Source organism: Melampsora larici-populina, assembly GCF_000204055.1.
Source record: "Melampsora larici-populina 98AG31 unplaced genomic scaffold MELLAscaffold_9, whole genome shotgun sequence".
Classification (NCBI taxonomy): Eukaryota; Fungi; Basidiomycota; class Pucciniomycetes; order Pucciniales; family Melampsoraceae; genus Melampsora; species Melampsora laricis-populina.
In genome coordinates this window covers 1,196,066-1,266,377 of record NW_006768773.1, presented here as the reverse complement: position 1 = coordinate 1,266,377, position 70,312 = coordinate 1,196,066, and the positions used below count along the sequence as shown (strand labels likewise).

Sequence of the window (70,312 nt, the reverse complement as noted above, 5' to 3'; positions counted from 1 at the left end):
TGATACTAAATTCATCCAATGAATCTTGACACTTCTTTAAATTTTTCTACGCTTACCATGAATCATCTTCTACACCAAATCCTTTCCAACTAAATCAATTCTCTTTTTTCTTGTTCCTTCTTCTTGAATCTAATATCTCTGACAAGTCATACTTTTTTTCTCCCTCAATGTTGATTGATGGTGGTGTGGGTTGTTGTTGTTGCTCAATAGGATCCAGATGATGCTTCCACAATAAGGAAACATGAAAAAATAGACAAATTCCTTTCAATGATGCAGGTAATTTTGACTCATAAGTAGAATTGACAATTTGTGAAACATTGTCAAAACTTAAAGGACCTATCCATCTGTAGTATAATTTTGGGCTTGGTCTGGTTTTTGGAACATTTTTTGTTTGACCAAACTTGAGTTCCTACTGGCCATGTCAGAGTTTGTTCTATTTGCATGTCATACTTAACCTTCATTGTTTCTTGTGATATATGTAAACAGTATGTCAGTTCTAATTCTACTTCTTTCAGAGTTTTCAATCTTTCTTCTACTATTGAAATACACTGGTCTGATGCTTGAATCTTGTGAAAACTTGGATTGAACCTGTAATTAGCTTTAAAAGGTGAAATACCTGTTGACTTGTGATCATTTTTCTTGTAAGAAAACTCAGCAGTTGATAAGAGACTTTCTCAATCATTTTGTTAATATCCCACAAAGTGGTCCAAGTACTGTTCAATTGCCTTGATAATAGTCTTGTTGTTGTCATGTGTGTTGGTGATTTTTAAAATAGCATTGTCAATGTCAGGTATAACAGCATCATATCTGTCAAGTGTGTCAGTGATTCCTAGGATGTCAAACTCAATCCAGTGTTCAGTGTTATCAAGTTTTGGGATTTGATGTTCAAAAAAGAATCAAAACCATCAAATTCCACTTTGAATGTACTGAGCGTAATGTTTGCAGGCTACAATAGTTCTGACAAAATGTGATGTTCTTGTCACTACTTGCAACCAGATCAGGCCTTCTTGACAACATGTTGGGTTTACCTGCCTTCCTTCCAGGTCTAACCTTTCAAAACAGACCATGGTTTTGGCCTATTATGCTTGTTGACAATTCAATTGCTTAGTCTTCATAAAGCTTTCCAAGTTCCAATGGTTGGTGTACACATTCACTTCTAATCTGTTGGGGTTAACTTGTAGGTAGCAACAACACTCTTTGAAGGCTGCAAGAATTGCCAGCCACTCTTTACCAAATATCTCATAATTCTGTTTGTCTTGGACTAAGGAACAGGATAAATAAGCAACTGTATTTAAGTCACAATTATTGGCACACTTTTGAGACAAAATGGCTGCCAGTGCAGATTGCAAACAATTGCACTCCAGTATAAAACGCTCGTATGGGTTGGCTATCTTCAAGACAGGTGAAGACATAAATGTGGTCTTCAAACTCTTGAAAGCACAATTCCACTTATCAGTTCAATTGCATGGAGTATTGAGTCTTGTGTGGTTGTGCAGTGGCCTGGTAATTTACAAAAAGTGGTCAATGAAGTGCCTGTTAAAATTGAAGAAACCATTAAAATGTTGGAGCTCTGAAATATTACAAGGTGCTGGCCAGTATTTGACATCTTTAACATTGGTTGGATCCATCTTAATCTTGTTCTTTGAGATTAATAAGACTATATATTCAAATTCAGACTTGAAAAACTTAAAAAATTTGAACTTTTTGAGTTTGAGCCAACATTGTTGCTTGGCTAACATGTCCAGGACTCCATCAACTTGCCTCTTGTGATAGACACCTTTCTTGGGGTAAATTATTGTGTGGTCAAGGTATACAGCTAAATCTTGACCAATTTCTTCAACATGTTTATCTTGAATAAATAATTGGAGATAACTGGGAGCTCCAGTGGGACAAAACAGGACCCCAGAAAACTCCCCTTAGCCCTACCAATGTATTTGGTATGATTTGAGTGGTTGAGATTTGGTCATGTTACCCCCCAAACTGGTATGAAAATGGCTTGTTAGTCATTCATCTTACAGATGTGCCTGGTATGATTTTTAAAATCTCATCTTCATACCAATGTTTTTGGCACTAAATGGCACCAAAACATGGCTTTGTAGCCCAGGGATCATTTTTGGTACTGACATGTTACCAACCAACTTGGTATGAAAGCTCCAAAAGTCCGGGATTGTTGGGTATGAAAACTCTCATAATCCAGGTTTTCCGTCGGTTGGTTCAGAGGGAGCTTTCCGGGGTCCTGACAAAACAGCATGGTGAGTGGTGAAAATTGCCCCAGTTTGACAAGATACACAAGTTTATCCATATCATCCTCTGCCACCCTCACATTACCATAGTCTGTGTGTAAGTCCAGTTTTTTAAACATCCCTGTGTCAAGAAATGACCATGAGATCCATTGTGACTGGCAACAGGTATTCATTTTTACCATTTAACACATTCTGTCAAAAAATAGTATCTTTTATCCATTCATTTGTTTTTCAGACCTTGATAAATCAGTAAATTCACATGGTAAAGGTTGTTAGACTATATATTCTTGGTGAGGCAATACAGGAGCAGTGTTGTACAAATCTACAATTCCATATGACATCAATCATTTAAATTTTGGTTGAATTTTAATAACTTCTCAATCAATGGGTGATATCCATTTGACATCCAATTCAAACCATTATCAAGTCTCTAGGATGCACTGGCCTGCCAGTGGGCTCTTTAAGTCAGCCGCAATGTACCCAAAGAGCTCAGGACTTATCCAAAACCTTTTCTCAAAGTAAGCACAAGGGTACAGTGTGTCTTGAAAGTAGTCATGTTTTAAAATGTGGTTGGCAGGAATCCAGTCACAGTCAAGGACTGTGTGCATGTTGGTTGAGGCAAGAATGAGCCAATCCTCTTGTCATAGTTTTTGTATTCCTTTTGGTGAATAATCCTTGATTGCCATTAGATGATTTATGTGACATCCATGTTGCAAATAAAATGAGTATATTTGCACACACAATGCAAAAGATAAAGAGAGTTTGACCCTAGCCTAGTGCCAAGCCACTGGGGACCCAGGCTTTGTAGTGCAGGTTAACAGTTACCTAATACACCTTTAGCTCCAATGACTGTGGGATTTGGTGTTGGATTACTGAACTCTGGCTAAAGATATTCAACTTCAGCTTGATTAACTCCAAATTCAATGCAAACAATTGCGGATGGTCTGAGTGAGAATCAGATTGATAGCCAAAAAAAGGAAAAACACTTCACAATGAAAATATCACAGGCCAAGAAGAAATCACAGACATAAAATCAGGATAGAAAGACCATAAATGAAGGTTATCAATCTCCCATCTTGAAACTAGTAAAAGCAAGCTCTAGGATAGATCTAAAATCTACCCACCCATACACTTTGGCTACCTTTACATTCTACAAAATATAATCTGGCCACACGTCTGGCCTTGCTCCTGGATGTTTTTTGGCTGTAATTTTTGGATTTTCTAAAAGAATTCTGGGCACAAGGCTGGGGACATGCCAGGATCCTACTTTGTATCCCCTGGTTACTAAGCTGCAGTGCTTCTGGATGAGGATTTTAGATCCAATTAGAGGAAGTTTGAACATATGTATCATTCACTTTGAACTGAGAGCAGTGAATTGGATCCAATATGTTGTATTTCATCAGCAAAGTAAACAAAAACCAAGTTTCTCACTATGTAAATACCAAATCAAGATCTCTTTCTTAATGAAACAAGTCTTCCCAACTATCAGACTTATGAACCACGCAATCTTTTTTTACCTTGTTAGTACAAATTTCTAAATATGAAAACCTTCATACATTCTCAAAGACCTTCACTTTTTTAGAAATTTTCATAAGTTCATTGTAACAAAAGAAAAACTTTCACAAGGAGTACAAGTGATTAGTGATGATACATTGTACTAATTTGCAACAAATCTGATCTCAAAAAGTTTATAAAACTTGAGAAATTCTCAAAACTCTATGTCTTCTGTCTTCAGTTTAATTAAATTACATAAGTAATAGAGTTGATGATGATCATTTCACAAATCCAAAGGTACAAAGCCCTTCTGTTTATGAATTCTCAACATAAATAAAAAACAGCCTAGTGAACCAATCAAAAGATCAAGATTTCAAGGAGATTTGGATAATGGATGTCATTGGTGAGATTCTGGCATGGAACTAGAACCCTTGGCCAATACCACTGTCATTGACTTGCAAGGTATTGTAAATTGATCTACAGACCAGGCGACCAGTAGATACACACATGGCCAAAAGGCCTCTGTTTCTGCCCGCGTAGAAAGTAGCCCATACTCTGATGATTTTATGATTTTTAGCTCCCTACAATGTGTGGAGGTGTCACTAGGAAGAGAGAAGTCACTATAAAAGAAGAACTGTAGAGATACTTCATTGGAAAATTGAAGAGAGCTCCAAGAGCACAAGCTACAGGTGATTCAAAAAATGATAAGATTGAATAGGATCGCAACAAAGTTCACTAGATGCACATATATATGATTAAAAAACTAAAAAAAATGAACCAAGATAAGTGACGATATCAAAATTAACACACTGTACTAAGATATACAGTCACATAACACATCAAAGGATGTGGTAAAAAAAAGAATGATGATTCATAGTAGAGTTTTTACTTTAGTAAAAAGAGTTACGTAAGTAATAAATATAAGATCGGATGAGGGAAAAAAAAGACGAATACTTTATGATGATTGAAGATGTAGAATAGAAGATTGAAAACAAAAACAAGAATTCGGTGTTTAGGTGACCATCTTCCAGAATCTGTTATACATATTCCCAAGGAAAGAAAAAAAGATTACGACTGTATCTGGAAATATATGATGATAGTGTAATGATAGTTGTGATGTGATTGAAATTCACGAAGCCCATGCACCGTACCACCTTTTCCATAGACCTTCATTATTAGGTGCTACATTGTCTTCTGATAATGAACGTTTTCGTTTGGTTGAGTTAGAACTCAGTTGGATGGTTGGTAGCATGTTAGGAGGACGAGCGACCAAATACAATCTTGGAAATAGTGCGTTATCAAATGCTTGAAGCTGTAAATTGTAGGCTATTGATTGAATCCAATAAGACAGGTCAGTGACAAAGGCAGGATAACATATGGAATCGGCTGTCAAACTCAACTGTTATGGTGAACGTCATTGAAGATTTGCCAAGATTGATAAAGGCCAGGCTGGTAGTAATAAGTGATCATAGAAGTCTGAGCAGCACATGGGTCTTGAACCTGGATTCTTCCATCTGCTTTGATGGGTTGCATTGTTAATGATCCATTGTTCTCAAATGTATAACGACCATGTTGCCAAAGGACAATCGCCTTTACACAATTTGGCCTCGAACCTGTCAAATAGAGATTCGATGATGATGAATTTGATGTGATTGAAGAATCGAATCTGAATAATCTAGCGCGCGTTGTGGCCACTCACCATTGGATACAAATCTGTATTGAGCTTCCTCCCAGAATCCATCGTTTGTGAAGCTCATTGAGATACCCGCTGTCTTAGGATATGTGAAGGAAAAATTGACTGGATTGGCGAATCCCTATAGGACCGACCGTTCGGGACGAAAGGGCGTATGATTAGTCACAGCAAACGATATCAGAGGAAAGAGTCGGCGGTGAAAGAAAGGGAGACCAAGAGCTAACCGAACCAGTAAGAACAGCTCCACTTCCAGAAGACCAAGTACCAGAGATATCGGTTAAGTTGCTAGTGAAATCATGCTGAGCTGAAACTAATGGGGAATCGGTCGAGCAGGAGAAGAGAAGGACTAAGACATGAAATACGCTGATGAGTGAAAAAGTAGATGAGACTCCGGCTCGTCTTGAAGGTGATGAAGGAAGATTGCTTGAGACCGAAGAGACCATGATGAGTAGAAGGATGTGAATTAAGAAGTTGATTGAGAGTATGTATGGTAGGATGAAGATAGATTTGAGTTGAAGTTGAGTTGACTACCAAATCAGATGATGGGTGTTTGAAGGAAGGAAGATGTCACAAAATACAAAAAACCATCCCTTGGATCAAACATTCTTCACAGCTTCGGTGACACTCTCTATAGCCTATTCAACCCAGCTGCGATTAGCAGTACAGCCTACATGTCACAGGTCAGAAACCTGTGTCACTTGCAATTGAATGATCTGACATGTCATGTGCCTTCAAAGTTCACACAATGACATCGAAAGTGAAAGTGGACATATTTCAGCACAGCTCAGCAGGGTTCCTGGCTTTTTCTAGTGAGCACAGCATATACATAGGCAGCTCTCTCATAGTCACTCAAGGTGACGGGAATAGCCAGGATAAGATCAGTTCACAATTCGAGAGTGCGCCCTGCTTTTCACATAAAGCAAATGACATGTCTACGGGAAGTCGAGCTTAAGAATGGTGATTGGGGAATAGAAGGAATACGTCAGTCTTCATATCCATCTCCTCATTTAATAGCTTGTGCGCAGAATTTGATGCCACAGATGATATGTGTTCACAATGTTTCACCTGGACGTCTTGGACCACAAAGACCTAAGGAAATCTAGATAGGAACCCCACCAAAGACTGCTATTGCCATTGACAGGTTCTAGTATCGCAAAATAGAGATGGAGGAAATCAATCAAATCGCCTGTTGATTGTGGAGGAAGATAGTCTTGTAGGTAAATCACTAAAATGATTTTTGGTATGCGATTATACAGTCAATTCGCGCCAAATCTCTCGAGTATTGCGCTGCTTTGCAAAATCGGTCAAGTCAACGCAGAAAATTCAAACAACCTCAACGTAGCCAAACAAAACAGTCATGCAAGCACCGACAATCTCGAATCCAAGATGTATCCACCGTCACTTGAAGGTTGGACAAAAGGTATGATATATTCCGCACGTGAATGCATTAACGTCACTTACTTCCTTGATTCCTTGGGAGTCAAAACTGGAAGTGATTGGAATTTATAAGGAAGGATAAGTGAGCATAAATTTCATTGCGCTGCTTTCGATACATGTGTATAAGATGGATTTGAAAGTTGATTTTCAATATTTTGTGATTCAGTTTATTATTGATTAGCAATGCGAGATAATCTTGGACGCACAATGGATTGCGTTTAGGATGCCAAGTTTCTCCTTTACTTGATGAAAGATTGAAAATTTCAACAAATAGATATGACAGTGTAAGGAAGTCGACGAGGCATTCCTATCGAAATCTTTCTGAGATACTAAATCGTACATAAAGCTCAGGCAAGTCGCGTACAAAACCTTACTTTGAAGGTCATACTTTAAAAATGTTGATTCCACGGTTGAGGAAGGTTCGGACTGGTTCAAGACTAGGGCTACAAGACTGCCTTGCGCGAGCTTTTCAATAGTCATATCCAATTACTTCGCCTTGCTGCCACAAAGCAATCGATGTGATGCATCATTGGTCTCAGGTGCCGTGTTGACATGAAGAAGTTTTTCAGAACCGGACAAGTCTCGAATGTCTGAAAAGTTCAACGATTTCAAAATGCTATAAAATCATGCCTCGTGGTCAGTCTTTCTTCACTCACCTCATCCTACAAATCATCCTCATAAGCCATTGTTATATATATATATATATATATCTTCACTTTTTGTTCATTATCAAGACATTGATTGTTTCATAGTATTCACCAGTAAATAAATCTTTATCCATCATCTTCTTTTGTGTTTATTTTCCTCAGCCTGAGTAGTTCTTGTGAAGTTACTTATTGCTCATCTTTTCAAAAGCTTTCAGTTTTTCAAATCTTTCTTAGCGTACTAGCTACTCTTTGTTCTATATTTCGAATCCTTGATCATCATGCGTTTTGCAATCACCGTCAGTTTCGCCACCTTGGCCGTCGCTTTGGCCACCAGTCAACAAGCCGAAGATAAAGTTGCGCACAATTCCTTGCTCGCGTAAGCTCAGTTCAAATCTTCAGTAACCTTTCTCAAACAGACAGAATCTCAACTTACCTTTACCTACCATCCAAGCAGTCGCCAGACCACTCCCAACCCTGTCAAGCCCGCAACAAATGGATCGGCCACCACTCCGAGTTCGAATTCATCGGGGACCGCTCCACCTACCCCTTCGCCTACATCTAAGCCCACTCGTCGTGATGTGGCTAAAAATGAGCACAGGTCAGAATTAATCCCATGATTCCAAGATTGTTATCACACTTGCTCACATTTAAAAATCCTGTTATTTTCAAATCTCCAGTCTTTTCACTCGTACAATGCCAAATGGTGCCGCCGGCAAGCCTGATGCCGAACCCCCTGCCGCCCCCAAGCCTTCACCTTCAGCTAAGACCACTCGTCGCGATGTGATTGAAAATGATCACAAGTAAGATTTTATCACACCATTTCAAAATTCCTGAATACATCACTCGGAATCTAACAACAATCCTATTCTCGATTTTCCAGTCTTTTCAGACGTACTGCCCCTGCCGCTGCTCCTGTTCCCGTCCCTGTCCCGGCTCCTGTCCCTGTCCCCGCCGCCCCCAAGCCTTCACCTTCAGCTAAGGCCACTCGTCGTAATGTGATTGCAAATGAGCACAGGTAAGATTTGATCACACCATTTCAAGACTACTGACTATTTCACTAATGATCTTATGTTCGAATTTCCAGTCTTTTCAGACGTACTGCCCCTGCCCCTGCCGCTGCTCCTGTTCCCGTCCCTGTCCCGGCTCCTGTTCCCGCCGCCCCCAAGCCTTCAGCTTCAGCTAAGGCCACTCGTCGCAATGTGATTGTAAATGAGCACAGGTGAGATTTGATCACACGATTTCAAAAATCCTGGATATTTCACTCGCAATCTAATCATGATCTTATCTCAGTCTTTATACTCGTACTGCTCCTGCTGCTGCTCCTGGCGCTGCCCCTGCCCCTGGTGCCCCAAAGCCTTCACCTTCAGCTAAGAGCACTCGTCGTGATGTGATCGAAAATGAGCACAGGTAAGATTTGATCACACTACTGCAAAACTCCTGAATATTTCACTCGCAATCTAACAATGATCTTATCTTTGAATTTTCAGTCTTTTCACTCGTACTGCTCCTGCCGCTGCTCCTGCCGCTGCTCCTGCCCCTGGTGCCCCCAAGCCTTCACCTTCAGCTAAGACCACTCGTCGTCATATGATTGAAAATGAGCACAGGTAAGATTTGATCACACCATTTCAAAACTCTTGCATAGACCACTCGCCATCTAACAATGATGTTATTTCCGAATTTTTCAGTCTTTTCACTCGTACTGCTCCTGCCGCTGGCGCTGGCGCTGCCCCTGCCCCTGGTGCCCCCAAGCCTTCACCTTCAGCTAAGACCACTCGTCGTCATATGATTGAAAATGAGCGCAGGTAAGATTTGATCACATCACTTCAAAATTCCTGAATATTTCACTCGAAATCTAACAATGATCTTATGTTTGAATTTCCAGTCTCTTCACTCGTACTGATCCTGCCGCTGGCGCTGGCGCTGCCCCTGCTCCTGGTGCCCCCAAGCCTTCACCTTCAGCGAAGACCACTCGTCGTCATATGATTGAAAATGAGCACAGGTAAGATTTGATCACACCATTGCAAAATCCCTGAATATTTCACTCGAAATTTAACAATGATCTTATGTTTGAATTTCCAGTCTGTTCACTCGTACTGCTCCTGCTGCTGCTCCTGCCGCTGCCCCTGCCCCTGGTGCCCCCAAGCCTTCACCTTCAGCTAAGACTACTCGTCGTCATATGATTGAAAATGAGCACAGGTAAGATTTGATTACACCATTTCAAGACTACTGACTATTTCACTAATGATCTTATGTTCGATTTTCCAGTCTTTTCAGTCGTACTGCCCCTGCCCCTGCCGCTGCTCCTGTTCCCGTCCCTGTCCCGGCTCCTGTCCCTGTCCCCGCCGCCCCCAAGCCTTCACCTTCAGCTAAGGCCACTCGTCGTGATGTGATTGAAAATGAGCACAGGTAAGACTTGATCACATCATTTCAAAATTCTTGAATATTTGACTCGCAATCTGACAGACATGTCCCCGGATTTCCAGTCTTTTCACCCGTACTGCTCCTGCCGCTGCCCCTGCCGCTGCCCCTGCTCCTGGTGCCCCCAAGCCCTCACCTTCAGCTAAGACCACTCGTCGTCATATGATTGAAAATGAGCACAGGTAAGATTTGATCACATCATCTAAATTCCTGAATATTTCACTCGAAATCTAATAATGATCTTATCTTTGAATTTTCAGTCTTTTCACACGTACTGCTCCTGCCGCTGCCCCTGCCGCTACCCCTGCTCCTGGTGCCCCCAAGCCTTCACCTTCAGCTAAGACCACTCGTCGTCATATGATTGAAAATGAGCACAGGTAAGATTTGATCGCACCACTTCAAAACTCATGAATATATCACTCGTAATCTAACAGTGATCTTATTTTTGAATTTCCAGTCTTTTCACTCGTACTGCTCCTGCTGTTCCTGCTGCTGCTCCTGCCCCTGGTGCCCCCAAGCCTTCACCTTCAGCCAAGGCCACTCGTCGTAATGTGATTGAAAATGAGCACAGGTAAGAGTGCTATTTGTAATTCTCTGGAAGACGCCATACGCACCATAGAAGTTGCGGTCTAGTACTCAACATCCACTTTCGCCCCAGTTTTTCCCGTCGTGATAGAACGTCGACCGCAAAAAACCCTGTCACCTCAGTTAGTGTCAGTCGTACTCGTCGTGATGTTAATTAGAATGCGCATTCTTATTTTATAAAATATCCCCCTGATCACCAGAGCTATGTATCGTAAATCCGCATTTTGAAGCATCCAGCATTTTCCCATAAATTGTATATAAACTTGAATTGAATTTAGTAAAATGGAAAAATCCTAATAGAATTTCAAATACCAAATTTTTATCTCCTTTTTTAGGATCCTTGATCCTCATGAGTTCGTCGAAGAAATCTTTAGCCAGACAAGCCAGTTCGTTAATTAGAACTTCGCGATCAACGCACAAGCATTATCTCTTTATTGATGATTTTAGTTTCAATAAAAGTCCCTTATTCTTGATTTAGGAGTTCCCTGACGCTTTTAATAGTGATCACCTAGTGACTGAAACTCATGAAGATCTTTCCGCGTGCGATAACCCCCTTCTAGACTTTATGGCTGGTTCCAGCCTTCTAGGAATTATTTTTGTTTTCTTGGTCTATGTCTACGGAATATGTCATGAAGCAAAGTGTGGTACACATGTATCCTGAATCACTGTTGAACTATCTTGGCTTGTTGATAAGAAATTATATCTTTTCAGCAAAGCCTCCAACTGTTTTGGGTACTGAGCCAATAGATAACATTTCTATATATCCACCGTTACTTTGTTAGGTTCCTTTAATTCCGCGACGAACGAATTTGGGCTTTTGATAGTATGGAGTCACAGAAGGTTTCTTCTCTCGAGTCGGTCTACGCGATAAGTGGAAAGTTTTTTGGAGTATCATTTCTTCAAGACATGTTTATAAAGGTAATGTGAGTTACTTGTGGGATGGGTTAACTCAGCTCTGGCTGATTTCAACCAGCGTTCGAGAACCACTTTTCAACGGCCGTGGAAAGCCTGCTAGGACTTCGTAGCTTCAAACCGTTTGACATGACACGAATCATTCACTTCGGAATGCTGATGTAGTGGACCCGTGCAAATGTCAAGGTTTTCTAATCAGAGTCGCGGATAGTTCTAAGATGGAAAAGAAAGTTATTCTCACAATAGACAGAAGGACCCAGTTGACCAAATGCTCGTTGCAAGATTTGGTAAAGGGGACTTGAAATCCACCTCTTAGCAGTGAAGAGCAAAATACGGTCATGAGGTTTATCAGCCAAGGAGACAACAACTCAGAATAGACCACATCACTGATCAGATTGGTCAAAGCAGAAGATGGGTCACCTGCAGCTCATTGACACTTAAAGACTTCTAATTGCTCACGGTCTGATGGCACGTATCTGAATTCGTCGAATTCAATCACCATTATTCTTCAGGGAAGTGATAGAATGAGATTGATCCTTTCCCATGACTATGGAAAGAACAAGGTTTCTTTAAACAATTGCAATTATTTATTTTCACTTTTGCTTATGATTGACTATCAATCAACGCCAAACCCTTTTTGAGATACACTTTAATCAAATCCAATGAAATCTGCAATGACGTATATATTTACAACTATGTATAGAAGGATGACTACCTTAAATGCGGATAGAGTTTCTTTCACAAGAGAAATGCAATCACTTCAATTTGGCTATTGAAAGGTAAGTGAGCTTCCGGATATCATAGCCTATTGTGATGGAATACAAGAAGATGGTGGTGTTGCTGTTGGTCGACTGGTGCCACTTGACGATTGTCCAACAGACGTGATATGACTGTCCCACTCCCACGTCGATCGAGTTACTTTAATCGGCTTGGTACATGAAATCTTGTGAATTGCTAAACATGTGAAGATAGCAACTGATTCGACGAAGTAGAGTGGCGTGTCCAAGGTTGACATCATTGAGACTTCTTTTCAAGAGGTACAGCAGTCTTCTTCTTCTCTTCTTCCAAAGCAAATTCAGCTTTCAATCTAGCATCTTCATTTTCAGCATAAACCTTTCCGAGTTGTAATACAAGAATCCCGACCAGCAAAAAGATTGCAATCGAATGACCAGCCGCTGTGACCGATAACAATTCTTTACGTTTTTCAGTGGTGATCGGATCGGCTTTAAGAGTTTCTTGAAATGCTTCTGCAGCTTCGGCAACTTTACTTGCTTTCATTAGAATTGTAGAAGGATAACTAAGTAAAACGAGAAACCTATTAAGGAAACTGATAGGCGAAGAAGGATCGAATTCGGTTCCTAAAGCATTTCCAAGTTGTGAAGCCGAAGAATTCACAAGTGAAACCAATTCCGTTGTAGAAGGAGCTGATGCGATCTTTCGTATGTTTGGAATCGTAGATCCAGTATAAAGTCCAATGATAAGTAAACAAAAAGCAAGACAAACACCATCAAAGTAAAGTGCAGCTTCTGTATATTTGGCAACTTTAACACATAAAGTGAAAATCGGTATCAAAAGGAAGACGTGAAAGAGTGCTTTGAAGGCTAATGGACTTGTCCAGAGTGTTAAATAAAAGTGTTCAGCTCTTAGATAAGCTTCGTCTGTTGGAATTCCACTAGAGTATAGTAATCCTTGATCAGTGAGTAAAGCCATGACCAAAGTACCTGTGTAAAAAGGGAACAAGTCAATAATGATGATCAGTGTGACGCTTTGAAATGAATATACCAAGATTTGAAAAAGAACCTGACCTAAGATAAACCCAACAGACGTGAGCAAGACACCCGTACCAAATCCATATTTTGGAGCACTCGAAGTTGGCAGTCTAGTTTCGGTAACCATCCTTGCAAGTGTCTTTCGATGACGGTGAAGTAAAATCTGATCGCTCAAAATCTTGAAGTGAATGCAGAAGCGTCCAAAGTTTCAGTTAAGTAAGAGGATAGGAGTTCAAGACTTTTTTGATGCGAGACGTTTGAACCCCTTCGGTAACTGCCGGACACAACGATAGTTTGGATGCTGCGTAGCATACATCGTGAAGCAGTCGAGTTTTGTACCCCAGAAGAGACTTCTCACTGCTGATCGTCGTCATAACTGTATTGGGACGTAATTGTAACTTGAGTAACAAGTTTCCTTTGGGTTTCGATCAGGTCTATGCATACACAATCCGGTTGTGAATGCGGGTCCCATTGTATGTACTGCGCAGGTAAAAATGGTCCTTATGTTCTGTGTAGGAATTCTAAAAATTTGAAAAAAAAAGTCACACAGGAGCCTTATTTTGTATGTAGGAATATGTTACTGTACCGACCCTTAAATTCCCCAATCGTGTCTAAAACACGATTCGGTATCCACCGAATCGGTCAAAATTCTGTAGAGGTCCAGCAAATTTACTGGACCTCTACCGATTCGGTATCTGCGGGGAAACCATTGTTCTCACCATTTGGTACTGTACCGAGGCACTTTCTTTCCAACGATAGTGGATTTCGACAGTTCTGTACCGATTGATACTGTACCGAACACCTACGTACAGAAAATTTACTGAAAATTTACTCGAACGATAGGAGATGCTCTTAACTTGGTCACGTGCGGTAACAAACTCTACAGTAAGTAAAAAATTGCTTACCTCGACCAAATTTCACACTCGTTTGCATTAGCAGCATGGTAACTTGTGTAACTTTACGGATAATACATGTACTCCACAACGGTCATGCAGTAAGATAACATTTTCATTTTCAAGTACAAACATCACTGTCCTCTGCTGTGCGCTGGAGGACTGATGGCATTTTTGAATTCTTCATTTACATAGATCCAAATCTACATACATCCAATATCATTGTGGTCGTCTACTTGATCAATAGATCTTGATTCAAAAGACCAAAGTCCTTGCGATTTTTTTCATCTACTCGATCTATAGATTTCAAGTTAAGAAGACAAAGGCTTTACAGTTACTATCTTGATAAACAATTAATGAATTTGAATATACATAATGATCTTGTAAAAGTTCTAAAGATTCAAAGCCAGGAGAGAAAAATGAACAATTTGAAGAATTTCAAGTCGATCGAGCTATTTTGAATCAAAAAACACAAAAAACACATGATTGTAAAAACATCCATCGGTGTTGAATGTTCTCAAATTGGTTCATGTGACTGTAAGGTTTGGAATTCATCAGGTGTTAAAGGTGAAACGGAGGTGTTGATTGTTGACTTTGATGATGGAGGTTGGGTTGAGGTTTGTTCTTCGAGTTGAAGTAGCTGGAACAAGCCGTGATGATTGGCTACCGCATGCGTTAGCCAATTGGTAAATTTACCAAATGGCTACACCAGGGGGTAATGGTCCTCGGCCTCGGCCGGTTCCTGTGACGATTTCAAAGGTTTCGTCACAAGAACCGCCCAGGAAGGTGTGGAACCGGTTTCGCCGAAACCGTTTCGGACACCATTCCACCACCGCTTCTTGAACGAGCTGCATGTCAGCAACCGTTTGAGAACGGCTGCTGAGGCGGTGGTGAAGCGGTTTGTTCGAGAACTGTCAATATATGAACAGTGACCGTATGAAAACGGTCACGGATGAAAGTTATGTTTCAAAAAGACAACTCACCTCAACTCACACTGATTGATTGTGCCACCGATAAGGTCACAATCAATCTGAATCACCATGTGTTGAACAAAGCACTACCTTTAAAAAGGCATTGTCCTTCACAAGCAGCACGTGCAAAAACATCTACATACTCAGATTTTATAATTGTACTTGTGTTGTGATCCGCTTGATCTTGTATCCTTTTAATACTAAGATGTTGGTATATGAACTTCTTTCAAAAACAAACCAAAAACATGTTGTCCTTGCTCATATTGATTTCTTCAATCTTCAAGTTTTGTTCTTCACGCAAGAAAACATTTTTCGTGTGAGTTATACAATTACCTACTTCGTTGACTGATCAAACTCGGTTATCAAACTCAGGATTGAATCCTTGTTTCGTGTACCTCATCCTACCTTTACTTTCCCCCAAAAAAGATTCCTTATCTTTCTCTCTAAAAATTCTGATTTGGTTTACCAATTACTCAATTTCTATTCCCCATTTTTTAAAGTCCTCATCCAATTCCTACCCCTTTCACCTTTCTTGTTTTTTTGAATCTAAGTTTTATGAATTGGTTGACAATTTGAAATCATATTGATTCGACACAAGGGGATCTGGCAGTGTGGTCCCTATGGTGCAGAGGTGGAAGGCTCGGGGATGCTCTGCGCTCATTGGTTTTGAGCCTGTGTTCAAGTCTCCCTTTTTGCAAATTCTACGCCGTACCCTCAGAACGTTCCAGGAACGTTCCAGAACGTTCCAGGCCTCGTTCCAGGGACTGTGTTCAGGGGTCACCGAGGTGGTTTGCTTGCACCGCCAAAAACAGTGATGGGAACCGTGTTTGTGCGGTCCCATCTGAAATCGTCTCAGAAACGACGCAAATAGTTTAAAACCGTGACGGCAGGAAAACGGGTTCGAAAACCGTTTTCTTGCCGTAGGTTTACCCCCTGGTGTAACGCAAACCAATCAAAAATTAACTACCGCGGGGCTAATTTCTCACCAGTGTGGGAAAGGCCCCGCATTTGCGTTAAATTTTACCTTACCGCACCCGAGTTAACGCACGAGTGCGGATGCTCTGAAGAGTCTCCTTGGGGTGTGTAGTGATGAGACAGACCACGACTGGAGTAGGGAGTGATCCTTGATACATACTTCATCAGAAAATGCTTCAACTGCTGAATAGATTGCAGGGGCAATATAGCACCATGTAATGAAGAATTAGACAAATGCTCAAATGGAAGCCCTTGATAAATAAAGCTTGATATATCCTTACAGAATTTCAGGATGTGATAAAATCCTGGAAAATCACTCATTCATGCTCAAATAGTTGCAACATCCATATAATATGTTCAGAACCCTGCACTGCTATTCATCTCATTTGCTCAACATTAGGAAAGGACCAAAGTCTCCACTGACACCAAAATTGGAGACTGGCTACATATATCAAAGTTTAAAATACCTTTGAAAAAAGGAGGTCAATAATTGCAGAAACGCTTTGTACATCTGATCAGGCAGCGGCTGGTAGAAGGCCATCTTATCCTTCATTTTTTTTTTTTTTTTTTTTTTTTTTTAAGTGCTTTTGATTTCACATATCGCACTAACTAACTAAGTATGTGTATGTAAAGTGAAGGACTAATACAACTTCTGATGGGTTTTCCACTACACCGGACTACCAAGCCTGTCTAGTAGATACATCCTGACACAAAAAGGCGCTCCCAGAAGATTTACAAAGAAAATTGAAGGCATAGGGATAATAAAGAAAATAATAAAGAAAAAAGGGCATAATGTTTCTTGACTTTGTGGCTTTCTTAATTGTCTAAGTATGTTCTAAGATGTGAGAATCTTCCCGTTGACTCGATGAATTGTGCTAAATACGGATAAGCTTTAGGTGTATCTAATAGTGCTAATGTTGAGTTTATGTTGACTTTAATTTTTTCTTTCTTTAATTGTTTTCTGAACGTTTGACGTTGTTTGTTATATTTTTTGCAATAGATTAAGAAATGTGCAGGAGTTTCTGTTGCAAAACATCCCTCGCATCTATTGTTTTCCTCAGCTCCTATTCGGTGTAAAAACTTTTTCAGCGGACAGTGTCCACACCGGAGTTGAAAGATTGCCGCCGCATCTCCTTTTTCTAAAGAATTCAGTGAATCAGCTATCCATTTGGCTTTTGTTTTATACGGTTTGATAGAAACAGCTCCCCTTTGGTGAAATAAGCTTCTTGTGTGTCGCAGGAGTCCTCCTAAACTCATGGGCAACATCATTGGTTCAGTATTGCCTTCTGCCGCTTGTTTTGCAGCCTGATCCGCCTGTTCATTCAATGCAATGCCTTCATGACCAGGTGTCCAGTAGAGTCTGATTTGGAGGTGTTGCGCTATGAGTTTGTGGGATCGGAGTAGGAATCGTGCCAAGTACTGGAGTGATTTGGGTTGCATAGGTTTGGCGAATAAATCGAGAGCTGCCTGGCTATCGCTGAATACTGCTAGAGACGTAAATTGTCCAGGTGAAGCGTCAGTTATCTGTTTAAATTGAACAAGTGCAATCATTAAAGCCATAGTTTCCATCTCGTAGTTAGAGATCCCTTCCAGTGGTCCATACGCGTGGCTGGCCGTTCTTCCTTCTGTCGCAATAGCGGCTCCGCCTCCGGTTTCTGGTATGAAAGATCCATCCGTGAACATCACACAGGCTCCTCGGCTTTTCTCTTCTTCAATTTGTGTTGGGATGCGTTCCTTAACGTCTTCTCGCTTAGACCCTACATTTTCCACTGTCCAGCGCGGTTCAGTCCACGGTGGTTCTGGGTACGGGTGTATAGTTTCTAGTGTGTGTTCAGTGGGAAGAAGCAGGTCAGTCTTTCTTAGCAATCTATGAATCGGGCTCTGATGCGTATGTGGTAATCTCAACAGTTCCTGCTGAATGATCGTTCTGGACGGGTGACTTGTTGGTGCTGTTAGTCGTTTGTAGATGTAATTGTGGTTGTATTGTATGGCTAAATCCTTAAACGTAATCATGTCAGCGTCGTGGGTCATGTGATCCGTTGGCGAACTTTTAAAAGCTCCCAAGATCAGTCGATTGGCTGCGTTTTGGAGTAGGTTAAAAATTTTAGACACTTTACCTTCTGTTCGTGTATTGAACCAAACGACACTCCCGAACAAAATGTGAGGTTTCAAAATAGACATCACAAGGTTCTTTGTTTCTTTTGGGTTCAAGCCATGGTAGCATCTGCTGATCCTGCTGAGTTGTGCTATCGTTGCCTTTCCCCGTTGTTGCATTCTTCGTATGTGAGCTCCGAAGTTCAGCTTAGGATCCAGCCATAAGCCTAGCCACCTAAGTTCAGATGTCAAAGGGGTTAGCACCTGGTTACCAAACGTGAGACGTGGGTTCATATGCTTTCGGTGTGTGAAGTGCATGACCTGTGCTTTCTTCTTATAGAAGATCGCACCGTGTCTTCTGGCCCACTCGATTGATCTATTGCCTTCTTCTTCCAAGTCTAGGATGTTGAGATCGATGTCCTTGTTGGCTACTAAATGCGTCACATCATCGATGAAAGCTAATGAGATTCTGTTTGCCTGGAGCGAAATATCTGTATCAATCAGTAGAGACGAGTTATATAGGATGTAAAGTATTACCAAAAGGGGTGAACCTTGCGGTAAGCCATCTTCTATGTTGAAGTCTTCAGATAGAAAATCCTGCAGTCTGAGTTTGGTCATTCTACTATCGAGGAATGAACCTATTTGTTTTACAATGTAATCCGGGCATTTCTTCAGTCTGAGTGTGTGTAATAGTCGTTTTTTGTGTACTGAAGGGTAGGCCGATTTTACATCGAGGAACAGGCCAGAGACAACTTTACCTTCCCTCCATTTCTGGTGGATCCACGAGGTGAGTATGATGAACGCATCATCTGTGCTGTGTTGTCTCCTTCCACCCATGTGGCCTTGTGCCAGGGCTTGGTGGGTTTCGGCCCAGTGCGCGATTTGTCTCGTTATAACTGTCTCTAGGATTTTTCCTAAGCAACTCAGCAGTGCGATGGGTCTATAGGCTCCTGCTTCTGAATAGTCGTCTTTATCGTTCTTCCTAAGGATCGCTGTAGTAGCTGTGCGCCAAAGTGTGGGGAAATAACCAATTTTTAGGCATGTGTTGAATATGGTGATCAGATGGGGTAGCAGTTGGGACTTAGCCAATTTCAGGATTTCGTTTGGGATTCCATCTCCCCCTGTCGCACGTTTTGATGGGATCTTCTGTAGTACGTCTTCGATTTCGTGTCCTGTTACGGGGGGGTGGTCCTGTTCGGTAACCTGGGGATGTGTTTCCCCTATATCAGATTCATCGCAAACGTTCTGGACTATGGAGGTGCCCTGAAAGAGTAACTCAGCCTGTTCGTTTTTATCCGTTGCCAGTGTCCTGTCTTGTCTGTAGAGCGGCGCCACTGTGTTTGTAGTTTGGGTTGTTGTGTATTTGAAAGCTTTGAAGGACAAGCTGTTGCTGGCTTTAGCCAGGAACGTCCTCCAGTGGTTCCGTTTCAGCTCGTTGATGATTCTTCTAGTGTATTCATTCCACAACCAATAACATTGTTTAGCACTTTGACTCCCACTTAGGATCATCCACCTACGTGCTCGATTCCTCTCCTTAATGATGGGCCCTAGTTTCTCCTCGTCCCACCATGCCTTATGGCGATGACCTCGCGTCTTGATCATTTTACCTTGACGGTGAAAAGCCCCCGTGATTGCATCTGTAATAAATTTAACCCCCTGATCAATTTCTTCTGTAGACTGAATGAGATTGGGGAAGGAACTTAGCTGGCTCTCTAGATCATCACAGAAACTAGGTTTTTCCATCGTGTCAAATCTTGCTGTGTTGTGAGATCTTTCGGGCAGCGCTTCATCTAATTGAATGGTTGTGAGGAGGAGTTGGTGATCGGATCCAAAGTTTTCACTGCTTGTTGTCCCTTTGACCGGATATTTGGCGAGTTCGAAGTTGACCCATGTGAGGTCGAGCGTTGTAGGTCTGGCGTTTGGCGCTCGTGGGTAGAAAGTGGGTACATGTTTCTGTGAGATGATTTGGAAGCCCGAGCTGCCACAAATTTTAATCAGTTCCTTGGCTAGCGGGTGTGTGTGTCTGTAGTTAGACGGATTCCACTTGGGGTGGTGTAGGTTACCGTCCATCCCAATTATGGATGCTGTGCGTCTGTCATTGTGTGTGTTGAACCAATCCCTCAGAACCGGTAAGCCTGTGTTTGTCAGAATACAACCTAAATCATCACACACATCAAACATCTTACAACACAATCACATTTACATACAATTATCACACCTAGTTTATGTTAACTTAACCTTAAACCTCCCTTTGTATCACATTTAAATAAGATCACTCACCCACGATCGCCACTTTTTCCTCATCAGTTCACTGAGGAACAAAGTGGCGTGTAAGTGGATTTCATAATCTAATTCATCAATCCGAATAGATCAATATTAATATCTTTCTCACTTCTCACTTTCACTCTTACTTTCAGACTTTGTTATTTTCTTTTCACCCTTAATAGGTGTGATCAATTCTTGTCTTCGGTGTTCAGAGCCGTAAAGACTGACGCCCGTTTACTGGCATCTTAAGGTTAGATACATCTGCTATATGAAATTAATAATCAGTTCACTGAGGAACAAAGTGGCGTACTTTGTTATTTTCTTTTCACCCTTAATAGGTGTGATCAATTCTTGTCTTCGGTGTTCAGAGCCGTAAAGACTGACGCCCGTTTACTGGCATCTTAAGGTGTGATCAATTCTTGTCTTTGGTGTTCAGAGCCGTAAAGACTGACGCCCGTTTACTGGCATCTTAAGATCACCATTCCGGTGACTCGAGTTTCTTTAGTTCTTCGCATGGTAGCGAGAGAAACTCGAATCGATTTACCGTTTTATGTCATCGCCTATTGAAGCAGCATCACCTGCTAATACTTCTGCCGATCCTGAGGAACACTCGATTGACGATCAATCCCTCGAGAATCAGTCAGACTCATCAGATCATTCCATCACTTCTAAGCGTACTGTCCTACCATCTACATCAAACAATCCCAAACCATCTTTAAACATGAGCTCTCAACCATCTCCCCAACCTACCACTCAGAAAGACTTTGCTGTCGTATTAAATCATAACTTAAGTAAATTACAGGCAACAATAATTCTAGGAAAAAATAACTACAATCATTGGGCTCTTGGAATCAGAAGATCTCTTAGAACCCTATGTCTTGATACTTACCTTACATCGTCTGAAAAGTCGCCCGATATTCCTGATGAAGAACATCTTGCAAACAAAGAATGTATAACCAATTTTTTACTTAATCGTATGGATGCATCAAACCAAGCCTATGTAGAATCTAAGCTTCAAGTTAGAAACAATGGCGAAGTAGATTTAGAATATGAACCATCAAAACTGTGGACTATTGTCAGAAGCAACAAAGCTCCGATTTCAGAAGCCGCCCAATTCCAACTCGACAACCAACTTGATGAATATCGACAGGACAACAAAACGACCTTAGAAGTTCATCTCGCTAAATTCAGAGAGTTGAAAGACGAGTTAATGCTTGCAGGTGGTGATCTCAATGACGGTCAACTTGCTAGAAGACTTATCAAATCACTTCACCCTGACAACCAAACCATATTATCCAATGTTTTTGATATGGTGAATCCTCTAACTTACGATGGCGTAGAGCAGTACATACTAAAGAAGGAGAAAGAAATTCGTAATCTTCCCCAATTTGCAAACCTTTATAAAAATCAATCATTCCATCCCGGCGCTCATTTTATAAGTCGAAACAACAATCAAAATCGAACCAACCAGTTTACAAGACCTAAGTGTACTGCCGAGCGATGTGTATGTAGATATGGAAAAGACAAATGCTTTGAAAACCCAAAGAATCAGGACAAGAAGATAAGATGGCAAAAGGATCTAATAAAGAAGGGTAGATGGAGAGGACAAGTTCCGAATCACTTACAGTCTAATAACCAATCTAAGACGTTTCAACACCGAACCTCTTCTAACGCCCAGCAAGAAGTTGAGATCGATCAGGATTTTGATGAGTTAACCGATGCAATGAACTCTATGAACGTATCAACAGATGACAGTCAACCGACCGTTTTTCACATAGATTATTTTTGTAGTAACAAGGCAGTGGAAGCGAAAGTTCCAAGTAATTCATTTGGCTTAGCCGACACAGGCTCATCTCATCACATGTTCAATAATCTCAAACACTTTGATCGAAATTCACTTACTCCGAACCCTGATCCTAGCAAGAGACTCAATTTAGCAGGCGGTAACGATACATTAGAAATTGAGAAGATTGGAACTGCCTACTTATTGGATGTCGATGGAAAAGTTATGAAGTTTGAGAATTCATTATATGTTCCTCATCTCAACAAAAATCTAATCGCTGCTGGTGCTTTAATCAAAAAGGGAGTCGTCCCATCGATCAATCCAACTAAACCTCATCTCTTCACTTTAAATCTCGGCAAGAAGACCTTATTCCGAGGATTCTTCTCAGGAAATCTCATGATAGTCAAGTTAATCGAATGTCCTGTATGTCAAATTCCTTCTCAACAATCATCCTCAGCTTCAATCAATCAATCTAACACTTTAATCAATCTTCACAATCGATTAGGTCACCCTAATTTCGCGTACCTTCGAAAAATGATTAAGGATAGAATGATTGATGGAATTTCTGAGGATCTTGATTTGTCTAAACCTGTTGACTGTATTGCTTGTATTAAATCAAAGAGCGAGCAAACCCCTTTCTCAAATACCAGACCACGTGCTCAAAACAAATTGGATAATGTTCACGTAGACCTAAGTGGGATTGTTAGGGGTTATGTCAATAATAACTACTTATATTACATCCTATTTACCGACGACTTGACTGGCATGCGCTTTGTTTACTTTCTGAAATCAAAAGATAAAACTTCAGTCTTTAATGCACTTCGTGCTTTCATCTCATTCGGAGAACGCCAGAGTGAGCGTAAAGTGAAGTGTTTTACTTTAGATCAAGGTTCCGAATTCTTTAACTCTCTATTTGTGCCTTACTGTAAGGAACAAGGAATCTGGCTTCATGAAACTGCTGCTTACACCCCTGAAGAAAACGGTGTCTCAGAACGATCAAACAAAACAATTACATATAAAGCAAGAGCATTACTTCAACACTCAAACTTACCACCTAGCTTTTGTTTTGAAGCGGTCAATACCACTGTATATCTTGATAACCGAACTGTATCTTCAGCTTACAACAAAGGTCTAATGACACCATTCGAAGGCTGGTATGGAAGAAAGCCATCCGTATCTCATATTCGTACATTTGGATGCGGGGTGGAGTATGTGATCAGGAAGAGTCAACGTGATGGAAAATTTTACCCTGTAACTCGAACTGCTGTATTACTTGGTTTTGCAACGGACAACTTCAACTATCGCCTCTACGATCTTGATTCAAAGAAGATTGTTACTTCCCACGATGTAAAATTCCGTGAAGACCTATTCCCTTTTAGAAAATCTATCAAATTTCAATATGATCATCTATTCTCAAGAAAAGAAATACAAGATCTTAAAGATTCAAATCCCGGATTAGAACCCACCATAAATCTTGATGACGATGACTATCCTCTTCTTCACAATAATCGGCCCGACACAAATCCAGTTATTACGTTGGAGTCTGAACCTCCAAATGATAATCCTGGTACGGTCATAGCGCCAGATTCGATCCCATCTGAAACAACCAAGGAGTCTGAACCTCCTTCGGAAGTTATACAAGATGAGGAACAAACTATCAACAATGAACCCACTGTTCGACGATCAACCAGAGACAGGAAAGCCCCTGAACGATTCACACCATCGACTCAGCATTCTTTTTGGGCTGATATTAATGCTTTCATTGCCGGAGAAGACGATGAACCTTACGCCTTTAGCACCATGCCAACTGTAAGACTTGTGAATGAGCCAAAGACTTACAAACAAGCTATAAAATCACCTGAAAAGGAAGAATGGATCAAAGCTATGAACAAAGAAATCAAATCGATCAATGACAGGAAAGTGTGGACTATTGTAAAACGGCCGAAAGACAGATCAGTTGTTGGTGGTCGTTGGGTTTTCCGCATCAAACCTAACCTTGATGGATCAATTGCGAAGTTCAAAGCACGTTATGTTGCAAAAGGTTTCTCCCAAGTTCCTGGTGTTGACTATCACGAAACGTATTCACCCACAGGAAAACCTGCATCACTACGTGCTCTTGTTGGTGTTTCTGCCCTAAACGGTTGGCCCATTCATTCGATGGATGCCATATGTGCTTTCCTAAACAACAAACTCGATTACGAAATCTACATGGAGCTCCCAGACAATCTAAAAGAATTATATGATGATGATATGGTTGCCTGTTTAGCAAGTACAATATATGGTCTTAAGCAATCTGCTAAATATTGGAGTGATGATGTCACTGAATTTCTACTATCAATTGGTTTTACTCAATCTGAAGCTGATGCGTGTGTCTTCGTACGAATTTCAATGAATGGAAGCAAATTTTCTGCTATGTATGTTCACGTGGACAACATGGCTATCACCGGAAATGAGATTGAAGACATCAAGAAGCTTATTGCAAATCGGTGGGAAATGGAGGATTTAGGTATCTCTCACTGTATTGTAGGTATTCAAATCAGCAGAACATCTCAATTCTCTTATGCAATTGGTCAACCAGCAATGATTGAAAGTGTATTAGAAAGGTTTGGGATGTCGTCGTGTAAACCAGCCAGTACCCCACTTCCAGCAGATCAAAAACTGACTCGAGCCAGCGACTTTGAAGCTCAGGATTTTTCTCGTCAAAACCTTCCCTACCGAAATGGCGTAGGATCACTCATGTACTTATCCCAATGTACTCGCCCCGACATAGCTTATGCGGTCGGCGTCTTATCCCAACACCTAGACCGGCCTTCGCGAGCACACTGGAACGCCCTTATTCATGTCTTACGTTATTTGAGAGGAACAACTCACTTATTTATTGAGTACAGTGCTGATGATAAAGGGCTATCCGGAAATCAATCTTGGGATTGTCCATATGGGTTCTCAGATGCAGACTGGGCTGGAAACAAGGATAACCGTTGATCAACTACCGGTTACATCTTCAAATTCCTAGGAGGGGCAATAAGTTGGAAGAGTCGCCTTCAACCCACAGTCGCATTATCCAGCACTGAGGCTGAATATCGTGCTACAACGGAGGCAGGCCAGGAGGCAACATGGCTTCAAAACTTGCTTAAATCTTTTGGATTCATGATCAATCAACCAACCCGCCTTCACTGTGACAATCTCGGAGCCATTCATCTAACTTCCAAGACGATATTCCATGCTCGAACCAAACATGTGGAGATCCAGTATCACTGGATCCAAGAGCTAGTCAAACGTGGAACCGTCGAACTGCAACATTGTCAATCTCATAAGATGATTGCAGATGTCCTAACAAAGCCATTGGGTAAAACTCCATTTCAGTGGTTACGAAAATCAATTGGCCTTCATCATCGCGAACCAACTTCATAAGGATCTTATTTTTTTTTCTTGCTTTATTTATTTCTATTTCTCTTCCCTTTCTTTTCTTCTTATTTTCTTATCTGATTTTTTTTATTAACAATCCAAAATCCTGATCTATTTCTAAGTTTGATGTGCTTGAGGGGGCGTGTCAGAATACAACCTAAATCATCAAACACATCAAACATCTTACAACACAATCACATTTACATACAATTATCACACCTAGTTTATGTTAACTTAACCTTAAACCTCCCTTTGTATCACATTTAAATAAGATCACTCACCCACGATCGCCACTTTTTCCTCATCAGTTCACTGAGGAACAAAGTGGCGTGTAAGTGGATTTCATAATCTAATTCATCAATCTGAATAGATCAATATTAATATCTTTCTCACTTCTCACTTTCACTCTTACTTTCAGACTTTGTTATTTTCTTTTCACCCTTAATAGGTGTGATCAATTCTTGTCTTCGGTGTTCAGAGCCGTAAAGACTGACGCCCGTTTACTGGCATCTTAAGGTTAGATACATCTGCTATATGAAATTAATAATCAGTTCACTGAGGAACAAAGTGGCGTACTTTGTTATTTTCTTTTCACCCTTAATAGGTGTGATCAATTCTTGTCTTCGGTGTTCAGAGCCGTAAAGACTGACGCCCGTTTACTGGCATCTTAAGGTGTGATCAATTCTTGTCTTTGGTGTTCAGAGCCGTAAAGACTGACGCCCGTTTACTGGCATCTTAAGATCACCATTCCGGTGACTCGAGTTTCTTTAGTTCTTCGCAGTGTTGTGGGTTGGCGGATTGTAGGCTGATACTACACGTATCTTGGGTAGTCGTCCATTGGGGATCTTGACTTTGAGTGCTGTAAGTAGCGCCGATTTGCTGGGAAGTAATGTAATTAGCCATGAGGGTATTCGTTTAGTCACATAAATACCTGTTCTCGGTTTTTCGTTGTAGTTTCTTGCTGTGTAATCGTAGGGCGTAAAGTCGTGCCACGCTGGGTGTGGTGGAAGTCGTAGTGTATGTGGATCAATCCACGGTTCCTGTAATAATAGGATCGCGTAGTTTTCGTTAGCTAGTATATTCAGTGTTATAAGTTTTCCGTTAAAGCAGTTTAGCTGAGCTATGGTCAGGTTTGGGTTTTCTGTGGGTTCAACAAAGTTGTCAGTCTCTATGTGTTCTGGTGCTACTATTGGGGGTAGTTGGGGGGGTAGAAGGGAAAGAAGGAAAATTTGAAAAGGGAATAGAACTTCTTGAATGATTCGTATTGGTGTTTCTTAACATGATTGTGATGTAAGTTGTTGCAGACTTTTTGATCTGATGGGGCAATTTGTGCTTGAGGCTGAGTGAGCATATTTCTTGTTGGTTCTGTCAATTTGGGTTTCTGGATGGAGTATTGCGTCTTGATTGATGCATCTGACACACTGAGGGCGGGCAGTCTGGGAGGTTTGGCACATTCTCGAGTCATGTTTGGCACCACAGTGTCTGCAAAGTAATTCATTTTTACATTGCATACTGATATGGCCTGGTTCTTGACAACGATAACATTGTACCCTACTTCTCTTACATGCTCTAACCCTCAAGCTGTTGCCTTCAAAATATACCGAGCCACGAACCATTTTGTTTGTCAGTTCTTTATCGAGAAAATTTATTAAGATAGAGCCACTTCTCTGTTCTGGATACGGTTTGCTCAGCCATCTGATAGAGTGGATCATGTCATTCGGGATTGGATTCTGTTCGGACAGCAAGTGTTTGATTTCGTCTACTCTTGTGTAATATTCAATTGGGACCGAATTGATTACTGCTGGGAAGACGGCTGGAGATGTGATCAATTCTGGATCAGCTAGCGTCGTCCAAAGTGTCCTATTCTCGAGTAACCAGGTAGCCTCAGCTCGGGTTGCTGTAAAAAGCTTGATGCTCCCTGAGGGCAAGCTAGCCGCCCCTTTGACTTCGATCTTTTTGCCTGCAATCTTGACTTCGAGTTGAGCTAGTGCCATGTTGACGCGATTGACGATCTCAGTTGCTTTGATGCCTTCAAAAGGTTTCTTTCCTTCTAAACACCTTATGACAACTTGACTTGGCCTGAATGCATTGATGATCTGGTTTGACAGTGGTTGTGGCGGAGCTCGGTTTGAGGTGATCTTCAAGCCTTCAGCTGCTGTAGATGCCCACGATTTTGGTTTAGCCGGGAGACCATTTACGTTAGGTTGGGGAGCCGATTGTACTTGTTGTGCGTCTATCAGGGCTTTAAGTTGCTGTTCAAGTCTCTCCAAGCGTGTCGTCGGTTCGTTTGACCCTTGTAGACGCGTTTCTAGTGCACTGAGTCGCAACGCCGTATCCTGCATCGTGATTATTAGGGCCGACATGATCTGGGCCAGGTTTGCCGGTACTACAACATCTCCGTTCTCGAGCTTGTTGTTCACGGTCAGGTACTTCCAGAGTTCGTTCATGGACAGGTTCTCTAGTCGTTGTACGGGTTCTGCAGCAGTAGATGAGGTCATGTCCGTGTCTAGGTCGCCGGTGGCCATCGTGTTCGTTCGCGTGTTTGCCGCGTCCGGTCGTGCTCGTTTTGGGTCGAATCGAATATCACGGGTAAGAGGAGGTGGATCAGGTGGCATTGAGGGATTCTGAGAGCGATAAAGGGAGTTATGATTGTTTGAAGATGATAAGATGGTGGTAGGATGGTGTCTGGACGAAAAAAGGAAACATGATTGCGCAGTCACTGCGCAAAAGTTGACTGTAGTGGTACGAAGTCAGAATTCCCCCCATCTTATCCTTCATCTCCACATAAAGTACTTCATTTACGGGATACAAACTAGAAACCCGAATTTGTTCCGGGTTTCCCAATTCGGACTTTTTGGCTGTGTTTGCGCAAACTGGGAAACTGGGAGAACGTGGGAAAGTTCCAAACACAGCCAAAAACAAAAACTGGGAAACTGGGAAAAAAACCCAGTTTTAACTTTGTATCCCGTAATTCCAATTATCTTTCCAAAGTCATGAAACATCCCCACCAATTTCAAAAAGATCATCAAAACATTCAAAAGTAAGAGAAAACTGATCAATGATATGAAAGAATGGTTACAAGTACTCTGCTTTTGAACAAGATTTAGATCATCTTCTCCACATGAAGATCTTGTATTTGTGAAAATGTTTCAAAGAATTTAAAGGAGTTCAACATAATTTCAAAGAAATTGGATTATTTCACAATGTTTGATCAATTTATGACGCTAGGTACTAATAATGCTAGGCCCCTCAGAGATAGATTTGAAAGAATGTCCTTTTGCCAAAAGCAATGTAAGATTGAATAGTGTTCCAAACATCCACAATTGTGGTCTCTCTGATATACTCAAAGATCCATGTCACATTGTATATGTATGTATGGACCAGGAGTCAAAAAACAGCATTTTTCCTCAGTAGCTTGCATCCACAGAGAGGTTGATGACAGTACATCAATTCTTTAGAAAAAACTCATAGACTCAGGGGAGGTTCAATCTTTTTCTTGGCTCTCAAAGAAATGTACTGAAATATATGACCTCAGCTTGGGATAGTCCAACTTGAAAACTTCGGAACCTGCCTTGATACACCAAAGCTATCTTCAATAGTGGTGAATTGGGCTTCTGGAATGCATTCCAAGAAAAATGCGACCGTGATATCTTATCATTTTGAATTCCTCCTAAGCCAACTTTAGGCGCATATAAATTTTGTAGAACTTGAAATCTCCCTTAGACATGACTTTGTGATATAGGGTAGATCACTTTAACAGTGATTCATATGGATAGCTCTCAAGACAAGGAGATTTGGATATTGTGCCTTCGACGATTCTGGAATACCAGCTTGGACAAACCACTGATACTACTATCAAAATTTAGCTATGCACTAAACTCCCTAGTACAACTCTTGTGCTAGCGCATAGAGTGCAGTGAGTATCTGGACCTTTGATAGCATGATAATTTAACATGGCCTAAAGCCTGAGGCAAGTGGGCGCGGTTCTAGATGGATGTGTATCATCATTCTAAGCTTCATCTCGTCGGTGTAGATCAAGTCGATGGGACCCAAATAGCTGCATCAAGAATCTCTATCAAGTGCCTTCTTAACCCAATAGCTACATACATAATTTGTGCGAATGAAAGTCATGATATGCTCAATTCCTTTCGTCTAGAGTTTTAGAGTAATTTCGTCATTCATCATGATCCGGGTAGTTAAGATCGCCGGAAATTCTCAAAAATTCTTTCACTCGATGTGTGATCAAGATGGCATTTATGTATTCATGTTTCGACCAACATATCCTCAAAGAATCTGTAAAGAAAGTGATCCGCGTAAACTGCTAAATAGAAGTGGACGCCAGTGGCCCTTCACATTTTTATATCATCCAAATTCTTAAATGGAAGAACACGGCTGAAGTTTTTCCGAGTGAAATCAAGTCACGAGCTTCTTAGTGATGCTTGAAAAAAAACAATCATACGGTTGCAATGTGGGGATGTGAGTGTTCCACTTTTTCCTTATCAAATGACTCAAAAATGCCTCATGGAGACCAGGTTCGATAAATCGGGAGGATAAATCTTTCCTGGTTTGCATTGACTTTTCCATTAATAGAGAGCTGCTTCAAAGAACGGTCATCAAGCTTGCAAGGATATCTTATAACTGCTTAAAGTAGTTTGTTAAATATCACTTCTAGTTTGCTTTCATGTTGACTACAGATCTCTTGAATAAATGGGGTTGTTACCTATCTGAATGAAACCATGAACAGAGTAATTGTTTGGGGTCTCGCATCCTCAAATGATGAGCTATGATAGCCGTAAACGCATACAATGAAGCATATCTTACAAAGTCAAATCAAGCAACTTATGCAAGAAGCCCAACCTTCATTGAGGTTTTGAGGAGCCAAGTTTATCAGGAATCGATTGGACATGTGTGTACAGATTTTGAATGCCCAAAGGTCCATTCCAAAACCACGATCGACAAAATACCGAAACCATCAATGTCCATCACTGCAGCTTGAAGCTCATCAGACCCCCGATGCTGTTGAGTGAGTTCAGCCTTATGCTTTACAAATTACAACATATGCAGGATGATGGTCGAATCAAAATGTCTTCATCAATCTTATCAGACCATTCACTTTCTCTCATCCAGACCTTCGAGTGAAGACAAGAATGAGTGAAGAGCGGGCTGATTGCTTCGGCCGCTGTGAGAAATGAGGAGAAATGTACACTTATTACACGTACAGATGAGATATGACGTACTATACCAATATCCAATTCTAAACCCTTCCACCCATCTCTGTCTTTTATCCATATCTAAATTTTAAACTACTAATTTCTGATCAAAAATTCATCACGGACTGATTCGAAATAACAAGCTGAGTGATATGAATGTCTTTTAATTCACCTATCTTTCGCCGAACAATTTAATTTGGTGAGGTTCTCATCCTTAAAAGCTCATTCCCAATATCGATTCTCAATTCAAAACCATTCTTTTACTCTCGACCATCATCTTCAGTGGTGGCGCTTCATGAGGTTGTGATCCCATCAACTTAAGCTGAGGACGCGAACTTGCTCAACGGTCGAACAAATCAATCCAAACGCGAACTGGTTTATAGCTGTTGACCTTATTTCCTTCAAACGAGCAACATTTACGACTTATCGATTCAATCTTCATCTCAATCACTCTGTAGTTCATACACTGCAAAGGTTACACTCATCCTCTGACTTTTGGTCTGCTTCATGACTTTCTCTTACTTTAAACTTCAATTTCTTAATCTTTCATCTTTAGTTTGGCTTGAGTAAAGTCGTCATCACACACTCAATTTTAGTTGATTGTTTGTTCACTTAGTCTTTCGTGAGCCCCCCTCCCCAGATTTCCAAACTACTCGTTTATATTACATCAGCCTACCCTACCCCATCGACCCTTTATCCATCCGAATTTACGCGAGCTGAAAAGTGTTTGAACTCACTCATCTTCACTCAACCTCCGAATCACTCCTTATCTTCCAACGATCCTTTGACCACCAGCCAGTCCACTTCTTGACCCTAATCTAATCGAGCTCCCTGCTTTGTCTAATCTACAATCGAGTCTTGAGTCTGACAAAATCCCAAATTCAAATTAATTCAGTTTTTTCCATACTTGGTTTGAAATCTTGTACTGTAACAATTGCTCAGATTATAGCTCTTGTGTCAGCTCTTTTTTTCGTTTTGATCGTTTTTTTTTCTCTTTGGCCACCACACGTTTTTGCATTCCTTCTCCTCTACAAAACTCACCCTTCTGTTGGTCAAGCTGTTCATCTGACCATGTTTATTGATCTTCATTTCTTCAAACAGTGTCGTCTCTTGTCTCGAATCTCGGTTTTTGTCTTTTGTACTTGACTTTTTAGTTTTCTCATCTCTTCCTTTCAATGGACTCGAACATCAAGCAAGAATATCCTTATCGTCCACCCAACGAACACGATGAATCTGCCCCTCCTAAACGAAGACCTCGTCATCGGCTCAGTTGTGCAGAATGTCGAAGATTGAAGCTCAAATGTCGGTTTCCAGATCATCCTATTTCATGTAATCCTATGGATTTCGAATCTTCAAATATATCCATCTATCTTTATATTCAATTCGACCAAAATATTCCCTTATCCTTCTCATATGTATCTTTTGCTTGGGTTTATCATTCTCAAATTTTATGATCTTCCACTTCCGATGCATAATCAGGTGACCGAGTTTGGCCGTGCGGTTCATGTACGAAGCGGTTAGTCACCTGCATTGTCTCATTTCAAACAAACAAACAATCCTTTCATTCCTCTCCTGGTGCATCTATTGACTTGATTTATCTAGTGGTTGTGCTCGCATTTGCCCTGAAGGTACCCTACAAGCCAAAGTTCGATCCAAAGACACTTCTGTTCTATTGGCGAAGATTTCAGAATTGGAGAACCTTTTACACCAAAAGGATCAGCTTCTTCTTGCTCAGGAATCTCATCAAGCTCAACAGCTGCCGCATAGGCAGATTGAACAATCCTCCAGTTCACAGTTTTTGAATTCGACCGATTTTTTACCTGCTCTTCCAGGTATATTTTCTAATGGGTCATCCAACAATCAAGATAATGCTCTTCCATCATTGATAGATGTTATGGGAACTCTCAATCTCAGTGGAGATGGGAGAGCAAGATATCTTGGCTTGTGAGCTATCCGAACTCAATTATTTCTAAAACTCGGCAATTTGTCTAATCCTCTTTGTCTTTATCAGGAGCGCAAGCAGCGCTTATCTCGATGAGGTATGCCAAAATTGCACCTTGTGCCAGCACACCATTCTATCCTTGTGATTCTAATTTTATCTTGGTGTACTCCAAAACTTGTTTCCCCCACAGGATTGCTCGGATTCGGAATCAGTATCTTCCACTCCTGGCACCTCGGAAGAACCAGATGAGTCTTCAGGATTCGGAGGTCCTCGGCCCGGCTCTGCTTTGTTTACGCGACCACCTGGTCACCGCTTCGATATAAAGCACCTCAAGTCATTCTTGCCCGATAAGTCAGGCGCCGAACGTCTTGGTGTGAGTATCATGTTGAAATACCTTACTTTGAAGTACGCCACTGAAACTCGTCGGTCTCCTGCTTGTTTGTGGGGAAAACGTGTCTGTCCTCTTAGGACGCGTATTACAATTTTGTGTCACATTTGTATGCATTGTTGAATCGCAGCGAGTTGACCAGTTTGATCGAAGAAGTTTATGGAGACCAGGGTGACGAATTATGTTTGACTAGATTAGCCTTACTTTACGCAATTTTGTACGTTCACCAATTCTCATTCTAAGTTGATGAGCTCCCGACTTATTCCGTGTTTACCGGACTGCTAGTGCCCTTGGTGTCCTTTTTGATCCAGGAGTTCAGGCATTCAATTCTGAAGCTCGTCAATGGCATGAGGCTTGCGAAACGTGTCTCATGTCAACCGACTTCCTCACCAATCCGACTCTTTCAGCTATTCAGGTACTTGTCAGATCTTATCATTCAAGCAAACCTTCTATCTTGAACTGATTTGAGCACCGCTCTTCCCTTTTCGAATGTTTTCGTGTTTCAGAGTCTTCATATGATGGGCATCTATTTGCTCAACACCCGTATTGATGCTGCTGAGACATTATGGCCTATTCTTGGCATTGCAATGAGGCTGTGCCAATCAATGGGACTTCATCGAGGTAAGTCTTATCGTCGAATGACGCAATCCATTCAGTCACATCCACCCAATTGGGCGCCCGATCCTTTATCCTTCGTTCCTTTTGCTCAATTTTCTGACACTTGCGTGTTACAGATGGGTCTAACTGGGGCCTGGAGTCTTCCGAATTGGATCAACGTCGTCGCACGTTCCATGAGATCTTATCATTAGATCGACTGCAAAGTTTAGTCCTTGGACGACCTTATGCCATAAGGTGAATCCCATCCCTAATTTAGAGCCCCGACCCTTGAGTTTCTGGCTAACACCGGAATATTTGCCCGAAACAGTGACAAGCATTATGACACTCATGTTCCTGAGCAGGAAGATAACCACAATGATGAACAGGACAACGGGCCTAAATTAAGTTTTTGGACTCACAAATGGCGATTCTCTTCTTGCATTGGAAGAGTGGTTGACGACGTCTTCAGCGTTGCCGCTCCTTCATTGGCCGTGATCAATCGACTTGACCAAGAGATCCGCAAGTTTGATGGGGGCTTACCAGCTTCCATCAGGTGTAGTGTTATACCCTTCATCTCCAACGGTCCTTCGTTGGATATACCTTTCCCAGATGCCAACTTTCGTTGTGACGGCACGTCTAGCTTGCAGCTTATCATGCAACAGGTCAGTCGCTGAATCCCGCTCAATGCCCTTCGGCTTCCCTGAACTATAGACTCACTCTCGATCATCCGTCTTCTCAATTCTAGCACTGTATGGCAGTTTTGGAGAACCAGACGCTTCTGTTCCTTCATCGTCGAGCGTTCGCTTTGGCTCTCTCTGATTCTCCCTCAGAGCCTCTCCATTCATCGTTTGCTACAAGCGTCATTTCGGTCATCGTAGAGTCATCTCGAAACCTGATCACGATCGCCAAGGCTGCTCAAGATATCTACCCGGACGTCGCGAATCGATGGTGGTATCTCTTCTTTCATGCTTACAGCGGCGCGACATGTGTTGCATCTCTTTTGATCACCTCTCCCAATTCTCTCTTGACTAAACATGCCTGGGCGACTTTGAGGGCGACACTCTCTGTCTTTGAGACTGCTGCCACTCACACACCTCTTTGTCGTGATTTACTTACTCGACTGAATCGACTCAATAGCCATGCTTTGTCAGCCCTCAATGCTTACAAGTCTGGTCAACCGCTACCTAAACCGAGGCGACTATCAAACTTGTCTTCTACTCGACGCTCTCTCCGACCTCTCAGTTTGGGTAGTGGTCAGGATGAAGGCTCCACACCTTTGGCTCATTACCTTGAATCTTATGGAGCTTCTGCTTCTCGAAGCGATAGTGGAGTGGACGACTTGCCTTGTGATTTGGGAGCCTCAACGAGACTGACTAGAAAGAGTCGCCGACAATCAATCTCCACCTCTTCAGCCGCATCCGGACGTGTTCCCTCGGCGAGCTCTTCTAGTCGATCACGAGGCACTTCGTTTGGATCGGCTACCACAAATGATCGATCACCGAATGGCAGCCATAGCTTGACTCAACATGCGATCAACAACCTCGGTTGTCATAATCTCCCAAATCATAATAATGGACCAAATGGCACACTCGCTGCATCTTTCAATAGCCGATCGTGGGGCCTCGTTTCTTCACCAAACGAGTTTGATGATGAAGAATGTCCTTCACTCAATAACCCAGGTTATTGGGAAAATTTGAGTATCGAACCTGATAGTCAAGCCTATAATCCGATGTTTACAGTGCCACATTCTCAACCCACCCATTCAGGTTACTTTGGTCTCAACGAACCTTTCCATCCTCCTATGGCTCTTCCCAGTAATGAATTGTCATTGACCAGCCCGAATGGAGTCGCCAATGCTTATAGTACGATCTTTGGTCCTTCGTATGAGAGTCCTAGGCTTCAACCTTTACCTCCTTCGACCACTACTAGTCCTCCACTATTGAATCTTTCGAGCTTGAGTAGGAACACCAGTCTCAATCAGAACACAGGTGTAGATGGAAACCCAAGTAGTAGTAACGCGCCAGGGAATGATTCTATGACGAGTCCTACTGGCACTCAGTTTGATCTCTTGGATACCTTTTTAACTTGGCAAGGCTATGATCAATGAAGAAAGTCGCTTCGATCAGTGCTTTTGTTATCGAAAATATAAATGGATACTCTTATTTTACATCTCTTTACTTGTTGCCATTTTCTTATTTTTTATAGATTGATATCATTCGAGTTTAGTTCACTATGACCAAAAGATGATTAGAGAGGACAAAAGAAGAGGAGGATATGTTAAAGACACGTATATACAACATATATACAAACTGAGAATCTTTATCTTTAGGGACTGATATCCAATTTGAAAATCCACAAAAAACTCGAGAAAAAACTCGTTTTTTTCATCATATCCCTCTTTTCTGAATGTTTTTTCTTTCATTCTCGTCTCTTCTTTTGTACTTGCCTTTCGTGGGTTTCTTTTCCTCTGACCTCTATCTATTTGATTTGATTTGAGTCCATTCTATCCTTTTGCTCATTTAAAGTTGGAAAATACGAAGACAGTTTTTCTTTTTTTACTTTTCTCATCAACTTTCTTTATCATTGATTATATCAAAAGAGAAAGAAAGTCTATCAATTACCACTTTTTTTTGTTTCTTTCTTGATTTCTTTTTCTTCTTTCTCAAAAGTAGTCAAGTTTTTCAGAGTGAAGAAGTTTATAGAGGTTGTAAGAATCCAAAGTCGAAAGGTGTTTGTTATGTGTTTTTCATCTTTTCTGTGTGTGTGTGTGCATGCGCTGTGTTGTGTGTTGAAAAAAAATGTGTTGTTGTTTTGCATATTAGGATTGGTTGTTTTTTTGTGGAATGTGTGTGTCGTCACTTGTGTGTGTGTTTGTTTGTTTGTTTGTTTGTGTAGGAAGTCAACTTTTTGAGAAGGGAATATGAATTCACTTTTGATGATACCTTTTTTTGGTTTGAAGATTTGTGAATGAGTTGAATCTCTGGGTGTAGGATTGGCCATTGAGTTGGTTGCAAAATGAGGTTGTGAAATGACTGATGATGAGAAATGAAAGGAAACCTTCAAACTTAGGCCCCGGTTGGTATAGCTTACAAAAACGGGGAGAAATGTATTATTTTTTGAAAATAATCCATTTTACATTTTTTCAAAAAAAGTTGTTTGTTATTGCTTTTGCCCCTCATTTCAAAAGCCATTAGCCGTGTTCAAACCAAACCTGGTTGACACAAAAACCCAGTACACTCAGTTGCGTTTTTGGTGATAACTTTGTTTATCTAGTGACAGCCCTTGACACCTTCCAGCCAAAAAGTTGACCGGGTGTACCGGGTTTTTGTGCAACCGGGTTTGGTTTGAACACGGCTATTTTATAGTCGATAATCCATTATTTTTGATCATTTTGAAAGCTGCTCTAGACCATCTTTCAAGTTTCAATAATCCATTATTACCTGGAGGAAGCCTCAAAACTCGGGGCTCTGTCGCATCAAGACTCAAGACCACTTCCCTAACTTAACTAAGTCCCACAGTCAGACACTTGGGAGCACCAGAGGATTGCCGGAGATTGGGAATGGGATGGGAATGGGAATGGAAGTACAAATGAATAGGCGTACAGAATATACCCAACTCCCAATCCGGCAAGGCTACTGTCTTATTGACCTGCATATGTATTTCATCTTGTCTCTTGTCATGACTGGGTTGGTCAATGATGCTGGTCACTTTTTCAAGCCCTCATTATTGTTGATAGAGAGCAAGTTTTGATCAATGCATTTACTTGGTCATAAGAGTATTGCTAGATACCTCCCCCTCCCTCCCCATCATTCCTGGATAGAGTTCAAGATTGCACATTCTCAGTGTCATTTTTTTGGTGAAGAATTAGTTTATTTCCAAATTGAAATCATCTGAAGAAATCATAAGACGTTCATACATAGGATATTTGATCAGAGTAGAAAGTTATGATTGGTCGAGATCATTGATTGCACACTGCATTACTGTACTCAAAATGCATTAAAGACATAGACAAACTACGGTTTCTGTGTATGCCGATGGGACAAATGTTTACAAAGAAGACGGTTGTATACTTCTCAGCTTAAACCACTAGACTGACACGTGGCGGTGAGCTCAGGTTTGTACAGCCCATTCCCAATCCCGCGAATCCCACCCTCCGGCAGTCCTCTGGTTCTCTGGGACACTTCTTCCTTGCAAGCTTGGGTGTCTGGTGAGGGACTTAGGACTAATTGGGCTTCCCTGCTGGTCGAGCAGGACTGCTTAAATTTGAGTTTGGTGTGGAGACTTTTTCACCACCTCAAAAAGTCCCACTTCCACTCAATCAACCCCTGTTTGATTTTTAACTGGAGATACTTCAAGAAATTCTCAACACATCTGTCTATTCAGAATTCCCTTAACTTTTTCTGAGCATCCACAAAAAAGAACAGATGTTTTTGGAATCTGAAATTTGGTTGGTGGCAGTGACTGTATTTTCAAAATGAAATTTATAATCAAACACGATCCTCTTTCAATGCAAGAGGACTGCCATTTGATCCAACAGCTGTGGTCAAAGATGAAAGGTGTACATTTCATTCTCCAGAAGATTTTGGTCTCCTCAGAAAATCTGTAGCATTCAAACTACAAAAGATAGGCAGCTGTAGAGCTGAACGGGGGTTTTGGGTTCCTGCTCAACCACCAAAAGTATGCAATTAGTGGCAATTCCCTACCCAGGGCACCAAGCTTGCAAGGTTGAGAGAGCCCTGCAGTAGATTTGGACTTGTGTTAAGTTAGACCACTTCCGATCAAAATCTCGCCGACTACAAACAAATCTTTCTCCATCACACAAGCAACTTCAAACGTTCAGACTATCAACTCTACTCTGATTTGTACTTCAATTGTTGTAACTTGACTTTGATCTTTGCTAACAACTGTGATCCTTACAAGTTCAACTTTCATTTTTGATCTTCATAATCATTGATTTGCCTTTTGTCTTTCATTCAATTACTGGTGATAATAGAATCAACATCACTTGTTTCTTGGTGAGCATATAGACCAAGGGGTCCAGACTTGGACCGAGTGATTTTGCTATTGATCATCTCCATTGAACCATCAATTTGATGATTCTATCGAGTCATCAATGAATCAATAGCCAAGTTCAGTTGATCTCTTAGATGTCCAAAACCAAATCAACCGATCAAGAAATGACATATTTTGATTCATATGTGGTCTTGTTTGGTGAAATACCAAACAAGACTGAACACCATCAATTGTTTTTTGCTTTGAAAATTGAATTGCAGATCTGAAAATTGGCTTCATAAAATAATGGATTATACACTGCATAATCTATTAATTTCTAATGTATGTGTAATAGCTGAAAGCTGTACCAAACGGGGCCTTAAGCTGAAGCATCTTCATTGTAAGTCATGTTGGCCTCCTCCTCCTCCCCTCCTTCCACTGTTTGAGGTTTGATTAGAGTTTTCTTTTCATGATTCACTTCATGATCATCCATGAGGCCTGTGCTTGATGGCTCCAGCCAGGCTGAAGGAAGGGATGAGAACCAGATATCAGTTTGAGTTCAGGATGGAGTTGAGAGAAAAAGACAGACACACCGGTACTTGATCCATCCACCATTGGATCATCTTGATGATTGTCTCTGTCAAGTCAACTCATTGAATTCAGTCTCATCACATGGTCCATCAGGTCTTTCTGGAGTGGATTGTGCTGATAATCTGATGATTTCTGGAGGTAGACAATCTTATTGTAAGGTGATTTTTTTTCTATGACAGTGATGTTGGATTGAAAGATATCTAGATCCCTCATGGAGGCTTTACAATGCTTGAATCATTCAGTGAGATGATCCCATTCAGGGTTATTGCCAGCATAACAAGCCGTTGTTCCACTATGTTTTGTTTTATCCAAATGATGGAGTATGAGCTGGGCTGTATCAAAATTGAAACACGGTTTCTCTGCTTGAGGTCCAAGCGTGGCACCATCTTCCGCCACTCCCCTCTGCATAGCATGAAAGGAAATTGTCTGTTTGAGCCCAGAGAGCTTTGCGATGTGGCGTAGAGATTTGGAAACCTCAAGGGCCGTTGCAGGCTGTCCCATAAGAATACCACTGCGACAATTCAACTTGCAGATCACAGGGGCAGTTGGATGCTTCCACTTCACTGTGAGGTTTGATTGTCGTTGAGCGTGCTGGAAAACGCCATCGAGGATGTCTCTGATGACCAGACTGTGTCTCAGAGTATGTATCAAGATCCAGTGGACGGGACAGATCATGGGACATTGGAGCTGTGGTTGAACAAAATGAATCAAGCCTTCCGTCTGCCCATCTTTATTGCCCTTGTCAAAAGCCACCTCAATAAAACATCCTAGCACATCCTCCATTCTGGCAGCTCCACTGGAATTGGGTTTCATGAAGATTTCAATATGTTGATATTGCATTAGGCTGTTATTCTGATACCCTTGACTAAGGCCAACAGCACCGGCCCGGCATCCAGTTGCAAGAGCGAGAGAGACCGTAAGCAATCTTGATATTTCTGTGTCCCAATTTGAACATCCAGTGTAAGCCAGTTTGGTGAGTGTTGCTGTGTTCATGTGCTGGACAGCCGTGATAGTGACCTTACGGCGGGGATAATACATTCCCTTACTAAGAGCACCCCAATCCTCTGCGTCTTGGATTGCTGAAGACAAGGTTTTTTGATCGACACAGTCCATGACATAACCCTTATGATGGTCCAATGCATATTGCACAAGGTTTACAAATTTAGAGCTGATAGTTTGGGTAGAAATTACTGCTTTTCCATGGTTGTGTGGACGGCAGAGACCATCAGTATAGTTCTTTTCAGGACTGCCAATCATATCTGAGAGATAATCTAGGTAGTCATCAATTGTTGGTGGTGTTTCCTCGATGATGATGTTCTTGTCTTTTTTCATATGTTCCCTGTATTGATTAAAGGACTTCCATTGAGCCCTCTTATTTTTTTTGACTTGCAAGTGTTCCAGTAACATGGTCCTCCGCTAAGAATTTTATGGCAGTGGGGTTACGTTTTCCATTAAGTCCCTTGAGCCAAACTTCAGTTTTGGTCTCTGCCCGATGTTGTGCCATCACTAGTTGGATAGAAGTCAGTCAGGATCAATCAAATAGTACTTTGAATTTATATATATGAAGAAAGCGTCGCTGGATAAGACAATAGTGTGTCTCAACTTACATGAAGAGAAGTAGCACTCGATGAAGACAACACTGGTGGGTTGAAAACCTAAAGGAAAGGCGACTAGGCTATTGGATAGGAAACGTATTGCTAGAAGAAAACCTGAAGGGTATGCCAAGTGATGGTTGTCAAAAATTTATTGGTATTGATGGTCTCAGGCTGTTGACCATGATGATTAGGCAATCAAATGATTGACATTATTAACCACTTCTTGACGAAAGATCAGGTAAGCAAATGTTCACCAATGGAGCTTTTACAAGATAACTGACCAGGGGTCCCATATTAACTCAAGAAGAAAGTTGGTAAATCAATAGGGATACCAACTTGCATACTTTGCAGAAAATCATAAAAATCTGCATCTAGTTCACAAGATGCGTTGTGAAGTTGAAGTTCACAAAATGTGTTTTTGTGAAGTTTTTGTGAACTTGAAGTTCACAACACATTTTGTGAACTTGAAGTTCATGTGAACTACATACATAGATGATTTGTGAACAAACAAGATATTCATTTGCCAAGTGAAAATTCCGCTTGGCCCTGTTGCATCACGGTCTTGGCCTTTGGCTACCATCATTGATCTCCCAGTGATTGATATGTATTCAGTTTCCACCTTTGAAATACTACATATACCAGAGGCTTGCTGATGCTATTCCCAATAATGTGAAGACCAACTCATCAGAGTGCCACAAGTTATTTAACAGTCAAATGGTCCGTCAAGGGTGATTTGGACAGAAGGACTGTAATAGAGATTCTTATCAAGAATGCTATCCTTTCAAGTTTCAAACATTGCCATCTGTGTAGTTTCATGTTCATCAATGTCAGCCCTGAGTACATATACATGTACCCAAAACTAACTTGCAATAAAGCATTATCATATACAAACCTAATTACATATACATATGGCCAATAGACAGTATGTAACATGTAATAAAACACGTAAAAATATTAATTACATATACATGTACACTTAAAACCACATGTAGTATGTTATAAAACATCATTAACACCTCATAACTCAGTGTCAAGAGTTAAAATGCTTTGGTTTCAAATGCTTATACTACATAATATACAGTGTGTATATGTAATTAAGCATAATTAATAATGATCATAGCAATCATTAACAACAAACCCTAAACCAATGTTGTGATACAAACAAATACCACTACAGTTAGGTTTAGAGAGGAGAGTATATAATCCCCTCCTCTCTCAGCATTCAAGAAAATCCCCCAAGCAATTTATTACACACATCTTTTAAATAACCCTTTAAAGTTCAATTGAAGTACATAATCAAAAGTCTTATAATAATAAGACTAGTGATTCACTTCATATCTTTAAAGCAGCTTCCTGACTAAAAGATAAAGTAATCTCTTTCTTCCCCTTTCTGGATCCTCTACTTTCCCGAAGTAGAACATTTCTAGGTTAGTGACCTTCCAATTAACTTCAAGGTTAGTTACCTCTTGAACAACTACAGGTTAGTGACCTATATCAACTCATAGGTTGGTGTACCTTCTGAACAACCGTAGGTTAGTGACCTATATCAAATCTCAGGTTGGTGTACCTTCTGAATAACCATAAGTTGGTGACTTTGTAACAACCAGACTAGTGACCTTCACCTCACTCTTTAATCTGTTACTTTAAAGATTAAAGGAGGGCCTTGGATCCAGCCTTTGTACTTTATAATAATTATTAATTATAAATCAAACCTCCTTTTAAGGAGTCATCTAACTGTAGTCTGTCTGGATTTATCCAAACAGACTATCAGTCTCTTTTACTTTCTTTCTTTTCTTTATTTCATTTTGTAAATACTACACATTTGAAATAAAGAATCAAATTTCATTACTACACTACCCATTTTCCAACTTTAGTGAGCATAGAGCACTCTCAAGTAAGGTTCTAACTATAGAACCTTCACTGGGACTTTGGCACGATCTCACGGTGGTTAATAACCACAGAAAGCTATCTAGAACTCGGGATTGATTTCCAGTTCAAGAGCTAGCTCCAGTCAGGGTTTGTCAGGAGAAGGAAACCCAGCCATCAGACAACAATCACAATAAGAGAAAAGAAACAAGAAAGAATCAAAGTAGACACATACCTAGCTCCGGTCAGGGTTCGTGAGGAGAAAGGGGAACCCAACCAGGAGCTAGATAACTAGCTATACTGTATGTTGTAATCTATGTAAACCCATAGGTATGTATCCTTACACCCTCACAATCAAATTAACCACAATTTGAAAACAATTGTAGATGATATTCAAAAGGTTTGATTGAAATCAAGGCTTTAACCAACAGTATGGTAAAAATTGAACTCTCATGTGATTCCTTTTTATCAAGACCCTCACCATTCTGCACAGTTTTGGTTTACATATGAGGTGATTTCCTTTGGGTTTTCAAAGGAAATCAAAACAGTCAAAAGATATCTGAGAATGCTCAGAATAGTTTAGCTTAAGCTGAGCCATAGACAAAACCAGGTGAAGAGGATACAAATTTATTTTTCAACCTGTTTCATACTAATATTCCGAGGCCTATCCATTTGTATAGTTTATAGCGTATCTTGCGTATTGTGACCCAAATGCAATCGAGTGCCGACTCCCCATTGCCTTCAGGCTGGGTCAAAACATATGACTTTGAAAGCTTTTGAAGGGATTTCATTGCTAATATGAGCTAGGTAATTGAATATCTGCTGATTGTACATCCGCCGGAATATCTCATATTTCAATCATAAACATATATTCATTCAGATTTCGTACTTTCCCAGTAGCACATTTGACCTTGTTTGTAGCCTTGGAGAGCAGTACAAGTGTTTCATCTGAACTTCCTTAGTTGCATCATCATGATAGAGTCTAAGTTGAATGAGCTAGGTCTCCTTGGATTATCACAAAATAACCATGGTGCTTTTCAACGCAAGCTGGGTATTCAAGAGTGCTGCTCTACTTTTTTGTAGGCAAAATAAAACAGGTGTGTCCAAGTAATCAAACTTCTTGTTGCATATAGACTGGGTCTGATGAAGTTTTTCAATCACCGTATACTGGGGGAATCTACAAAATCCGCCACAGTGGTCACCACTTCACCACAAACTTGCTCATCCTATATGGACAGTAAAACAAGGCCATTTTAGTATCAATGAAAGATACGTGTGTTTCTGCAAAGAAGATTGCGACAAGAAAATAACAAAATTGACCTGAGCAAGCCAACGATCCGCATTTTTCATCAACTTTTGTTGTATGATTTCCTCTACTTTTGGTACATCATTGCTCCAACCTCTAGCAAAGAAACACATTTTTTCTCTTGAAGAATAGGCATTGAGATGAGCACCCAAGTTTTCAATTTGATGGTACTTTTCTGAGCTTGGCAAATGGTTATTTGACATTTACATCTTTTAGGCTGTTATTTACATCTTTAAGCTGACATACAGATGTAGAAGATCACATACATGCAAGTCTATCATTTTTGTCTGAGATCAGGGATATCACATCTGGCTCTGGTAAACCTGCAAAACTTTGAGCCCATTCTTCATTTCTTGCTTGCCTACTTGCCTTGGCTAATTTTGCAAAAACCTCCGCATTTGGGCAATATATACCATCCCAACCATCTGCACATTGATTGTGTAGAGTATACCATTCCGAATTAGGGTGAGGTATAGGTAGTGACGGGTTGACTGAGGGTTAGGGTTTGTGCAATGATGATGGGTTGAATATCGGAGGTGGCAGGCAAAAAGAAAGGGCAGGTGTGCATGGTTGCAGCGAGATTTTTGGTGTATAATATGATGGGTTGACAGTATGTATTAGCAATAATTGTTGTTGCACCAGGCATTGGTAACCAAAGCGCTTGGCCGGCTGTGTCCTCCGGGTTTTGAAGTATCCTGAGTATCCTTTTAATATTGTAACTAGGCCGATCAGTGGCGGGCGCCACATCATTGAACCATGTTTCATTAATTCAATAACACCATTTTCTTGTGATCATTCATTTTATCCATCTCCAACCCTGGAATCTTCCTATGCAAGTATTTAAACAGCCCCAGGCGCACACATGTCACACATTCAATCTATTAGGACACACTATCACTAAACACCCCAATACAAAAACATAGCTCACAACTGAGCTCAATAATTTTGACACACAAAGCAAAAGACACCAGATTGCTGCAGCCACCCAATAATCACCTGTTTCAATTGCCTTGACCTCACATTGAAACTATCTCATATTTTCATGTGAGCTGACTTCACCACTCCCTCTGTTGTGGGGTTGCTCTCTAGCTCATCCACACACTCATATTAGCACCAGTGCAGATATGGTCCCACAATTTGTCACCTTCATAATTAAAAATTGTAAAAAGTTCTCACTAATGTATCAGTGAGTCATTGCAGGTCTGAAATGACATCAAACCTCTTGTGATAGAGAATTAATTATCAGAATACCAATTTCAACTTACATCTCCAAACCATGTAGATTGCTTTGAATCAGTGAATTCAATATACATACATGTAGCTATAATCATTCTTTTCACCATTTCTTTGTTTTCTTTCTCTTTTCAAGTATATCAAGATTTCAAAATAACAAGAATTTTACATTCTACAAATTGATTTTCTCCATTAAAAATGGGTTCTTTATACTCAACAAGTAAGATAATTTTCAAAATGATTTGAAAATAGAAAAAAAGATGAATAGACAAAGAGTAGAATAACAAAGCATAAGAAATATTTGGATTGTTCTACTAAAACCAAACTAATAAACCTAATGATTTCTTTTGTTGGACCTATTCAAAGTTTCTATGATGAAGGCATCTGATGTATCAAAAAAGTGTAATTTTGATCTAATCAAGGTACTTTTTGTTTTATGGAGGAGATGTAGAGTTGGATGAATCAAGTTTCTATCTTCTCTTCTATTCTTTGGTCTTCAATATGAAAAATTGATAGGTAACATATGAGTGAGCAAGTTGAGTTAGAACTGACTTATAGCAGTGATTGATCTTTGAATCCAGTGGGTTGAATCAGGCAAATAGTTTTCTTCTCCAAACACATTAGCTACAAATATGTGCCATTGAATTGGAAGGTAATGGATATGTATTTCAAAACAGGTTTTAAAATATTGACTAAGATAAGCCAAACAACTGAACAAACATTCCTTGAGCCGACTTGTTTGGTGATCCAATCTACTATTCAAGACCTCATTCTCAAGCTGTTCTCCCAATGCTTCTTGTTCATATGGTACCTATATGAATAAAACATCTCAATACATGCCAGATGAAAGCCTGAGCACAATAGTGCAGATGATACCAAGGCATGTTATAAATCCAGATGTGACTGGTTGATGAAATTGAATCATAGATAGGAGTGAACAAAGTGCATGTGTTGATTGTCTAGGAATTGGATCCAAGTTGTCCATTCAGGTGAGATAGTTTGCAATACACATCACACCACAAGCTCTCAGATCTTTAAATCCATTGGGTACTTTCAGATTCTTCAATGCGCTGGATAATCCTTTCACTACAATTGCTGACCCATTGATTGGATTTATACTTGCATTTTCACATTGATTTTTATAAAGTAAAGCAAAAAATTGGTATCAAGCCTGTTTCAAGAAATAGAGAGAAAGTATTACCAGGAAATGGTTCCAAGAGTAATTCATACCTGGTCCAATCTATTTGATAACTACTTCAATAGGTAAACAATACAAGACCCAAATCTCAAACATGTAATCTAAATTGTTAGCTCCGGGACTCTCAATTGGATTTCTAATAATCTTAGCCACCTATCACGTCAATTGTTGGGGCCAATTGCTTCTTTCTAACCTTTTTTTGTAAAAACCTTTCCGATTTACATTGTAAAGCCCATAGTCTCGATCCTAACTTAGGATCATCATCTATTTCACTGTTTTAAACAACTCTAGCATAAAGATGAACAAAACTGATGATCTTATATCGAATTTATTGTTGATACAAACCTGAGATTGACTAACTCAAGACCAGATCCTCCCCACTGGTAACCAGAGTTCCCCCTTATTGCAAATCTCGCGTCCACACCCAACAAAAATCCTGCAATGAAATACAAAGTGAAGGTCAAGCAGCGACTTGAATCAAGTCTTTGGAAGGAAAGATCGGCTGCTTGACATAATTCAACAGTTTTGTCTATTGAACCTTTCAACCGTATTCCAACATAGGAGCCAGCAATCTGGGCAATGACAAGAAGCACTCCTTTCATAAAATAACACTTGCGTAACATCTGCAATGGAAGTATAAAGGTAGGTCAGCAAAGTAGAACAGTAGAATATAAACTTTGGACGCTGAATCATTACTCACCGTTCTGTAGAAAGTGATCGTTAAGGTAATGTGAAATCTCAGACCAATCGCTACCAGTACAATCTGTGGAAAGGAAATGAATGTAATCCATTTCAACCATGATTCAAAAAAGTCTACCAGGTGTGTTAAAGCAAATGTAAGCGAGGATTCTCCATACGATACTTACAGAAGGACATACATGGTTTGTTTTGGAGTAAGAAGTGCATGTTGAGTAGCATTGAAATGAGACCCTCAATCACAAGGCGCTCAAGTGTCCCGAATGGTGAAGACATCAAGACCCCATTGCTGTCGATAACTTCTGAGAAAAACCAGTTGATGAGAATCTCGAATGCTGTCTTTATGCTTGAAGAAACCTGTTTGAAGCTCGTTGGGAGGAACCGTTCAAGAATGTTTCCTTTGCCCTCATCAAGTAAAAGACCAGCAGCCTCGATCCTTTCGACTTGGTCGGCTTCTGGCAATTGGGTTAATGGTATTTCACCATTGTCGTTTGCTGACTTTGTTCGTTGTCGGACTTCTGAGATTGATTTGAGAAGTACTCAAGCCATTGAAATGTGGAAGATGTGGGTGAAGAAGTAGCTCCAGATCGATATCGAAAGAGAAAAGCTTTAGAGACTCTAAGCTTGTTTTGCTTCGCAGAATTGAGTTGATTTACTAGCCATGATAGCTTTATAAGTTGACAATTGAGGTTGATGAAGTGATCCAGCGATGTATATTTGCCCTGATGGTTATAGTGATCTGAGCAAGCCAGCAAGCTGCGCATGAACAACGTAGAATTGCCCTGATGAGTTATTGATTGGAATGAAGTGAATCTACTATCGGACTTTAATTTCGATGGATTAGCTGGACAAGGTCAAAATAAGATCCATCTGAAGATGGCTTAGGCTAATTCAGACGATCAGGGACACTACGTAGCTTGACACTTTATAAACTTGTGACCCTTTACTTTGTCCTATCTATGCCCAACAACTTTTCGCTCCACAACTTGAATCACTCTACACCTTCTGGATCGCACTGTTTTGACTTTAACACCTCACTCCGTTTCTTCCACTTACTCCACACATCAAATGCCTTACCTCGTCGAGCGATGCGAACAGAACAGACTGATTGCGGTCTTAGTGATGCTCTGCGGTGGCGTACTATGCTTCTGTGCTTCAGGGAGCATCCTCCTGCCTGCCAGTAAATCACCCTTTCTTCAATCAAATTAACTTTTCTCCATTTCAAAATGCTAACCTATTTGGCTGGCTAGTTTTGAGATATTCGAATATGACTCCAGGATCTGAACCATCCTTTCTATCATTAGCCGTGGTGAGCAGCGTTTCCATATCACAATCATCCTCTTTCAAGCTTACTGATCGGTCAATTTGCTCGATTTCCGTCTCTAGTTTCTTTTGATTACTTTTCCGTAGGTTTTTGGACTCTGAATTCATGGCACATATTCAGCAGCTAACCCGCACTCTCTTTTTTTGCTCCCAACACAGGATTGTAATCGTCTTTCCCTGGATGGCAGGCTTCATTGTCACTTATTACCCATGGCATCTTTTTACCACAAGCACGCTACATATCATTAGCATATATGCACTGTATGGATCCGAAGTATTTGAGGAACCAACGTGGTCACTCTTGATTGGCTTTGTTCATCTGCCGCTCATAATGGTAAGTTTTGTCCTGTTATATGATCTTAATCACTTTTCTCGTATCACCAATCAAATCGGACCAAGTTAATCTTTCTTATGTTTGGATTGCATAGGCTTTCAATCTAATCTACAGTTGTGTCACTGCACGTACACCTAGTGAAATGGAATTGTACCGTGATTTTCAAAAGCTCATAGACCCTGACAGCTATCATGATGTTGTTGAATCAGAAAAGGAACGGATCTTGATAGATTTGGCTTGATAAAATAATCTTGTCTTTTAACTCTTTTACAACTCATCTTTATCACCTCTTTGTATTAATAACTGATAGGGTACTTTGTAGCAACATTTGCTTAATCGTTCTTCCGCCGATTTCTCTTTTTCGCATTCTATCATCTTGTTGCACCCAAAGTCATTTCGCTTAAGAGTCTAAGATCATGTAGTAGTCAGAATGACATCGATTTTGATTTATGATCTTGAACGGTTTGACTGAATCGAATGGCTTGAAATGTTCTTGGCAGAGTGACCCAAGGCACGCAGGGTGACTCGTGAACTTTAAGTAATAAGTATGTACCATTAATTATGTACTTGATTCTGTTTTGAGAAAATCGATTATAGATTGTTTAAAAATGTAATCACATTGGTCTAAATTACCGCTGGTCCGTTTCATCGATGTTGATTTGGTCGAGTTGATCAGAGACAAGCTTTTGTTCTTGGAGACCAGCGTTGATTTGTCCTTATACCAAGGGAAATGAGGGATGATGTGATTCACGTTCAAAAACCAATTGTCTTATGAATGCGATCGAATCAACCGAATGGTCTTCTTTCTCAATTTGAAAGGTAGAGTTCTTCCGTTGTTTGACGGGTATTGCCATAATGAAATGTCTCAAACCTGGACAAAAGGTGCGTGGATGATGAAGAAACTTTAGAATCTTTTTCCACAATGGGGTTTTTAATTTCTAAGACACTACTACTAACCTTTATAAAGGTGATGAAATATGTTCAGCCTGGTGTTGACTAGACACGGGCTGACAACTAAGAACACGAGTTCTAAACTCGGTAAACAAACCTGGACAAAAGGTGCGTGGATGATGAAGAAACTGAGAGAGAGAAATATAAAAGAGAAATAAGAATGAAAACAAAACACAAGGGCATAAAAGTAATCGAGCACCTGATTTAGTGAGGTTCACGATATGGAGGATTGAACAAAATACTAGCTCACCTTTAGAATCTTTTTCCACAATGGGGGAAAAAGATTCAGGTGAGAAGAGAGGGAGGTTTAAAAGGGAAAACACAAATGACACAATCACAAGTTCAAAACAACAAAACTTCTACAATAGTTAGTCTACCCCTTTCCTTATCCCAATCTGGTAATAACCTTCTAAGAGCATCTCCACCGCGGACCTGATCTGTAAACCGAATACAGAGCCAAAAAAAGCTTGCTGGAAAAACTTTGACAGCTGTATTTTATATCCAGCTTCGTTCCATCCAACGCGCAAATCGGTATAAATTTTTGAGTCGTTTTGAGCTGCCCAAGTTGCCAAACCCTCACCCAATCGAGCCACCAAATAGCCATCAATTGGTTGGACAACAAGAAAATAGGACGCATGTGGTGACTTTATCACCACATGTGCCAAATGTACGTCCAATACTGGGACAATACAGTTTGCTGCAAATATTTGGTTGGTACTTCATATTTTGAGTACTGACCGTGTGAAACAGGGTTTGCTGGATATTGAGGCTCACACGGATGGTGAGCTTTTACGTTTCCAGACCGCGCTGGATGGTCGATTTGTGACCTAGACCTGCAAACGTAAAATACACCTTACGTGTATGTCTGAAACGTTACGTTTGCAGGTCTGCGTTGGAGATGCTCTAACACTATCTTGATTTCAATCACAATCTCAGCCTTAATTTAGTTGATTTGTATCCATCCCTTCCAAATTGGTCCAGAAGTCCATACGCCAATATAAGAGTGAAGCAATATTCCTTAATGGTTTTGAACACACCCACAACGCAAGAATTTCTTCTCCAACACAACACCTTATCATCCCATCAACTCTCCGGATCATCCTTCTCCAAATAGTTTCTTCACTGATAGTTGTGTTGTTACTGTTCTGATCAGGTATGAATCAATCATTGTTGTCAATTTCTTTTCTCTTCTCACTTTGGTTTGGTTGGATAAAAGAAATACTATTCATTATTGATTTCCTCAACTACAACACCTTATCATCCCATCAACTCTCCGGATCATCCTTCTCCAAATAGTTTCTTGACTGAGAGTTGTGTTGTTACTGTTCTGATCAGGGATCTGAGATCCCTTTAGACCCCACGCTCAATTCTGACCTGCTTGGATTGACAATTTAGTTCATGTTTCCAAGCGGGCTGCTGGAATGCAAGAGCACAAGTTGAAGACCGTAAGTCTGCTTTCTCAGTAGCGTGTCAATTCTTTAATCACATGCTGATGGGAATTGTTTTGATAGCTTCCAATGGAAATATGCTCCATGCTCGCCATTGCCTGCAATCGACAAAGCAATGCTTACCAAGTCCTCAACGGTATCGCGTTTGTGGCCGGTGGTGTGAGCTGCCATGTCAACGAGTTCTTAGACAGTCTGGGTCTTACCGTCTCACGAGATAGCTCACTTCGACTAATGGACCGGTTACAAATAATACAAGCTAATTGTTTGATACAAGTCTTCAAGAAGAATCACATTATTAGACCTTTCCTCTGCTTCAATAATCTTGACATCCATATGGGGGTACATAACCATCACGTGGAGACAGCCAGCCAAACTTTTCACGGCACCTGGGGATTTATCCATATTCCCCCACCGGGACTGTTAGAAGGAGTGCTGCCTGAGGACGTTGATCTCAAGGCTTTTGAGAGGGCCATGTCCGAGGCTGAGGGCCGTCCGGTAGATCTCTCAATGTTCATCCCTTTGCCTCAACAAATATCACACTGGAAGAGTCTTGTCTTAGCTCAACTTGCTGTGGCATTGCAGACCTATGTTGATCACCTTCCTAGTCGTGATAGTATAAAATTACCCACTTTGACAACTCAGCCTACAGCAATTGATCCCATCAAAATGTATGCACCGAATATCTTTTTCTTACAATTGACGGATGCCCCTGATTCTTCGGCGGAAGGTGTGGCATGGGTATTAGAAGAAGTCCTCTCCCAAATTGGAGTGGATGCGGAATCATTTGCTGATGGTGTGTTTGTAGCTGAAGGAGACGTTGGGTCTAATGAATTGGTTGAAAGCTTATGTCAAAAACGATTTCCTTCCATTCACCAAGCTGATTCTCTTGGGTGGCTACTCACCATCTTTAGCCCAGCCCACGCCACATGGAATATGTGTAAGGCCTTGTGTTCACTGCGCTGGGGCAATTCAAAGGATGGGCAAGATACTGGGGCTTGGAGAACGGTTGAAGCCCTGGGTGGCGAAACAAAGCATCCGTCTCAGCAAGACTTCAATACTTTAATGATGATGACAAAAAAGATGCATGATGCATCCCTTTTTTTGTATTGACGTGAGTGATTTAATTATCTGACCTTGATGACTTCGCCTGTGTAGTTGTTTTGCACTTAGTTTGCTTTCAGCAAACTGACTTCATTTTTCCTGTTGATTGTCGGATTGTGCTTTATCTAGGGAGGTGTTGGAATCACTGGGCCCTGTAGATCTATCTAAGGAAGAAGACTGCATAAAACTTATGGAGAGGTGTGTGAGAGGATTACTTTCACCCCTTGGCATTTCAATCAGCTCAAAACTCTGGGAACAGCATTCGTCTCAACTTACTATACCGTCTACGAGACTTTGCAACGGTCATCAAGGCTCAAAATGCAACTTGAGCAGGGGATATTGGGCAACTGATGCTCATTTGGAAGCGCTGGTCAATAATGTTGCAAGGGATCAGTGGTCTGTCACATTATTCTTGCCACCTACCTCATATGGTCCTAATGCTTGAGCAATACCTGCCGCCTAACTAGCCAAAGTCATCAAACATATGATGTTAATACCTTCAAATGGCCGTGCCAATCACTGGTTGGCTGTAAATAAATTTCTAGAAGTTAATAACTGCTGGCTGAAGCACATTTACAATAATACAGTAAGGTTTTCATATCCAACATCTATTTCCTCTATCCTCTCTCACCTCAACTGATCTTGTATGTTCCCACCATAGGGTAATGTGACTGATATCCAGCGCCTTATGGATCAATTTTCATCAAACGTTCCACTAGATAATCACAAAAGTTGCATCACATTCATGTATCTAACCCACATTGATCTGGATCGTTCAGCTCCAAATGCTCATTCAACAATTGAAGATGCAAGCAGGACACAACATATCTTTTCAAAACAATTCATCCCAAGTCACAACAGAATCCATGAAAAACTTTTTACGCTATGCCCAAAACAAGCTCCACATATCCAGGAATCCTCCAAACACCTTACCCGTTACTACCGCTTACATGATCGGAATTCAAGCCATGATACGGACTACTTGGGCTGAGAGAGTCGGGGGTCAAGGGTCTCGCTTCCAATGGGGAGGTCCAAATATGGTTCAGGTAGATGATGAAATTGAGGAAGGGGAAGAGGGCGAGCCGAAGGATGAGGTTCCGCGGCAGAGTGAACAATGATTCCACCAAAGGACTACCAAGCTTGATGAGGCCAAAGCAAAAAGCATGATGTCAATTGCAACTATTAGATTTGAATTAGGCAATTCAACTCAAACTGACCACTGCTTGGTTTTTAATTTTTTTGGCCTTTGAGTTGTTGGTTCCATCTGAGTCACACTTTTTTGAGACTTTGCAAGCACAATCTTCTTCCTTTTTGAGTTTACCACAGGCCTTTTGAGCCGCTTTTGCCATTCTAAGTTGTTCTTCCTGCACCTTTTTATCCTGCTTAGCCAATTCCTTGTGAGCTTTCTCTGCTTGGGCAATATGTGCCTTTTGAGCTGCTTTTTTGATTCTGAGATTTTCTTCACGCTCCTTTCTCTCTTGTTTAGCTTTTCCCTTACAATTTTTCTCTAGTTCAGTGTTGTGTGCCTTCTGAGAATTTTTTTCCAATCTGAAAGTCTCTTCTTGCTCCCTTTTGTCTTGCTTAGATTTTTCCTTCTGATATTTCTCCAACTTGGACCCCTCAACTGATAGAGGTACCCAAGGCTTTGGTTTAGAACGCCAAGGCAGCTTGAGTTTAGAACTATCATGGCTTGCTTCTACATTGGTAGCACTCAAAGATGCTGGGTTTTCAGTCTTCCAAGTGTTTATGGAAGCTAATAACACCTCAAACTGCATCATGATGACTTCAGAGCCCAAGATATGTTCTAGGAAATGTTCACAGCCCCCATCTACTAGGCTCTGGCAGGCCAGAGCCTACCACTAACTCCATGAAAGATTGATGAAGTAGATCAAGGAAGGTGGGATTGAGGCACTCGGTACTAGTGCTTCGGCGGCAACAAGACCGCGCAGAGAAGCATGGAGCGGACGTTTGAATGTGTGTCAAATCAGACAAATCTCTGGTTGTGCTAACTCGCTGTGATAAAATTGAACTTCTTCGTGTTTCAGTTTAAGGTTTTCCAATATTGCATCAACTGCCTGGGGTCAACATGTTGCAGACATCAACAGAAGGGGCACATTATCTGTAGCCAAGAATTGGTGGACAAGTTTCCTGTAATGCGGTCGGAAGGCTCCCTTATCCTGGACTTTGACATGACTGGACATTGTCTTTGCCTTTCAAGACTCAACAAGCCCCCATGTGTAAATCATGTGGGCTTCATCCATGACTTTCAGGATTACAGACTTCTGAAAATGTGGATTCTGCCACAGCTGCTCAAACATTCGGTTTGTAAGAGCAATTTCTGGGCTCTAAAATATGTAGAAGTCAGTTCATTGTCTTGTTGTGTGTCGTGAACCCCAAAAAGGAGAAATGACTCACCATATATACGTAGCGATATTTTCCCAACAAGATGTTGCTCATGCTTGCCTTGGTTATTGTTTTCAATGTCAATTTAATGGCAGTTTTGCCTATTAAGGCTTTTTCCAATACCTTCAACAATGCGGGAACATGACACTCAGACACAGTGTCATGAGTAGCAAAAAAATCAGAGACAAACCTGGTCATCCCCAAGCGCATCCAATGGGCAGATCAGAAGAATTATTCCTTCTGTATGCAAATTGCCAAATAGCTTGGGTATGAGACTCTTGCCATACCCCATTCCCGCAATAAGAAACATCAGCTTGTTATTCAAGAGACTGATACCTGCTGGTCCGACCTTTGACGCTTCTTGGCACTACCAACCATACACAAATATCAAAACCATATGGGAAAACTGTATGAAAAACCGCATGAAAATCCGCATGGTTTTTTTGGTTTTTGCGGGGAAACCCAAAAAAACCATGCAGTTTCATGCGGATTTTTCATGCGGGTTTTTCATACAGTTTTCATATTTGTGTACTACTATTTATCTCGAAATACTTTGCCAGCGACCTCAGCTTGGCTTGATTGGGATGCATTGGTAAGGCCACCAATAGGTTCCGGCCTGCCGCCCTTATGAGAGACTTTCTGGTTGGTCTTTATGTTGAGCGAGGTTGCTTTGGCTGACAGCATCTGAGTCAGGCTGCAAGTTTGGCGGAGCATTTTTTGTAATGAAGAATGTTTCAAGACAAATATGAGCAATAACTTAGCCAGAGACAGACATGTGAGATTTGTAATAAAATGTCTGCAGGAACTTTGCAAAAAAATTTGCGCACCTGGCGCAAAATTTCTCCATGCGCCAAACTGCAGTTCTACAATAGGGTTTGTATTCTCACTCACTTTCTGCCACTGCAGCATTTGAAGAGCTCAACTTAGGACGGGTTGTGGATATCCTGTGGTATCTCTTCCTCCAGGTGAGGTATTTGATATCTGAAACTTGTAGGACATGTAACTGGACTGGGCAATGTACCTTTCATTTTACATCAAAGAGTGTTTATAAATAAACAAAGAAGATGGAGCGATGTAGCGATTTTTTGTCGGATACAGCTCACTTCTCAAGCAAAACTTTGCGTTTTAGCGGTAAGTCCCTCTCTTGACGACTTGTTTGGCCGAGAGGGACTTGGTTAAGTTTGGGAAACCTTCAAGCCTACAATTTTTGAGAGATGCAATCGAAAGTGGTGGTCCAGTTTGAGAAGTGGCACTGGTGGTCGGGGACACTTCAAAATCCTCCCTGCCCCGAGCCCTTCTTACATATGTATCAAAACTTGTCTGTCAGTCGATTCCAATTTCCAGTATGTACTGTGATCTTGAATAATTTCTTCTAAACGACTTTGACCGTTATAAATATTACAAGAAAACCAAAATGAACGATTGTACTTCTTGTCGATTGATTGGTACAACAGCTGGATTAAGTACAGGATTTTATATACTTTATCATCAACGTCAACAAACTCGTCAAAGTTTATTATCTTCAGCTTCAAATCGTCGATTTTTGAAGAATCGATTAGGAAATTTGTTGATGCAAGGAATCGGTTGGGGTTTAGTTTTTTTTGATTTGATTTTCAACTCGAACTTGATTTTTTGTTGATTGAATGGGTTTTGGTTGGTAATTTTTTTTAGGGTTTGTTGGGTTAGGATTGGGTCGTGCTTTTATTTGACCACGAACTTGATTCATTTAATGATTCTTTGAATAAGACATGATCTTTATTTATCACACTTTTGGTCTTGAGATTGAATTCATTAAAGTCGTGGAAAGGTTTCTTGACCTGGATTAGCTTTAAGGGTGGTCGTTTCTCGTTTATGTTATACTTCTTACTCTTGCGAGTGAGTTTCGATTTATTGGGATTGGATATCTTTCTCGATTTCTAAGGTAGGATATATAGATTTCATCAAAAGCATACGGTTGATGTATTTACAAGGTACTGGCTGGATATATCATTGGTCAAAGGGATTATAAAGAAGGGGTTTGTGTATTTAGCAGATATGGTCAACTTGAAGAAAGAATGATAATTTTGCATGAAAACCTTAAAGAAGTCAAGATTTGAAGTACAACATCTTTAAAATATTATACGAACTCTTGTCTTTAATTCAGGCTTCGCTTAGCTATTTTGAGTCCATAGAACTCCAATTTGCACAGTCAATAAATTCTCTTACTCATCATTTGCTTGTCAAGTTTAAAACATTCAAGTACCGGAAGAAATCGGGGCTGGTTCATCTCGGAGCCGGATTTATCATTTTAAATTTCTTTGTGAAAAGCTCAGCCTTGGATTTTTTTGATGATCATCTCTCTCTCTCTATCGTCGTCGAAACCAAGTGTAAAAATTTTGAAAAAAAAAAAAATATTGAACCAAATTTCTAAATTAAATTATAAAGCTTTCTTCGAAGTTTCTTTTTTCTTCATCTTTTCAGTTTTGGATCTTACTTTACAAACCTTTACTTTGAATAAGTTTCGTCTTTATCAATTGATTATAACTTAATCCGATTTGATTTTAAATTTCCTTCAAGTCTTAAATTCGAATAAAGATATAAACTACATATATACAAGATACATCAAGGATTTCAAGAAAAAAAACAATGGGTGCAATGTGTGGTAAATCTCAACATTTCGAGTTAAGTTTCATTCAATTTAAACTACATATATAGTGGTAAATAAACCTTACACCGCCACCCAAAAAGTCTTGTAAAACTCATCATTACATTAAAATCGATTTATGTTTGTTTTTTTCGAAAAAATAGAGGAGAAGGATACCAACTCAACACATTCCCAACCCCTAACCCTCAATCTCAACCCAAACCCAAACCCAAACCCATCAATTCTCCAAACCCAAAAGAGATGAGAGAAAGATTAGCCAAAGCAGCAGAAAGTAGAGAAATTGATAACCAAAGAAAAGCTGGATCTGGAAAGTTAAGTGATTCGTTGGCTCAACAGAAACGGGATGGGAATAAAACTAGGGTTTTAGAAGCTATTGAACTTGGTCATTCGAAAGGTACTGGTACTGCTGGGAGTAATCCTTTGGTGGTTTGTTTGCTTTTCTTTTTTTTACAAATGAAGGGTTTGGAGTACTGATTATTTTTGATTTTTTGTAGTGGGATTAATCGATTTTCTTCCGTTCGATAGAAAACAAAGTTCTTTCTAAACCTTTGACGTTTTTTTGAACTTTTCATTTCTTGAAAAATACTTATTTCTGTTTCTTGTAATTTCTTTCTTTTGATTCAAATTTAATTGGTTTCTTTTTATACTTTTTTGATTTGGTTGTATGTATACAATTTTGGATTAATCATCAAAACATGGTTTCTTTTTTTTTTGGAAAGGATACATTTGAATGGGTTTATAGTAGGTTTTCTGGATCGTTTTCCAGAAAGAAAACACCATAAGAGACTAGGAACTGGAATTAGATTGATTCATTATTTAAATACTTTTCTCGTTGGTACTCCAATCCAATCCACAAACCGAATTTCGATCCAAAAAGGTCCATTCTTTCTATAGAAACAACACGAATTTATGGTATCACTTTTGAGTAATAGGTTTAGGAAGTGGATTTAGTTTTATTCCAGCTTTAATTGAATTTTCAAATTGAACTTTCCAATCTTTTTCATACTTGACCGAATTCAAATCATTTTGAGAAGGTAAACCAACCGGAATGACCTACACCAGAAACCCAAACAAAACGCAAAACAAAGAGTAAGCCTGATGATCCTGAAATTTGGTTAAAGAAGGAGGTTTGAATTACTTGTACAACAGGACCACATCTAACTAAAAGCATAGCAACACCCGTTCCACCTTTCTGTTTGATTTTAAAACGAATCGAATCGATTTCTTCAAAAGCTGAATTCATAGCTGGATTGATTTCTAGGAATGATTTCGAATGAAGAACTTGAAAGAAATCTAATGAGAATCTTGAATGGATTTCATCTTCTTTGGTTTGGTTGGTTTGGTTTGGATTGAAATTGATGGAAATTAAGAATAGGTTTTGGAGAGAATTGAGCGGGTGTTTTGGGATTTCTAGAGCTTGGATTGTTGAAAAGATTAGTAAATGTCGATGGAATTCACACCTTTTGAATCACAAAAAAACAAATCAAAGTTAGTTTAAGAAGTTTTCAATGATTTAAGATGTATAAAATCTACTAAACCAATTCCCAAGTAAATGTTCTAATTGATCTCTAGACGAAATCCCATCTGGTAAGTTTTCATTAACCTTCAAAAGGTTTTTAAGTTGACCACAATTTAATTTATGTGATTTCCAATTCGATCTTTGACAAGATTGATTACAAAAATAAATTGATAGATTTGAGATTTCTTTACATCTTGAACATGTTTTTAATTCTTGAATTGGTTTTTCATTTAAACAATTTTCACATTTTGCTTTTGCTTTTTCTATTTGGTTTGGTTTGGTTTTGGTTGATGGTTTAGGTTGAGAAAATGGAGAAGTGATTAGGTTTTTGTGTTGTAGATAGGCGATTAGGATTGCAGTGAGTGTTGGTATGAAGAGTAGGATGGTTGAGTAGTTGATGGGAATTGAGAATTGGTTAAAGTCAATCATTTTGTGGAATTATCAGACTGAAGAGAAACAGAGAGAGAGTGAATGGAATGAGAAGCAGGTTAAGTGTACAACTTAACTTAAGTCTACCTTAAGCAACATATCTTGACTTGGAATGTAACTTTGAACTATGTACTTGGTTTGATTAGCTCAGCATGTTAGTTCATCGATTTGGTAAACAACTAATCAGAACCAGATCACTTCATACTTCAACCTACAATGTAAGTCACTCACTCTACACATTCTTACTTGGAGATTGGAGAAAAGGAAAAGAAATGATACTAATGATTGGATTATCTTTTCTGTAGAAATTAATTCAAGCTAAAGATCGAAAATCATTAACGTTTTCTCAAATCGCAAATCAAATTCAAAGGTAACTTCATTCATTCTCATTTCATTCAACTTGGGTTTGTTGATTTCTTACTTATTTCTGAAAAAAATACAAGTTTAATTTTGAGTTTATTGAATTGATGAAATTATGTTTTTTTTTTTGGCATTGATGGATGAATTTAAAGGACTGAGAATTGGACGACGTCTGTGTTTTATGGAAAAATTCAACCTGAGTTTAAAGATTTGATTTTATTGGGAAAAGTATTAGATCTTACAGAACAAGTAAGTTTTGAAAAACACCCAAATGATGATTCATCCAAATCCCCACCATTTTTTTTCAAACTGATTATTCTTTTGTGATGATTTACATTCATTTATGGAATCTAAATAGGAACTTTCGATCGAATCTAGGGAAGAAACAGAATGGAATTTACCAATAGTGATTTCAAAGATTTTGCAACAAGAACCTGATTCAAGTAGGAACATTAAAGTACAAGGATGGGTGAAATCGATTCGAAACCAAAAATCAATCAGTTTCCTTGAACTGGTAGATGGATCATGTTCTAATCATTTACAAATCATCTTAAACCCCCACCAATCCCATGGAATCCAAACCGGTTCATCACTCAAAGTAATAGGTAAATTAGTTAAAAGTAAAGGAATCCAACAAGGAAAAGAACTGAAATGTGATGAAATCGAAGTCGTTGGAAAGTGTTCAGCTGATCTTTATCCTTTACAGAAGAAAGATCATAGTTTAGGATTCTTGAGACAACATTTACATCTTCGAACTAGAACCGGTTTGATGAGTTCGGTACTTAGGTTAAGGTCTAGGATGTCAGATCAAGCTTCAAGCTATTTGAATTCGTTGGATTTCTTTAAGACTGATCCACCGATGATTTCATTTAATGATTGTGAAGGAGCAGGTGAAGTTTTTAGAATTCAAACAGATCAACCTAGTACTCAAGTTTCGAAAAACGTTGATGATTTAGAGTTTTTTAATCAACCGGCTTATTTATCGGTTTCTAGTCAATTATATTTAGAAGCCTTTGCACATGGATTAGGTCGAGTTTATACACTTGGACCATGTTTTAGAGCTGAAAGTTCTCAAACTAATCGACATTTAGCTGAGTTTTGGATGTTAGAAGTGGAAGTTTCGTTTTGTGAAGAATTAGAAGAGATGATGAGATTAGTTGAAAGGTTAATTAAATTTATTGGTTTAGAAGTTTCGGATGAATTAGAATCGGTTTGGAAATCACAAGGATTAGAAAAGAAGAAATCGGATAAGATTAAAGAAGAACTTCAGACAAGATGCCCTAGGATTAGTTATAGTGAAGTGATTGAATAAATTAATTGTGTTAAAGAAGAAGAAGAAGATGTAGTTGGAAATCGATTGAGTAAAGTAGAGTGGGGTGATTCATTAGGTTCTGAACATGAGAAATGGTTAGCAGGTGTTTACTTTAAATCGCCTGTCTTTATTACCGATTATCCAAAAAGAATCAAACCGTTTTATATGTTAAAGAATTCGGATCAACAAACTGTGGCTTGTTTTGATTTGATCGTACCTGGGATTGGAGAACTTGTAGGAGGTTCATTAAGAGAGTTTAATGAAGAAAGGTTAAGGGAAAATGTTGAGGAGAAAGGTATGGATGGTATGGATGGTAAATTGGATTGGTATTTCGATTTAAGAAGGTTTGGAACTAATCCTCATGCTGGGTTTGGGATTGGTTGGGATAGATTGGTTTGTTGGATTTCTGGAATTGAAAATGTTAGAGAAGTGATTGGGTTTCCTAGAACGATTGGAATGAAAAATGTTTAAAGAAAATGGATTCATGATTGATTGAAAGTACTTTAGAGTTTTTTTTTGGTTTTTTTTTTGTGAAATATGAGTTTTTTGGGTTATGGAATTGGGCTTTGAAGTGTTTAAAAGATTTATTATTTTTGAAGTGATGTGTTTTCAATCACACACACATTCTTGAATTCCCAGATATTGTCTCGATTAAGGATATCATGAAAGGTTTTTTTGTTGCAAAAGCCAATTCGAAAAGTAGAAAAACAGATTACCAGTACAATCAGAATGCTTGAAAACAAATTTCATAGATAAAGTGGTGTACAAGATAATGTGACATATTTTTGATACTTGTTCTCAGTTGAAGTAGGTTCATATTTCTTTTTGAATAGTGAGAAGAGGATTTAAAAAAGTGGAAATGATCCATAGTTGATGATCATAAACTAAAAATCAATTTTCATAATCAATCTATGAAATGCTCTTTCTTAATTTTTTGCAAAAGGTTTACTCAATTCTTCGTAACTCACAGCCTTTATTCTTGCGAGTCACTGATGAAAAGGATCTCAAATGGAGTTACGTTGTTAGAAATATGTTTACTATTATGTACCTTACTTGAAGGTTGTAAGTATCGATACCTTGTTGACTGTCTTTATTGTTTGTGTCTGATTCCAATCCAACAGTACGTCATGAAATCCCTTGCAAGATCAGTAGATTGTTTTCATCTTTCCACTCCGCTAAATAACCAAATCGTTGGAATTCCGAGAGATAACGAGGAAATTTCTCTCTCATTAAATTTTAATCCATCCAATCGGTTTGCTAAATTAACTTGCATCCTCCTAGCACGTATCTCTAGTACATCCCAGTATGTACAATCATCTCTCGGTAGTCTTAGGGAGTTGGATGACTGCATAGCTTGGCAATTGTAATCTATGCAGATTGGAACTAACCATTTGGTGTGGGAGGGACTAGCGTCTGTTTCCATAAAGGAACGATTTGGGTCATCGCTTACGTCTTTGAACATATCTTTTCGTAGTTGCGGAAGTAGGTGAAGATCCCACAGAAAGGCTTGAAAGACCCCGCCCCCTCATGACGGATGTCCACATCTTGCGATAAGTTGGTACAAACAGAAATCACACATGGTTCTTGGTTTTTGGTCAAGATAGCCAAAGATAGGCGCGTCCATTTAAGCGAGATGCTCATAGAATTATGAGATATGCAATGTATATGGACTAGTGACTTTCTCCTTAGCCAAACGGCAAAAGATTATCACAAGTATGTTGACCTTCTCCTCAATGAACGCGTTAGGCTTAGCCAGAAAAATATGAGCCATCAGGACTCACTTCATGTCGCCTGAGTTGTACTTCGATATCAATGTGAATTAATTCAACACAGCAGGAACTAATTGGAACGCTGTGGTTTAGCTGTAAGATCATTTGTAAAGATACCTGATTCCAAAATGTTCAGAGTAGAGAAATTTCTAAATCTAGAAAACATCAAGATGAATGATGAATGATCTAGTGGGAACAAGAAAAGTATAAAAGAGTCAGCTTGATTGACTCAAATCTTCAACTTCATTCTTCAAGCAGCTTACTCAATTTCACAATCAAATCGTTAATCTTGACAAATTTCTTGATCTTTCAACAGATTTGAATTTCTTTCATAATCATAAAAATTAAATCAAGATGAACTCCTTTGCCTTGGTATTTGCTTCTGTGATCTTATCGTTTGTGAGTGACTTCAAGTATGATCGTATCGAGGATCTGAATCTCGAGTTCGATTAAAACTGAGCATTAGACATTTCTTTTAGGTTTCTGGAAATCCTACCTCATTGCCAGATTACAAAACTGCTGATTTAGTCTGGAAGGGAGAAGTGATTCCAGGAGGTGAAATTCATACCTTCAATGGAACCATAGATTCAATCTATGAGAAAATCCTCAGTATCAATCCTGATTATGCGCAAGAGAAATTTGAAAAGAAGAAAGATAGTTATGTTCCAAAACATCAACTAGAAAAAAGAGATAACGTAAGTCTTTTAGAAATATTATTTTTCTAAAACCAAAGATTTATTGGATCTTCACTGATTGAAACGTAACAAAAAACCAACTTTCAATACAGATTATTTGTAACCCAGGAGGTGATATGGCTACTTACAGGGATCTTAAAGCTGTTATAAGTAAATTAAAAGGTATGGGTAGCTCTCAATGTACCGCTGCAGCTGGTCCAAGAGTTTGTACTCGTTTAGGTTGCAATCATGGATCTTACGTGACGTTTTGTAATGATGTGAGTTTAGTTTTGATTGATTTTTAGAATTCTATTAAACTTCTTCTTCAATTCATTTTACCAATCTGATCTTCTTAATTCTTTGTTTCTTAAAAATATCTAGAATAATTATCCTGTTACTAGAATTTGTGCTGAACTTGGAGATATGGCACAAAGAATTGTAGATTCATGTATTGCTAGGAACTCTGGAGTGGTTATTGGACAATATTTCAATTCTGCTGCTAATTTCAATGCTTTAGTCAAAGGTGGTGGTGCATGTTAAAGTCCTACTGAATTTGAAGTCTTTTCAATTGTAGGTTCGCTTTAACCCTATGGATCTTGATTTTCAAACCCCGCCTATATATACATACTTGAGAAGCTTTTCACCCTTCACATTCATCTGGCCTTTTAAATTTTCTTTTTTTTGTATTTTTATTTCTTTTTCACTTCTCTTTTTCTTTGGTTCTTTATGGATATTTCATGATGAAATTTATCTTTGTATCGGGTACGATTTATTAACATCTGACTCGTGAGTCACTCATATCACCATACAAAACAAATTTGTCATTCGGTGAATGTGACATATTTCACGCTTTTCCCTTATATATATGAGAGTAGAGTCACATGTGTACATCACTTTGAAAAGACGCATGTTGTGTTTTTCAAATAGTGATCTAAGTCTTTGTATACCATGAGTTGTTCTGATTTTATAACCCGAGCTTCACAGTGGTAAGCTTGTGACAACACTAGTAACGGGCCAATGTTATCAATCAATGTCTTAAATCGACCGGATCGTGCTCATCCGATGGGTCCTATTGATATGAGGTTAATTTCTTATTACATAAGGAGAGTCAAGAAAATAGATTCTTGAAGGGCTCCAATCGACAATAAAACATTCAAGAGTCCTGTTTTTTGATTGAGAGCTTAGCCTTCTCTATGCTTTGAGGTTTTGATTGATGATTTGTTTGTAGGAAGTTGAAAATTCGGAGAAAGTACAAGATAGGATTCAGGAAGGATTTGATACTCAAGTAACTTGAAAGGGAAAACCTTAATGGATGTTCAGGCTGAGCATGCTGATGAATCTGATCTTAAGGAGCTTCAAGCTCATGAGGTCCAGAACTGCTGGCATCTAGGCCTCTGTGAGCAGTTCGAAACAAAGTGAGGTGAAATCATTGGACATCGGGAGCCCTATCCGCAGGCACGGTGATAGTCTCATGATTCATATCAGTTGCAACAATGAGATTGATAAGGTGACACGTCAGATCATTTTTGCTGAACTTTCAGTGAGTCAAACAGATGATTTGTAGGCTAGGTTTGAGCCTTGAAGACGTGTCACATCTCTCGTTCTATTGATAAGCCAAGGTTTGCCTATCATCATACGTATAACTTATAAGTGTTCACTGCATCGATGGGCAAGTGGCGTAAATCTTTACAGAAGAGTCTGACAGGAAAAAGCACTTTCCTCAGGAAGTCGGGAAAGTCATGTTAAAATCCTACATACCGTATTCATTCTTGGCCTCGAGTCTTTGCATAAATTTTGGGCTAGCACAGTCAAATCCGTTGGAACTTCAACACGCAGATGATATCTTGGATTTAACAACTCAAGAAAAGATATCAGAGGAGTTTCAAAGTACCTTCCCCTCTAGCCTGCAGAAGTCAACATCATTAAAACTGAAAGATGGGTCATGGATTTCAAAATTACCACCTCAAGAGAAGGTTTCAGAGGATGTATCAGAGCCACCATTTTCAAGTGTAGTGCAGTCAAATTCATTGAAAAAGAAGAATGTTTTAAAAGAGGTTTCAGAGATAGGAACTGAAGAGGAGATTTCTGGGAATGTTCAAGATCCATCAACCTCACGAGTAGTGCATTCAAACCCATCTAACAAGGAGAATAGACAAGGTCCAAAGAATTTCAGAGATTTTCTAACTATACCAATATCAGACCAGACTTCAACTTCAGAGGAAGTGCCAAAATTCTTGACCTCCAGTGTAGAGCATCCAAAGCTGTTAAGGCCCTCCAAAGGAATCGATGTGAGAAATATCCCAAGCTCTGTGAAAGAGTATCTAAACATATCGACCTACTACGAAGATCTACCAGGTTTGTCTCTTTTTTGATTTTTTTCATCTGTTTTTCTCATCATCAAAACTGATATTCATATTTAAATGATTGAAGATGATTTAAAAGAAACTCATGAAATCTTCAAGACAATGATAACAAACACCAATAATCTACATCAATTTTTTTCGCAAAGGTGTTTCAGGAAAAAGAAATCCTGGTCTACATATCTAGGAGAGCGTTCAGGTCCATTAAGACCCTATAAGAAGTTCATGCAAAACATGAGTACTGTCATGCGTGAAACACCCGATGAAAATATGTCAAACTCATTGATTGCAGTGGAACACCTTCACCTGAATGGGTTCGAAAGAGGTTCAATACTTTATTCAACCAAGTTCATGCGGCATAAAAAAGCTATCATCGATTCCTTGGGATTATTTTGTGAAGTCCTCAAAGACAAGAAGTTAGTGTATCTGAATAGACTTCGGGCTATAGGCATCATCCAATATTACAAGAACCATTTTCCACTAGGCTCAGGGACCCTTGAGACTGAATTCAGCCATCATGCCTTAAGCTTTCAGACTGCTTTAGAGCTCTTCTTCACACGTGGTTCGTATGAGATACTGAGGACTGGAATCTTCTTGTGAAACTGAAATCATTTTGATACACTTTAGACCATGAAGAAGCTGTGGAAGCCAAGATGTTACCCCCATCTACCATGTCGCATAAGGAGATTGGCTTTAGTAAGTATTATTCTTGTCTGGAACCTGATGTTATCTAACTTGAAAACTTTGACAGGTATTAGAGAATGCTTTGCCCGTGCCTCTTTCATGTCACGCCATGAAGAGTGTATAAAAGAAGGCCTTTTGAGTGATCATCCCCAAGGAATTCATGTTATGATATTGAGGTTCTTGTTGGGCAGCTGGCTTGCTATAGATGGAGAAACCGTTCAAAAGTTCATATCAGAGCTTGCAGGCCTGATTATTGGAAACACGCTGACTAACAAAGAAACAAATTATGCTATTGCTGTTGTATGCCATTTATGGAAAATGCCTATCTACAAAGAATATATTTACGAGTGGCTAGACGTGGATCAGTTCTATACAAATTTTTTCAAGCCAAAAGCACAAGAAGCGATTAAATTGTTTTTGGACGAAAAAGACAAACACCTCAAAAAGGGTAAAAAGGCATACGTAATTGTCATAGACCTCTTAGAGGATAATGTATCATCAAGCAATGGCTTGGTTTTAACACTCTTAGATGAAATCAAATCCGACTCGCTTAGCATGAATGAAAAAGAAGAATTACTTCATCTGCTCAACGCAAAGTTTGTACTTCAACCAGACTTGAGGCCTATTTTGTTTGAAAAAATGTATCATGATGAAATTGATCTCCATGTGGCAGAAGTCTGGATTCGCATTGGTTCTCAACAGCAATTGGTTCAGACCCCTTTGGACGACCTTGATACAATAGCGTTCAGAATACGTGAGTTGACACAAAGTTTGAAGCGTCAAGAGAGATTCGAGTCTGATCAAAGTAAAATGTAGATCCTGAGCTATTCAACGCTTCAACTAAAAAAGTACTAAGCGCAAAACTACAAGCTCTAGAAAATGAAAATATGAAATTTAAGGTGTCATAATTGCAATCACCCATATAACAGAGCTTAGGTTGGTTCAGCTGCAATGAAGGTCCAGATCTGAGTATTTCTATCTTTTTTTTCTTCCTAATTGGTTTCTGTTTTCTTCATGAGGATGTTATTGGGGTTTGTTGTGAACTTATGGTCTTGCTAGAAAACAGGCGGGCGTGCCCGCAATAGGTGACCCGCACAAATTTTTTCCACTTTTGCCAAGTTCACCTTTAAACACTTTCCCTCCCAGAACCGTTATTGTTGGTCTAGCTTACACTTGCATGTCCACAAAGGTTGAAGACTATGGACGATGTCATTTTGAATGAATAAACAAATTATTCAAAGAGAAGCAAAGATCACGTCTGCAAAAAGATAGGTGGAGTTGAAAGCAAATATATAGATCTTGTAGGGATCAATATTAAAGCATATAATGCCAAGAAAGCAGGTAGGTAGGATAGAGTTTGAGTTAATGAATAATTTTAGTGGAAGTAAAATGGGAAGGTCAAAGTAAGATGCAAAGGTGAAAGTAAGGTGGGAGGGTTAGAGTAAGGCTGGAAGGTGATTGGAATATGCTAGGAAGCTAGGAACTCTGCGGTGGTGACTCAAGGGACAATATTTCAACTCTGCTTTTGAATTTAATGCTCTAGTCAAAGGTGGTGGTGCATTTTGAAGTTTCATTGGGCAATTATGTTATGATTCTTTACCTCTCCATCTTGGATATCAAACTCCTACAAAATTGTAAAGTTCTTCACACATCAAATCCACGTAGTCTTCTGGATTTATTTCTTGTCTTTTCATTTCCTTTTTTTATTCATGACTTTCTCTGGTTATCTGGCTCTTGCAAGAAGAAAACTCATCATTATCGGGTATGGTTCGCCACCATTTGTGTCGTAGGTGATCCACAGGGACATACCAGTTTCAGAAGCTAGTCCATGTGACTATTTGCGCGCTGTTGCCCAGGATAGTCGAGTGCCATGTGTACATGACCGTTACAACTCCACATTGCTCTGTATTTCAAAAATGGTTTGTTACTGTTGAACCTGGTTCATGAGCTGTTGCGAGTTGCGACCCGTGATACATTTCAATAAAAACTTGTGACAATAGTTGCCTCCAAGACTGTCTAGAGTCAGACTCAAAGCACCAAGTGGAATTGATCTAAATTTATCAACCCAGCATCTTTTCATACAATTCTCTATGATAGGGATACTCTGAAACAATTTTGATGAGAATTTTCTCAGACTTAAGAAGTCACACTGATTGGGAACTTTTCAGGAAGCTTTTACATAATATGACTTTATCATGGTTGTTGTAGAACAGCAAATGGTGTGCACATGGTCTGGATTTCTCTTCAGATCCCATGCCTCAAAACACTTGATTTTTTGAGGATTTACAAATGTTACTAACTTCATTGGCTCTGCAAATCATTCAACACCACCACTCTGCTGTCCCTAGGAGCCGCATATAACGTGCTGTATATCACCAACAGCGGAGAACCAAACACAAGCCCGGTTAGCTCAGTCGGTAGAGCATTCGACTTTTACAAAGTCTTCGCAGCATTGGATGTGATCGAATTGTCGGGGGTTCGAGCCCCCCATTGGGCGCTTCCTTTTGCCAAATTTACAGCGGAGTTGTGTGGCAAGGAAGCTTACAACATTAGCCGCAGGGGCGTACTTTGTCTTGAAACGTGTTTTGCCAGATTTTACTTCCTGATTTTGAGCCACTGCGTTGGGACAAGCTGGACTGACTCTTTCTACAGTAGTGAAAAGGGCGGTGATGTCCTTGGAATCAGACCCTAGACTTTAGATTGTAACTTTCAGGTGTTGAATATGCATGATTTTTCTTTTCTGGGGGTAACTTCAAGGACATCATTATGGGTGGTCATTTCCCCCCCTCAACATATCAGCTTGTTTTCTTGTTTAGGTCAAGATATATGATTGTGAAGAATCTACATAGCAAACCATGTGATCAGATGATTGGAATTCATCTTAATTTGTTGATAAGTTGATAAGTTGTGCAGGTGGTTGTTAGTTTTTTGTTGTTGAAATTGAGATTGGGTTGTCTCTGCAAAAAATGTTAATATTTGAAGAACCCATGAAGAAATTCAGGAAAATATTTGAGAAAACTTATACATTGACACTACAGATGATCAGGCTGAGGACCCCATGAAACTGCTCTCAAATACTGAAAATGTTGAGTTTTGAGTCAGGACATTGGATTTGGGTATTTTTGGGATCTTTCTGGGAGTTGAAAGGCTTTGGTACTAGCCACTATAGGCCACAGGGCCCTTTTTCAAAAAGTGGCACTGCCTACATGGATACCGTTTAGCAGAGGAATCTGAGGAATCATTGGATGTCAACCAGGGGGAAGGGGTTGTCCAAGCTCTCTTTCCAAGAGGTTTTTATGCAATAAAAATGCCTTCAATCCATACATCAAAAGAATATGTTTAAGGATCTGAGAAAATCTGAGTCTCCACCCCATAAGAGCATTCATAATCCCTATATCCTTTGAATAGATCCCAAGGTGAATGGACCACCAAAAATGTGTAGGGATCAGACATGATAGAATCCACCTGGGATCCTAGAGAAGCTTTGTGCTTATTACAACAAATACATTGGCAACTTAACACACACTGGTTTTGTAGCGCCATTATATGGTGTTTCACAAATGTCAATTGAAATAATTGGACAAGGATCAGCATCTTTGTTTGTATTTGAGGTTCCTGCCCAACTTGTGCTAGTCTTGGGCAACATTTGGGTTTCTCACCTAGTCTGCAATTTCACTGTTTTTCTTTGGGATATCCTCACAATCTCAGAGTAACCATATTCAACTCCCTCTAAATGCCTACATTTTGGTGGCGGGATTTCTTATGCATCTAGAGGATTATGAGTTACACAACAACTCTCGTTA

At 39.9% G+C, this 70,312-nt stretch overlaps 14 protein-coding genes across 14 annotated transcripts; 6 read left to right on the top strand and 8 right to left on the bottom strand.

The window, feature by feature from the left end:
• Positions 1–4,148: 4,148 nt before the first annotated feature.
• MELLADRAFT_42674 (uncharacterized protein) lies at positions 4,149–5,981 on the bottom strand (the record flags this gene model as incomplete). Its single annotated transcript, XM_007407426.1, has 4 exons — positions 4,149–5,063; positions 5,138–5,350; positions 5,437–5,551; positions 5,655–5,981. The coding sequence occupies 4 exons, from the start codon at positions 5,871–5,873 to the stop codon at positions 4,867–4,869; spliced, it is 744 nt and encodes a 247-aa protein (XP_007407488.1).
• Positions 5,982–7,792: 1,811 nt separating this feature from the next.
• On the top strand, positions 7,793–11,542 carry MELLADRAFT_104424 (uncharacterized protein; the record flags this gene model as incomplete). Its single annotated transcript, XM_007407549.1, has 18 exons — positions 7,793–7,890; positions 7,969–8,112; positions 8,192–8,314; positions 8,395–8,529; positions 8,599–8,733; positions 8,805–8,921; positions 9,002–9,118; positions 9,200–9,316; positions 9,397–9,513; positions 9,594–9,710; positions 9,780–9,920; positions 9,998–10,114; positions 10,193–10,309; positions 10,390–10,503; positions 10,853–10,903; positions 11,019–11,169; positions 11,342–11,440; positions 11,471–11,542. The coding sequence occupies 18 exons, from the start codon at positions 7,793–7,795 to the stop codon at positions 11,540–11,542; spliced, it is 2,082 nt and encodes a 693-aa protein (XP_007407611.1).
• A 526-nt stretch (positions 11,543–12,068) lies between these two features.
• MELLADRAFT_115830 (uncharacterized protein) lies at positions 12,069–13,442 on the bottom strand (the record flags this gene model as incomplete). Its single annotated transcript, XM_007407425.1, has 2 exons — positions 12,069–13,150; positions 13,235–13,442. 2 exons carry the CDS (start codon positions 13,323–13,325, stop codon positions 12,444–12,446), a joined length of 798 nt encoding a protein of 265 aa, XP_007407487.1.
• Positions 13,443–31,969: 18,527 nt separating this feature from the next.
• MELLADRAFT_104422 (uncharacterized protein) lies at positions 31,970–35,828 on the top strand (the record flags this gene model as incomplete). The annotated part of the gene is made up of 11 exons (XM_007407550.1): positions 31,970–32,096; positions 32,274–32,310; positions 32,397–32,738; positions 32,806–32,833; positions 32,927–33,109; positions 33,205–33,341; positions 33,410–33,539; positions 33,631–33,745; positions 33,859–33,976; positions 34,050–34,383; positions 34,467–35,828. 11 exons carry the CDS (start codon positions 31,970–31,972, stop codon positions 35,826–35,828), a joined length of 2,913 nt encoding a protein of 970 aa, XP_007407612.1.
• Positions 35,829–35,976: 148 nt separating this feature from the next.
• On the bottom strand, positions 35,977–36,677 carry MELLADRAFT_71299 (uncharacterized protein; the record flags this gene model as incomplete). Its single annotated transcript, XM_007407424.1, has 1 exon — positions 35,977–36,677. The coding sequence occupies one exon, from the start codon at positions 36,536–36,538 to the stop codon at positions 36,335–36,337; it is 204 nt and encodes a 67-aa protein (XP_007407486.1).
• Positions 36,678–39,538: 2,861 nt separating this feature from the next.
• Positions 39,539–40,636, bottom strand: MELLADRAFT_96395 (uncharacterized protein; the record flags this gene model as incomplete). Its single annotated transcript, XM_007407423.1, has 1 exon — positions 39,539–40,636. One exon carries the CDS (start codon positions 40,634–40,636, stop codon positions 39,539–39,541), a length of 1,098 nt encoding a protein of 365 aa, XP_007407485.1.
• Positions 40,637–43,922: 3,286 nt separating this feature from the next.
• On the bottom strand, positions 43,923–44,274 carry MELLADRAFT_96394 (uncharacterized protein; the record flags this gene model as incomplete). The annotated part of the gene is made up of 2 exons (XM_007407422.1): positions 43,923–43,991; positions 44,086–44,274. 2 exons carry the CDS (start codon positions 44,272–44,274, stop codon positions 43,923–43,925), a joined length of 258 nt encoding a protein of 85 aa, XP_007407484.1.
• Positions 44,275–46,417: 2,143 nt separating this feature from the next.
• Positions 46,418–47,382, bottom strand: MELLADRAFT_61371 (uncharacterized protein; the record flags this gene model as incomplete). The annotated part of the gene is made up of 5 exons (XM_007407421.1): positions 46,418–46,475; positions 46,535–46,555; positions 46,848–47,125; positions 47,203–47,206; positions 47,369–47,382. 5 exons carry the CDS (start codon positions 47,380–47,382, stop codon positions 46,418–46,420), a joined length of 375 nt encoding a protein of 124 aa, XP_007407483.1.
• A 4,538-nt stretch (positions 47,383–51,920) lies between these two features.
• On the top strand, positions 51,921–53,473 carry MELLADRAFT_104421 (uncharacterized protein; the record flags this gene model as incomplete). The annotated part of the gene is made up of 4 exons (XM_007407551.1): positions 51,921–52,051; positions 52,485–52,553; position 53,017; positions 53,135–53,473. The coding sequence occupies 4 exons, from the start codon at positions 51,921–51,923 to the stop codon at positions 53,471–53,473; spliced, it is 540 nt and encodes a 179-aa protein (XP_007407613.1).
• Positions 53,474–53,557: 84 nt separating this feature from the next.
• Positions 53,558–54,133, bottom strand: MELLADRAFT_104420 (uncharacterized protein; the record flags this gene model as incomplete). The annotated part of the gene is made up of 1 exon (XM_007407420.1): positions 53,558–54,133. The coding sequence occupies one exon, from the start codon at positions 54,131–54,133 to the stop codon at positions 53,558–53,560; it is 576 nt and encodes a 191-aa protein (XP_007407482.1).
• A 4,184-nt stretch (positions 54,134–58,317) lies between these two features.
• On the bottom strand, positions 58,318–59,350 carry MELLADRAFT_96392 (uncharacterized protein; the record flags this gene model as incomplete). The annotated part of the gene is made up of 3 exons (XM_007407419.1): positions 58,318–58,455; positions 58,541–58,862; positions 58,941–59,350. 3 exons carry the CDS (start codon positions 59,348–59,350, stop codon positions 58,318–58,320), a joined length of 870 nt encoding a protein of 289 aa, XP_007407481.1.
• Positions 59,351–60,161: 811 nt separating this feature from the next.
• Positions 60,162–61,493, top strand: MELLADRAFT_34607 (uncharacterized protein; the record flags this gene model as incomplete). The annotated part of the gene is made up of 2 exons (XM_007407552.1): positions 60,162–61,005; positions 61,039–61,493. Coding segments are annotated over 2 exons (1,299 nt in total), but the record flags the coding sequence as incomplete, so codon positions are not given.
• A 1,652-nt stretch (positions 61,494–63,145) lies between these two features.
• MELLADRAFT_104417 (uncharacterized protein) lies at positions 63,146–64,005 on the top strand (the record flags this gene model as incomplete). The annotated part of the gene is made up of 4 exons (XM_007407553.1): positions 63,146–63,190; positions 63,271–63,486; positions 63,579–63,743; positions 63,847–64,005. 4 exons carry the CDS (start codon positions 63,146–63,148, stop codon positions 64,003–64,005), a joined length of 585 nt encoding a protein of 194 aa, XP_007407615.1.
• Positions 64,006–64,413: 408 nt separating this feature from the next.
• On the top strand, positions 64,414–67,417 carry MELLADRAFT_104416 (uncharacterized protein; the record flags this gene model as incomplete). Its single annotated transcript, XM_007407554.1, has 9 exons — positions 64,414–64,451; positions 64,473–64,572; positions 64,694–64,750; positions 64,856–65,005; positions 65,274–65,820; positions 65,896–66,387; positions 66,453–66,521; positions 66,577–67,263; positions 67,359–67,417. The coding sequence occupies 9 exons, from the start codon at positions 64,414–64,416 to the stop codon at positions 67,415–67,417; spliced, it is 2,199 nt and encodes a 732-aa protein (XP_007407616.1).
• Positions 67,418–70,312: the final 2,895 nt, after the last annotated feature.